Here is a 71,557-nt window from a genome sequence, read left to right as displayed (position 1 = left end):
TAGTCATCTCAGGGCTCGACTGGGAGAGGATCCACTTCCAAACTCACTCCCATGATTGTTAGCGGGATTTAGTTTCTTCCTGGTGCTTGGCCAGGCGCCGCCCTCCCTTCCTTACCCCATGGACCTCTCCATAGGGCACAATATGGCAGCTTGCTTTATCAGAATAAGGACACAAGAAGAACCAGAGAGAAAGAGTTTGAGCAAGACGCAAGTCCCAGTCTTCTGTAACCTAATTTTGGTGTAGTCTACTCATTTGAATCAAGAGTCACTAGGTCTAGCCCACGCTCAAGGGGAGGGGATTGCACAGAGGTGTGAATCCCAGGAAGCAGTGACCACTGGGAGCCATTTCAGAAGCTGCCTACCACAGTGCCCTTCTCAGGTAACTGCCCCCCTCCTCACCACTCACATGGGCAGGCTAAACGGTATCACGTGACAGTGACCCCCTAGCCACAGCTGACTGGAAATGGACACCTGACCCAAACCTGACCCGCTAGATACCTTCCCCTCAAGAATTCTGAATTGCAACCCAGAGATTCTGATTAGTTTCTGCTAGAGTCATGAAATGAAATGATACTAATTAGGAACTATGGGTCCATTCAAAGATAAGGAGAGAGAGCCAAATATGAAGAAAGAAAGAAAGGCACTATGCTTCCTCCCCTGGATTTGGAGAGATACGATAAAAACTGTAGGTTTCTGTCACTTGCATCCAGGGGTAATAGTCATAATATTTAATAACCAATAAGGCCCAGATATCAAACACTCCAGAGGGCACTTACTGTAAACCTCTGGTGCAGCCCCATTTCTGGTCAGTGGGAGCTCACCAGCTGTTTGCCATGCTGAAGCATCACACCCGCTCACCTTGACCACCGTGCCACCCTCAGGGAGCTAAGCTGGGGGGAGGTCTGACCCAAGAACCCCAGGATCACTTGAGTGGGAGTCTGGTGGCAGCCTACACAGACACCTCAGTGTGATCACAGATTTCCTCTGTAGCCCACTGGGGAAGCAGTATCTCTGCCAGACAACTCACAGATGAGTTTTTGTGATAATGTCAAGTGCACTCACTGCGATCCCTGGAAGAACATACAGGGATGAAATGGACTCATCTGATCTGTGCGAGAAGGGGCTGGAAGGATCCATCACTGGGTAATGGGACTTGGGGACTTGCCATTCCCTTTAAAACAAAACAATGGAGCTCCCTGATGCACTTGAGGGACTGGGAACCCCTTGGCTGCATACACAGTGTTGTGGGTGTTCGTAGGTATATAACTAACATCAGACACCCCAATGACATGACCAAGGCAAACAAAACAAAAAAGGCTAAGAGCCAGTGTTTAGGGAAAGGGCCAAGTTTGGTTTTTTATTATTTTTAAATTAAATCAACTGAGAGTCAACAAAATCAGTGAATGCTCACCCAGCCTAATTCTGCTCAGGACCAAGAAGTTGACACGGCATTCCTCTCTAGTCTGGGAAGAATTTCCACCCCAGCTCCCCATCTCCCTCACAACTGTCCTTCTCCACTAGGAATAGACATCAACTAGTGTATCTGAAAGCCGGTGAGGAATTGATCACCAAAGGCAGTTTTGCCCTGAACATTAAACCTACATCTGATTTCCTTTTCAGATCTCCTGTCAAGTTAAGCCTTTACATGAGAGCTATATAGTCAGATGATTTTTTTCCACCGTCGATACTGTGGATAATTGCTCTGTTTCCTTGTTCAACAAAATAGGAGGTAAGTTGTTGCAACTTGCAGCAAAAAGAGATTTATGCCCCTGTCTCACGATTGAGCATGGTATGCACATTTCCTTTCTAAGAAAATAAGGTCTACCATGATGCACTGAAGTAGGGTTCAATATTCATAATTATAAGTCATAGCTCACAATACAGATTTTCTTTGAATCAGGAATTTTGCCCTAGAAGAGATTTTGATTAAGGTATACAATATGGGTGACTTCTATAATTAAAGAAAGGAGGAAAAAATATATATGCAACTGCAATTCTTCTTTTATCAAAGCTGTAGAAGACTTGACTGCAAAATCCTGTCCTGGGTTACCAGTTGGACCTGCAGCAACTGCGTGATTATATGTAGCAATGTCATTTGGAGGTTAAATATACCACCAGTAAGGATGCTTAACATTTATTCAGCACTTGCTATCTGCCACACACCATACTAAATACATACATTATCCCATTTTATCCTCACAACCTTTCCAGTAACTATTATTATCCCCATGTTACAGAAGAGGAAACTGAGTCATAGAGAAATTTGACCAAAGGTACCCATTTAGTAAGAGGTAGAGCAGGGATTTGGAACCAGGTCTGTTTTATTCCAGTGTTTACTCTGAACCACCAGGTACTATCTCTGAACTTAGGACTTTAAGAATATCATACTGCTTTAAGTATTCAGTAACATAGTTCGTAACCTTCCAAATAGTCTCACCCCGCATTACCCTCCTACAGTTAGCCTAGGTAAAACTTTCAGTGCATCAGTTAGCTATGGCTACATAATAAACTCTCCCCAAATTAAGCAACAATAAACGATAAGTACTTGTTATTACTCATCATACATGGGTCCCCTGAGCAGTTCTTCTGGTCCCAGCTGAACTTATTCACGTGCCTGAAGTCAACTGTGGGTGCAACGGGCAGACACGCTGAACTTAACTGGGCTCTCTCAGGATTGGGGGTCTATGGGCTGTAGCCCAGTCTGATGTCTCCCACTAAGACAACTGAGTTGCGTGTGTGTGGTTCTCACCCTCCAGCAGGCTAGCTGGGCTTTTTCATACAGTTGTGGCACGGTTTCAACAGCAAGCAAGAGATTACAGAAGAGTGCAAAGCTCTTGGAGGCCCGGGCTTGAAACTAATAGATGCCACATCCTACTGGCCAAAACAAGACACAGGCCAGCTTGGAGCCAGAGAGAGTAGGGTCTAGAAATTTTCATGGCAGAGGATATGGATACAGGGAGTCATTAATTAGAGCCATCGATGTAATCAATCTTCCATAATGAGTGGCTATGAAAATAGTAAAGCCCCTGTTTGACACCAAGAGCAATATTGGTTGAATACAGTGTGTGTGTAGACTCTGTCACGACTGCCCCATTACGATCGCCCATTATATGAGAAGAAACAAGGTTTAAAGAGATGAAGACATGTGCTTACAGTTCAATGTTTCTGCACAAAGGATGTGGTCTTAGCTTTCACTGGCTCAATCCAACCAACTGGGCCTTGAGCCAGGGACTCTGGCAGCTTCTTTTCTTTAAAAAGCACAAAGGTGTTCTATACCCACCTGGTCATGAGTGTGTATTCAAACGTTTCTCACCCTTTGGCCTTTAAGTGGAGGCCCTCATGAAAAAGACAGTTCCCCAGAGCCCACACCTCTGAATGAGACCCTTCTCAGTTTATTGCTTTGGCAGCTTTTGCTCTAATTCCAAGGTGAATGTGGTGCACTGGTGGTAGAATCACCTTCTCTAGAATGATAAACAAGATAAACCTTGACCATTGGCTTTCAGGTCCTCTAAGTATGTTGGAGGGAAGAACAGGGGCTAGGGACCAGGCACCTCCCTAGGCCTCTGTTTCTTCATCTGTAAATGATAAATACCTAACCTGGGCCTGCCTCTCTCAAGGAATATTTGGGAAGATGCCAGGAGGGAACGGGTATGAGCATGCTTTACAAAGACAAAAGGTGAAACATGAGGATGTAAGGCAGAGCAGAGGATGTAGAATAGAACAGGAGACAAGAGGAAAGAGGGAAGAATAGGATCCTGGAGGAGAAAGAAGGTGGCGCTCTCTACCCAGAACCTGCTCAGACAGGTGCAGTTTCAGGCTGCATAAACTCTTCCCCAGACCCCTGTGCTAAAAGCAGACAACCCCTCACTCCCAAGTAATATATTAGCTACACTGCCCCCTGGTGACCATCACGTGGAAGAGCACAGACACTGAACAGTTTGTGAAAATCGTGAGCTTGGATTTCAGAGACACAGGTACCAAGGAACCCATGAGGACTTTCTGCCCTCCCAGCCCCAAGGCTGCTTATTAGGCCTAATTCAGAATCCTCCCACCCGACTCCACTTTTCCTTTTTCTTGGGAATCCAGAGAAAGGGCATCAGTTCCTTTCCCCGAGGCAGCACTACCATCTACTCTATAAGCCATAGCTATAACATAGACCCTGTCTTCCCAGCTTCTCCATTCTTTGCAAAAACAAAGCACAAGGGTCATATTTCTTTCCAGAATTTTATTATTAACCACCATGGGAAGTGGTGGGAAGAGGGATGCAACAGAGCAAAAATTTCAACCACGTTACAAACAATGAGTGACTTGCCCAAGGTCACAGAGTTAGTAAGCAAGAGAGCTGGAATTTGAACACAGCCAGCCAGGCTCCAACACCCTGCCTAACCACTAGGCTAAACTGCCCCTCACTGCAAGTAATGAGACTGATCTTTGTGGCATATGGGCTCTATGGGAGTTCACTTGGGTTTTAATCCTCACTCCGCCTCTCTGTCATTTGTGATCTGTGTGAACTTGGCCACAATACTTAAATTCTTGAAGCCTCAGTTTCTTCATTCACAAAATAGAAGAAGAATGAGACCCACCTTAGATAATTATGCCATCTATTAGATACAATGCTGCATATAAAGCATGTCGCACAGAGCCTGGCAACACTAAGCATTTAATAAATGATAACTACTCTTTTATTTTTACATTTTTTTCAACTGAACTGAATCCATTTGTTGTTGGAAGAAACCTAGTATTTTTACCTCTGGCTTTGCCATTAATCACTGTGTGATTAAGGAGGTATCATGTATTTGGATCATGCTTCTCCGTTGCCAGCTCCAATGGACTATTTTCCTTAAGCAACTAGAGTAGTCCTTTAAAAAGCAATATCAAATCACTTTGCTTCCCTGCTTGAAGCTCCCCCATGGTTTCCCACTGCACCAAGAGTGAAATCCAAACCACCTGCCATGACTTGCAAAGCTGTGCATGAGATGGCAGCTGCCCATCTCTCGCCTCCCCCTCCCTCACGGTGATCCTGACACACTGGTCTTCTTTCTGTTCTTGAATCTCACGATTTATTCTCATCTTGTGGTATTTGCCAGAGAAGCAGCTGCAAGTTCTTCACGTGGAACTTTGCAAGGCTGACTCCTTCTTTTCATTTAGATCCCAATTCAAATATTCATCGTAGAGGCGTGTTCCCTTATTCTCACATCCAGCTCCTCTTCCAATCACGGTCTTGCCACCTTGCTTTATCTCCCTCCCAGGATTCACCGCTATCTGAAACCATCTTGCTCATTTACTTCTTCAACTGCTTTTCTCTGTGAGTCATCAGAACGTAAACAATACAAGAGCGAAGAGTGTAGTTAGGACTGTCCCGATTTGTTTACTACTGTGTCCCTGTAGTAACATGAGCTCAGTGCCTGGCATCTGGTAGACCTTTAAGACACAGAGGCTGAATCAATGAATAAATGAAGGAATTCAGTTAGCCCAAGACAGTTATGAAACAAGGTCATTTGGATTCAATGGTATCAAAAGTTCTTTCCATCTCTAAAATTCCAAGAACCTTGGGGGCATCATGGGGTCTTGAGCCAATATAGAGAAGAGAGAGAGATCTGTCTGGATTGTGGAATTCTAGGAGATGTTATAGATAACTGATGTTTGCCCAACTATGGGAATAGGCTTTAATCATCTTTCCATTTTGTGCAAATGTCCCCAAAACTTCTCTCATGGCAATACCTAATGGCCCACTCCTTTCTTATCTCTTTGATATGCCCATAATCACATCCCATGACAATCAAAAGGGCACCATGAGAAAAGATGGTGGTTGACATTGGCTGCTATGGCCTTTGCCTCTAATCCAGAGATGTTTGTTGACTCTCATTTTATAAGTATTTTCTCTTGAGAATGTTCCATATTATACCACCAGGAACAATGAAAACCATTTCTAGATGGACCTGGGCTTTATTCAACATCTTGGCATGAAGACCATCATCACACGGATACTGGCTCATGTCATTTTCTAATTAATTAATTCAACAAACATGTATTCAGACCTACCATATGCAGCCAAAAGGAGATCAAAAAAGGATGCCAATACCTACTCTTAGGGAGTATCCATTGATCAAACACTAAAGTTATGTATGCACTACTTGTTAACTATGATAAAAATGATGGCAAAATATTCTCAGGAATCCTGTACAGTAGGTAAGAGAATGCAGGTTGAGAGCAGAACAATACTTATTGATAAAGAACAAAGGATTGGAAATTTTAACCCACAACATCAGCAGAGTTCAGAACAGCTTTCCACACTTGGGCTCTTTGCAGCCACCCTCTTCTGAGTCTTTGCTTGTTTGTGGGGTTCAAATTAGCATAGCTGATTAGAAGTTGAGGAACCATGGGGAACAGAGCCTATCCTGTTTGCAACAGGGAAAACTGGCTTTCTTAAAATCCTGATGTCACCATGTGCTGGTCTCCAGTCCACACATTAATTTGTGTTCATCTCTGGGGAAAGGAAGGAGGAGTTTGCAATAACAGAACAGAAGAACCCGAGAGAGACAGATGATACCTCGGGCAGTGGAAGGGAGGAGACAGCATCACTTCAATAGCAGATGAGCCTTGTCTTATTTTTCTTTGCTCATCTGACCAGGTACTCCATAAATGTCAGACAGAGGATGAGAAGAAGTAAACACGTTATTATGAAAAAAGAAGGGAGCCATCTGGTTCATGTCAGATGTCTGGACTGCAAAATATTGCAATGCCCAGGTGACCTTGGGGAAGCTTGCACTGGTATAATATTGGCCATTTACATAGATATATTCAACTCTCTGGTTTGAGCTAGGGAATGTATTTATGTGGATTGCAAACAGACGTACTTTGAATATGTACGCTCCCTCCCTGCTCTCTTGAGTTGGCTGCGTTCCCTTGGCTGGACTTGTGGGAAGCCAACAGACAGGCATGTGGAAGGTATGTTTTGCTGCAGGAGGGCCTCCTGGGTTTAGCAGTTCCTCATAAAGGAAGCATTTTTCCAGATGGCAGACTGCTTGGAGCTCAGAGGAATGCGGTTTGGGCCATCAGCAAGTTGGCCAGTCACCCGCACTGAACATCACGTGCAGTTGTGTGCTGTAACTATCCACCAGAGCCCGGGGCCCCGGGTGAGCACTGTCATTTGGACCTTCTGTGAAAGAGTAAATATTGTGCTGTGGAACTGATCTGAATTATTCAGCTCCTGCACCTACACATCTTAAGGAGAAATTTTATTAAATATCTTTGAAGTCAGAGAGGTCTGGATTGAAATCTCAACGCCACCTCTCCGTAACTGTGTGACCTTGAGCAAGTTATAAAATCTCCTTGAGAAGCCACTTACTTGCAATTAGAGGTAAGAGTTAGGTCTACTTCTTATGAATGGGGTTATAACAAGGATTAAGAGAGAGAGTATGTGCAAAGCGCTCGGAACAGTGGCTGACTGCTAGCAAGGGCTGTTTTCATTACACACAGTTCTGCATTGACACATCCAGCCCTGTGGCCAGAGAACAGCTTTTCAGGGTGGGAAAGAGGAGAAACTCAGCATAAAAGTCCCTCTTCTGTTGGCTAACTTGAGAGGCTTTAGGATGCTTTAGGATGCTTTTTCCTAGTCTAGTAGGCAGAAATCAACAATGTGGACAGCTCCACCAACAACAAATAGGCCAGAAGTTGTTGGCTTTGAACTTGGACCATCTATATCAGTGTTTTTAAAACTATAGAACTGTGCAAAATCCATACGAGAGGGTTTTGACAAGCATTTTGAAAAGAAAAGAATGGAATAAAAAACACACAGTGTACTTGCACATAGTCAGTCTACGTATTGTTTCATAAACTTTGGGCTTCTCCATGTGTGTATATACTGAAATTTTAAAAATGTATATGTACATGTCAGAAGCTGAAAAACCACTGATCCATTAGATCCCTTTTCTCCAAAAAAAAATCTGCTCTCCTGGGATCAAGCCCCACGTTGGGCTCCCTGCTCTATGAGGAGCCTGCTTCTCCCTCTCCCCGCCCCCCACTTGTGCTCTCCCTTGCTATTTCTCTCTCTCTCTCTCTCTCAAATAAATAAATAAAGTCTTTAACATGAACAGACATTTCTGCAAAGAAGACATCCAAATGGCCAACAGACACATGAAAAAGTGCTCAACATCACTCGGCATCAGGGAAATACAAATCAAAACCTCAATGAGATATCACCTCACACCAGTCAGAAAGGCTAAAAGTAACAAGTCAGGAAATGAAAGATGTTGGCAAGGATGCGGAGAAAGGGGAACCCTCCTACACTGTTCGTGGGAATGCAAGCTGGTGCAGGCACTCTGGAAAACAGTATGGAGGTTCCTCAAAAAGTTGAAAATTGAGCTACCCTACGACCCAGCAATTGCACTACCTGGTATTTACCCCAAAGGTACAAATGTAGGGATCCAAAGGGGTACGTGCACCCCAATGTTTATAGCAGCAATGTCCACAATAGCCAAACTATGGAAAGAGCCAAGATGTCCATCAACAGATGAACGGATAAAGAAGATGTGGTGTATATATACAATGGAATATTATGCAGCCATCAAAAAAATGAAATCTTGCCATTTGCAACGATGTGGATGGAACTAGAGGGTATTATGCTAAGCGAAATAAGTCAATCAGGGAAAGACAAGTATCATATGATCTCAATAATATGAGGAATTTGAGAAACAAGACAGAGGATCATAGGGGAAGGGAGGGGAAAATGCAACAAGATGAAACCAGAGAGGGAGACAAACCATAAGGGACTCTTAATCTCAGGAAACAAACTGAGGGTTGCTGGAGTGGTGGGGGGTGGGAGGGATGAGAGGGCTGGGTGATGGACATTGGGGAGGGTAGGTACTATGGTGAGCGCTATGAATTGTGTAAGACTGATGAATCACAGACCTGTACCTCTGAAACAAATAGTACATTATATGGAAAAAAAAAAAAGAAGAAGAAGATAGTAGGAAGGGAAAAATGAAGGAGGGGGGGAATCGGAGGGGGAGACAAACCATGAGAGACTATGGACTCTGAGAAACAAACTGGGGGTTCTAGAGGGGAGGGGGGTGGGGGGATGGGTTAGCCTGGTGATGGGTATTAAGGAGGGCACGTATTGCATGGAGCATTGGGTGTTATATGCAAACAATGAATCATGGAACACTACGTCAAAAACTAATGATGTAATGTATGGTGACTAACATAACATAATAAAAAAATAAATAAAATTTAAAAATAAATAAAAATTTAAAAAATAAATAAATAAATAAAGTCTTCAAAAAAATTCAGTTAGACATTTGGGGTTTAATCTACTTGATGCCAAATAATTAACTACTACTCCCCCCCACAAGGCTGATAAATTGGGGAGTACTACCTACAAGTTGATTCATTTTGAGGCACCAGTAAAAGTGCTTATGAATTAGGGAGGCCTCCACAGACTCATCTGCCTCAGAGTACCAGTCTGGGTAATACCAACCCAGGAGGGATACTGGGAGGTTTGTCTTGGCCTCAGGCCACAGAAAAGTTTCCTAGAAAGCATTTTGCCAAAGATCTCTTCTCACAAATTACTCAGTGAAAGGAACTGGGGCTCAAAGACAAACACTCTATTCATATTCTCATTAAATCCCACATCTGTGGGGTTTCGTTGTCACAGTTTTACACATATTAAGCTCAGAGTTTTACCTATATTAAGCAAAATAAGAACCTTTCACTCCAGCTACAATGACTTTTCTCATTAAATACACAAATTTGGTTAGTACAATCACATAGTGTGGAAATATAAAATCTCTGAGAAAGAAAAAAGCACTTCTTTCCCATAAATGGTTAGAGGGTAAATATTGCCATTATTTTCCAACCTTATAGTTTATAGCAAAACTCATCTTCTTCCCTTCCCACAATTATTCTATTAATGAGCAAGGGACCTAAGTTTTTCTCCCCCACATCTGACCAGGCAATATATTGGATACATGTTGCCTATTTATTTATTTATTTGTTTGTTTATTTTTAAAGTGGGCTCCATGCTTAGCAACATGGGGCCTGAACTCATGACCCTGAGATCAGGCCCTGAGCTGATACGAAGAGCTGGACGCTTAACCCACTGAGCCACCCACGCACCCCACACATATTGCCTTTTGACCACCCAGCACCTCTGTTTCCTTTTGAAAATTCACCTCTTTGGGATACAATAATCCGGGCCTTGCCCTTTGCCACTCAAGTTGTGTCTGGTTGACCAAAGCCTACAGCAGTCAAACTCTCCCTCTCTGGATTTTAGTCATGATCAGAAAGCCAAAGAGACTAAGCCCTGTGGGGTCCGTCCTCACCAGCACTGGGTCCTGACCATACAGGGTGTCCTGCATCACACCACTCCAAACTGACCTTGGTTCTGCCCCATCCCCAGCCTGGTTCTTCAGCCTCCAAGCAAGTTCTATGAGAACTCAGTTCCTTCCAATGAATCTACCCCCTTTGTTATTTTGAATCAATTTCTGTTGCTTGCCATTAAGAGAGATACTGAAAATATTTCACAACCAACCCATCTGAACCAAAGGCAAGGCACTGAGCAGAGCAGGCATCAGCCATAAACAACGGGGATGACTGTTCTGGTGTGTGCTGGCTAAAGATCAGCCCAGTTTACAACCAAAGAAGCACACCAAAAACCCAGGGCAAAACACCCTGGCATTCATGACCCACAGAAATAATCTTACTGAAGATGGATCACAGCGCTGGGAACAGAGTAGGGATCTAATGAATGTCAAGCCAGTGAATGAACTGATGAACTAACAGCTTCCCAGAAAGAGATGTAGGAGAATGGTGTACCTAGCCTGTTACCTACATATAACCCACAGCTAAGCATACACTCCTTTCCACACAGAGGGATTTAGACCTAATGCATCCCACAAATGGCTTGCGAGATGCGTAACATGCAGATAAACCTTTATAAAACTATAGTAATGTAGCAGACCTTATTATTACCTTCTATTTATGGCAAGCAATAATGGCTTTGGCCTAATGGTGGTGAGATATTTTTTCTTATAGAATAAATTATTTAAGCAAAAAATGTGGGTCAACTGCTTTAAAATGTATAAACAAGAGCAGAGGTGGTACAAAGATGTGGTAAGAATCATCACGGCAACGTAAGAACGCCTGACATTTAGGAAACACTCTATTACACACTGCAGGCAAGTGTATTCAAGATTGCCCCTTGAAACGTGGCTGCTTCTTGGGCTCGCTAAACACAGCAGTCCATCCGCCCTCTACCTCCGCCCCTATAGCCACTGAGCAGGGAATGACAGTGCTGGCCTAAGCATAGCATAGCAAGTGGGACAGAAAACCCAAATATCATAGCAAATTGAGATCCCAAGTCCCTCACACATGGTCCACTAGGCAGCTGCTGATGCTTACACGTTTTAGACAGTTTTGCCTCGGGCTGGATGCAGTTCAGTGACCTAGACGAGAAAGTCTGTCTGTGTCCCAGTTCTAGGTTCTCAGCCGAATTGTCCTGTCCCTCTGCTCTTGCTCTTCGTATTAAAGTGGGCTCTAAAAGACTGAAGAGTTTTCCTTAAAACACCTGAAATAAGGTGGCTTTAACAATCATAATAATACCCACAAAGCTAAATGCATGTTTATGCCTGCCTCCCCTAGGGATACCTCACTAATCTTACTAGCCAGAAGGCATATTTCAGAGAATTTATTCTTAACGGGTAATAGTTGTAGAGCTAAAGTACCATTCTTGAGTTTTTTAAAAGATCAAAGAGTAGCAAAGATGAAACAGTATCTATTTAATGCGGACTGCCACTCTTATGTAATCTACTTGGTGGCTATAAAGCAAAAGTTGCAAACCAACAGGCCATAGATTGATCAGACTCATGGTGGGGTGGGCAGAGAATGTGCATGGAGGAGGGTAGGGGGGAGGAGAGGGGAAGGTTTACTAGAATGAATTGCCCAAGTCTTAAAATTGGGAGCTCTCACATATGTAAATACGTAAATATCCACCTTCTTTTGACAAAATACAAATATCTAACCACACTGGGCCTCAAGACCACATTCAGTTGGAATTCAGGACTGGCTATCCTCTTTAGGTGAGCCATGAACTTTCTACTTAGCCAGAATCCTGCACTTATCTCTATTGTACTATACCCTACTACTTTGCCTTCCTTCTATTACCTACTGAGACCAGAGGATAGTATAAGGTCACTCTCACTGCCCATCATAGAATTGGCCTTCTCTGTCCAAAGGTACTCAGAGAGGAGATGGTAAGTTTCATGACGGCAGGCATTCACTGTGTCCATTTTATTTTCTATTGTATCCCTAGCATGGAACATATTCAAGCATCAGTATATTTCTGGGATGGATGGATGGATGGATGGAAGGAAGGAAGGAAGGAAGGAAGGAAGGAAGGAAGGAAGGAAGGAAGGAAAGATCTTAGGCCCCATTTGAGAAGAGAAATATATGGACCTCAAAGTCATCAGAGACTATTGCCTTGTTAATGTGGTTCAGGAGAAGAATAGTGGCTCTGTTGTCCAATCACAGAAAGGGTTATCAGCCCATACACTACCTATTTCTTGAAAGACTTTCTCTGAAGAGGAAAGAAGCAAATGAAGGAAAGAGAAGAGAGAATTCCCCGAAGGGTTATTATTAGTTTCAGAGCCCAAAGTTTTTTTTAAGTACATTGGTTAAGACCATGGACTTTAGTATCAGAAGAACCTGATTTGAATCTTGGATCGGCTACTCACAAGGTGTTTGACCTTGGCTAAGTTGCTTGACCTCCCTGGCCCTCAGTTTCCTAATAATCTTAGATATTTCCTAATATTTAAAAGGAGGATAATGTTTACCTTGCAGGGCTTTTGTGAGTATTTAAAAGAATGATGCATGTAAAGCATTTAACAAATAGTAGGATCTTAATATATTATTATTGTATTGTCCCCTCATTTTACTAAGATGCTAGTTTCTTGAGCTCACCCTTGCCTTGACTGCCATACAGCTAATGAGTAAACATGAGTTCTCAGCATTCCCTGCAGAACTTCCTGGCTCAAAAGTTATTAGTTATAGAGGCAATTTATTCCTGTATTCATTCATCCAGTATCTATTCACTGAGTACCTAGGATGTGTCAGGCATTGAAGCAGGGTACAAGACCATCTGCTGAATTATTTTCAACTGGCAAATATTCCCAGGAGGTCTGGTTCAGCCTGGAGATCCAGGAGTGAACAAGATGACCGTAGCATTCCCTTCCAGCTTTGGGTATGCGCCAATCCTGGGTGCTCCTGAAACTGTTCAAGGGGCCAGAGAAAACCTCAGAGTGATTAACAGGACAAACCAGCAGCACGTGCATCCCAAATGCCTGGCTGGCCACAGGACTCAGCCCTTGAACAAAGCTGGGAAGTCTTGAAATAGCCCAAGGTGTTCCCTGTGGGATCTCCAGGACGCTTTGCTAGGGTCTAGTTGGCATTTTCTATAAAGGTGTCTTAAATCTGGGCCTCCTTACAGCTAAGACTCTGGGACAGTGCCTGCCAAACAGTGGGGAAGAGATGTCAAAGTCATGGCATGGGCTGGAATCAGCAAAAAAAACAATAACAAACAAACAAAAACCCCTCCTCTTTGGTACGGGCAGAAGGATAGGTCCATCTGATGCCTGCTTTTCCACACGGGCAGCTGCAGGGGCCGTTCTGAAGGCATCACAATGCTGCAGGACTGGTGACCACAGCAAGTTCAAGAGCTATTGCATGCAGGGCACGGCAGGGAAAGGCTTTGGTGGGTCTAACCAATTTACTCCTATCGATTTTCAGATCAAAGAGATTCAGCTCACAATTCAGAAGATGCTTATCGCTCCCTCCCACTATGTCTGCAGCCTCTTCCCGACACCTCACAAACCCCCCTTTGGCTTGATCCTTGCCTGGGTTGGAAATGGTGAGGAGGGGGCAGGGATCCTAGGGGTAATTCTGGGCCGTATCAGCCCATGGCCTGGATGATGTGCCGAGGTCCTGATTAATAGGACCACACAGCTCAATGGTGAGAGGGTAGGAGCCTGGGTCCTGATGTTGGCATCACCACCCGCTTGGTTTATAAGCTTTTACAAGCCACGTTAATCTCCTTTGGGTTTATTTTTCTCAACTATCAAATAAGAATAAGAACTAACCTAGCCTTATGGTTAAAGAGCAGGGGTTTCAGAATCAGACAGAACCAGGTTCAAACCCCAACCACAACCTCTGTGACCTCAGACAAGCCAGTTCACCTCTCAGAGCCTCCACATGTTCATCTGAAAAATGGGCTTCCAGCAGCTCTGGCCCCTCCATCATTGTGAGAATGGAGCATATAAAAGTGCTCGGCATTTCCGTGGCCTATGGCGAGACCCATAAACAGTACCTATTACTACCAAATGAGGCTTTGGTGAGAATAAAGCAGATGCATGTGTGTGAAAGACTTTGAGAAGTATAGAGTACTAAAAAGCAAACAGCCAACTCCGAAAGTTTCTGGAAGTCACATCAGCGCACCTCAGAGCTGGGGTTTGGGAGGATGTCCTTCAAGGAGGGGTCAAAAGAAGGACACAGCAGGGACAGAAGCTGTAGGAGGCCCGAAGGAACCAGTGCCATGCAGGACAGCGACTTTCTAGGCCCCCAGGGCCCTTCTATGTGACTGGGACATTTATGTGCCCCGCCTTAGCCCACTGTCCTCCCCAGAAATGCCTGTTCAGTGCCGGCTCCCCTCACAGGTGAGCACCATGCAGCTAAGCCTGCCTGAGGGGAGAGCCTCTGGCAGAGGCAGAAGCTGCCAGGTGCTTCTCCCAACAAACCAGTCTCACCTTCCTTCTTTATAACAGCATGCCAGTTGTGTTTGGGCAGCGAGACTTCTCAGACTCCCTTGAGTTTAGGTATGGCCAGGTGACTAAGTCCTGGCCAATGAGATGTAAATGGAAGTGTCAGATGGGACTTTTGGAAAGACTCTTCTAAAAGGAAGACATATGCTCTTTTATGTCCCTTTATATCCTGGCCTGAATATCTAATGGCTGGTGCACTGGCAGTCATTTTAGGCCCTGTGGTGACGTAAGGATGGCTGTGCCCTGGAGATGGCAAAGCAGAGAGAGGACAACTGGCCTCACAGCACTGTGGAGCCTCTAGTATGAGGCCCAGGCACCCACCTCTGGATTTTTCCTACACGAGAAAAAGTCTCTTCTATGTTTGAGTCTGCGATCTTTTTCAGCTTTTAGATGATGCGAAGGAGTCATAGTAGCTTGAACTGTTTAAAATTCTGTTCAAGGCCCTAGCATCTGGGTAGGTTATTCCACCCCGAACCCTGACCTGAGACTTCTTTCCAGTGACTTTCTGATCAGCAGGTAGCAATTTGGGGACCTGTTCATCACCCTTGTAGGTAAATACTGACTTAGGCTCCACATGTCCCTGGGAGGTAGGAGGTAAGTGTGGGCTTGTCCACTCCGCCCCCCTCCACAGCACAGGAGTGTCCAGGTGGAGGACTACTCTCTTCCGCCCCAGTTCACAGGACCAAGGAGGATTTTGTGCAAAGCACTTGTGCTGGATCCCAAAGAATGAGTCCAATTTCAACCAGCAAAAAAGGAGAAGGGATGCCAGACAAAGGGAATGGTGTAAGGAAAGGCATGGGCAGATACTCAATCTTTGGAGAATGACGGAGTAGTGTAGGTTATAGACAGCTTTGGATGTTATATCAGATTATTCAGGCTTTATCGATTTGTCCCTCTAAGGACTTCCATAAGGGATCACTGCTTTTTTTTTTTTTAATTGTCTCAAGTCAGAACTACTAAGAACTGTGATCATAATTTCAAAAAACATATAGATTACATATATATGCATATAATATACAAATTAGACATACGTATACATATGCTTTGAAAAAGATTGGAATGAACCAAAAATAGCTAACACTGATTGAACATTTATTACATTCTGGGTGTTCTTCGTGCATTATTTAATTCGATCCCCATGACAACCTTCCTAGACAGGTATTGTCTTTGCAGTCGAGAACTTCTGTCCCTTGTCCAGGGTCTCAGTTAGTATGTGGCAAGGCCGAGATCTGAACCCTGCTGGGTCAGTTTAACTCCAAAGTGTACTCCTTAACTACCAAGCTCGATTCCCTCCAAAGGATTCACACCAAAATGCCAGCTTCTAGGTAGAGTGATCATAGGTGACTCTTCTTTTTCTTTTTTGTACTTCTTCTTATTTTCCTAATTTTCTACAGGCAAAGTATAGTGTTTCTAGATTTATACTGTGAAACATGACACATTTAGAGGGCCATACGTACAACATAAATTTGCAGCTTTGTAAATTGGAGGACAAACACCCACATAACCACCACCCTTATCAGACTCCAGAAGCCCCAGCTCTGTCCTTTCTGACCCTAGCTCCCTCCTTGCCCCCTTAAGATAACCATTCTCCTCACATCCTTCTTTTTTCCTAAAATCACCACCTAACTGGGGAGACTGACCATCTGCCTTGGGCTCGGGTCATGATCCTGGGGCTCCCTGCTCCGTGGGAGGCCTGCTTCTCCCTCTCCCGCTCCCCCTGTTTGTGTTCCCTCTCTCGCTGTGTCTCTCTCTGTCAGATAAATAAATAAAATCTTTTAAAAATAAATAAATTAATGAATTAAATAAATAAATAAATAAAATCACCACCTAGTCATGTATCTCTAAACAACATAGTTTAGGGCGCCTGGGTGGCTCAGTTGGTTAAGCGACTGCCTTTGGCTCAGGTCATGATCCTGGAGTCCCAGGATCGAGTCCCACATCGGGCTCCTTGCTCGGCGGGGAGTCTGCTTCTCCCTCTGCCCTTCCCCCATCTCATGCTCTCTCTCTAATAAATAAATAAATAAATCTTAAACAACATAGTTTAATTCCATTCTTTTTGAGTTTGATATAAATGAAATACTATAGTCTATATTCCATTATATTTGGCTCCTTTCACACATTACGATTTTTTGTCATGTTATTTAATAACATCTTATTAGGACTACATTACTTTCATAATCTGAAAAAAAAAAGCATCAGCATTATTGAAATACTTGAAACCTGGAATCAGACAAGTGCCTCCAGAGCCTGACTAAGTTGATACCTTCCCAGTGATCCCTTCTGAGGAGGACTACACCACCTTAAAAAGTGGGATTTGTTCAAAACCACATAGAGATACCATCTTACACCAGTTAGAATGGCAAAAGTTGACAGGGCAAGAAATAACAAATGTTGGAGGGGTTGTGGAGAAAGGGGAACCCTCTTACACTGTTGGTGGGAATGCAAGTTGGTGCAGCCACTTTGGAAAACAGTTTGGAGGTTCCTCAAAAAATTACAAATAGAGCTACCCTATGACCCAGCAATTGCACTCCTGGGTATTTACCCCAAAGACACAGATGTAGTGAAAAGAAGGGCCATATGCACCCCAAAGTTCATAGCAGCAATGTCCGGAATAGTCAAACTGTGGAAAGAGCCGAGATGCCCTTCAACAGATGAATGGATAAAGATGTGGTTCATATATACAATGCAATATTACTCAGCCATCAGAAAGGATGAATACCCAACTTTTACATCAACATGGATGGGACTGGAGGAGACTGTGCTAAGTGAAATAAGTCAAGCAGAGAAAGTCAATAATCATATGGTTTCACTTATTTGTGGAACATAAGGAATAGCATGGAGGACTTTAGGAGAAGGAAGGGAAAAATGAAGGGGGGGAAATCGGAGGGAGAGATGAACCATGAGAAACTATGGACTCTGAGAAACAAACAGGGTTTTACAGGAGGGGGGTGGGGGGATGGGTTAGCCTGGGGATGGGTATTAAGGAGGGCACGTACTGCATGGAGCACTGGGTGTTATACGGAAACAATGGATCGTGGATCACCACATCAAAAGCTAATGATGTACTGTATGGTGACTAACATAACATAACAAAATTAAATTTTAAAAAAGTGGGATTTGTTCCCTTTACAAACCCAGGGCACACAGCTCCTTGTTCCCTGGGTCTCTCTGCCTATGCCAGGCTCCTGGCTGCCCTTCCACCAGGCCAGCTCAGCCAGCTGCCTCTAAATGGATTATCCAATTCACTGCTGTGATTCCCAAATCTCTGTCTAGGTCACTAGTCATGTGTCTCTCTGCCCAGTAGGCACTGTGACCTTTGGGGCAGAGAGAAATGGCTGTGTTCCCTAGAGGCCTGGACTTCTCTCCTTGAGGACAACCTAAAATTGCTTTAACTTGGGACATCTACGGAATACCCACTACTCTTCCTTCTCCTCCTCCCCCTGCTTCCTCTTTTCCTCCTACTTAAGAAAAAAAAAATCTGTGGAAATTTTCAAACACACACAGAAGTACAGAGAAAAATACAACCAACCCGCATGTCACTGATGACTAGTATTTGCCCCTTTTTTTCTTCTAATCTCCACCCACTTTTCTCCCCATTTCTACTGGATTATTTTGAAGCAAAACCAAGAGTTGTCATCTGTGAATACTTCAGTATATATCTTTTTAAAAACAGAGCCAAAATACAATTACCATAATTCCTTCATTCCATTAAATATTTCCCAATCATCTTCCTGATATCATTTCATAAATGCTTCTTTACAGTTATTCTGTTCAAATCAGGATCTAAATTGCCTTTTGTTGAAATACCCCCTCCCCCAGGGGGCACCTGGGTGGCTCAGTTGGTTAGGTGTCTGCCTTCGGCTCAGGTCATGATCCCAGGATCCTGGGATCAAGTCCCACATTGGGCTCCCTGTTCAGTGGGGAGCCTGCTTCTCCCTCTCCCTCTGCCTGCCACTCCTCCTGCTTGTGCTCGTGCTCTCTCTCTCTGTCAAATAAATAAAATCTTTAAAGAAAAGAAAAAGAAATACCCCCCCTTCTAGTGGGGAGTGGTTTGGGAGACCATGAACTGGGCCCTGGGCCTCTCACTGCTATGGAGTTGGGGGGTCTTAGCTTCTGGGGTTCACAGATGTAGGAAATATAAACATGCGTATGTATATCTCAAAAAAGAAAGTGCATCATACATTTAAACTGATATTACCAATTCAAATTTTAAATTACAGAATTTTTCCTAAAGCCCTTAATTTGATATTTGCTTCTCTTCGCTCATATTGAAAAATCGTACTTTCTAATGACATCATTACTTATTTGCTTTACTTTACTATGTGTGTGTATGAAATAGTTTTGAATAATAATATCAATATTATTTCTCATGATATTTTTACTGGAAACACTTTAAGATCTATTTTTCAGTTCTTTTGCCCTTAGGTTATATTCTACTGTGTACAGTTAAAATACTGGGTTTTAAAAGTCAGATAAAATGTTTCCTTTTTGTGTGCCACAAACCTAACACACAATTAGGTTCACATGACTTGTGTTTCTTTCCTTGTTCCAAGATTGTTATTTCCACTTTGAGTTAATTTTGTTTTGGAATCACAGAAAACATTTACACTGTTTCAAAGTCAAATCTACAGAAAAGGTTATACATCCTGCTAAGTTCAGCTTTGGTCCTTGTCCCCTCCTACAGGTAACTAGGCTTTTTAATTATTATTATTTCATCTGTTAATATTAAAGAATGAATTTCTAAGCGACAAAGACTCCTTTTTTATTTTATTTACTTATCTATTTAGTTATTTTTTTAAGTAGGCTCCACGCCTACCATGGAGCCCAAAGAGGGGCTTGAACTCACAACCCTGAGATCAAGACATGAGCTGAGATCAAGAGTTGGACTGAGCTACCCAGGCGCCCCAAAGACTCCCTTTTTAAACAATAATCACGAATGTTTTTTAATGACCAGCATTGCTATATGTTTCTTTTAAGATCTGTCATCTGAGAATTTCAGACTGTTCGGAGTCACTCGCAGAAAGGGGATTTACTCATTTTTATAAATAAAGAAACAGGAAAAAAAAAAAAAGGAAGAAGCTTCTCCAAAGCACACAGCAAATTCAGCTAAGAAAGAGTCTCATCGGCTACTGTGTACGCACTGATCTAGCTAATAGAGTACACAGGCCAGCCCCGCCGAGACAGTCTGGTTCTCAAGTCTAAGAGCACATGCAGGTGTTTTCACAAGCTCCCCACAGCTAACCAGCAGCCCTGCTGGATAACCACAGCCAGTCAAGGCTCCTTTTTGAGAATCTGAGAGCAGTGTGTTGAGGGAATAAATCTTGCATCCAAGACTCAGGACTGACTACAAGAAACATTACCTTATTTATCTTTAATGCAACTTAATCTCTGTTCTCACTCCTCATCCCACTAGAGAACAGACACCAAATCTGAGCCAAATTGAGGACCCCCCAATCCCATTTCCCAACACAGGTTTCTAGGACCATTGAGGAGTGGAGGTGGAGGGAGATCTGATTCTTGCGATCCCCATCCACTTGGGCCTCCTGATTCAGCCACCACATCCTCCCTGATTGCTGGTCCACACAGAAGCCTGCTCAGTCATGGCCCATCCTGGCCACGGGATCGTTCATTTTCAGCAGCTCTCTGGTTGGCTCTGATGCTGTGTCCACGGCACTGAAATCATCCTGCCGTCCCTCACCCTTTTAGGCCTAGATTTACCATGCAGCACTTTCTTTTCTGAAGCACCATCTGGAAAATGGGGCACAAGTCTCTGAGACTCCTGGATGCAGCAAACTGATGATTTTTGCCATACACCCCTTGCCCTGACCCGAACTTGGCCCATGTTGCAGACTTCAGGGTCCTCTTCTCAATAAGCCACTAACTCTCTTCTCCCTCTGATACCTCAAGGAATCTTTATTTAGACTGGGGCTGAAGAATCCTTATTCTTGGTTATCCACCATTCTCTCATCCTTTCATCTATACTTAGAGTTCATTTCATTCCCCCAAGGCCAAGGCTTTTGAATGCAAAATCCCTGAAGCATCTCCCTTCTCTTTTGTTACCTCCCTTCTCAGGGTTAGCACACTGCACAATTTGAGAAGCATCTTGCACACAGCCTGAATGGACTTACACAGTGCACAACCTGAACAGCTGTATGCATATGCACCAGCTGCATGTGTTGCAAAATATTGACCACACAGCAGTACAGTCTGAATGGGAAGAAAAAAATGCCATGGGGAAAATATTATCAGTTAATGTTTCAAAAACATTGTCCTACCACTTGAGAAAGCTCCAGAAGGAGAAAGTGCCCCTGAGCCTAAATTGTTACTTGCAAGTTTGACCGGAGCAGAATATTAAAGGTGAGAGTGACCTTCCTCTCCCTGCTTTACTATGTCCTTCCCCAGTCCTATCACCTCAGTGTACCAAGAAAAATCTCAGCCTGCCTCCTCTAAGTCCCAAACAACCTGGGATCCAAGAGGATAAGCTGAAGATAGCACAAATATGGCCGGTGAAACCCCTGAAGATCCCTTCCCACAGAGAGGGAAGCACTGAGTGTGGGCATCAGGGAGCACTTGGGCAAAGTCAGATGTCCCTGGTGAGCTTCCACGCACCAGCACAATTCAAAAAGGGCCTCTTGAAAGTTACCTGGTCTCCAGTCTATTCCCAGTCCCCAAGTTCTAAGATTCAGCCCGTTACCATAGCAGCTGCTGCCCGATTGAAATGTTCACATTTATAGAAACTGGCTGAAGCATTTGAATCCGACAGGGCTGGGACACCAAGCAGAGAATGTCACTCCTCCAGACACATAAGGATGCTTTATCCAAAACACTGCAGAAGGGCCCAGCCTGAGACAGACCCGAGACTCCAGGCCCTGGCACCAATTCACCACGTGACCATGAGCAGGTGTCCCACCCCGGAAGCCGCCTCTCCCCACCCCTAACACTTTTGGTGCCTGTTTCATCATTATTAATCCACTTACCCAATAATACGAGCACCTTCTCTGTGTCGGGCAAGGTGCTGAGGACACACAGTGAGTATTGCAGAGTCCCTGTGTACACCTGGACAGTTAAATCGGAGAGGTCAGTGAAAAAACACAGTGTGAGAAAATCAATGTGGACAGAAGTGTGGGGGATGCAGAGGCATCGGACTGGGATGGGGGGCGAGACCTGAGCTGAGCCCTGAAAGGATGGGTAAGAGGTAGTGGGATGCCGTGGGGCAGGGGGTGGATGGAAAGGTCCTCCCTGCAGAGAGAACAGCACATTAAAAGCCCTGGAGTGAGGGAGAGCGTTCAGGGCAGCATGCAATTCCGGGCCACTGCAGCAGAGAATGAGTGTAAATGAGAAGGGAAATGCAGCCCCAGAAGAGAGCGAGCTCAGGACAAGGAAGGGCCCTTGGCTCTTCCCGGGCTTCCAGATGCCTGGCTCCCCTTCAAAATCAAACAGCCCAAGGAAGGATTCACTGAGAGGAGGTGCTGTGTTTGTGGAAGGAGGGGCAGTGTCCCTGAAAAGGGAGCAGAGAGGGGAGAGAGGGGGGCACCGTGGCCACACCTCCCCAGTGCCCGGCAGCCCAGCCCCAAACCCCACTCAACCAAGAGCTGGACAAGTGGTCAAATAGGACATCCCTCCCACCTCCCGCCTCTTGCTCCCTCAGTGACACGCTGCTCAGATCCCCGGAAAACACCATCTCAACCTCCCAACCTTTCCATTCAGCTCTTCTAGTAGGTGAATAACAGTTTATTCTGCACCAGCCTGGGCTTCGCACCATGTTCAGTGCTTCACAGGCAAAATTCATCCATGCCCAAAATTACGTTCAAGCACCATCCATGCAACAGGCAATATAATTCAGATAACAAACTCCCTGCCCTCAAGGAACTTATATTCTCAGGGTGGGGTGGGGGGGAGGGGAATAGACAAAAGCAAATAGACATGTTGTACATCAGGAGGTCATGGTAGTCTCAGAAAAATAGAGCCCAGTAAGTGACAGAGAATGATGGAGAGAGGATAATCAGAAAGGGGGTCATCTGAATCAAGACCTGAGGGAAGTGAGGAAGTGAACCATGTGGAAATCTGGAGGAAGAATGTATCATACCGAAAGGACAGCAAGTGCAAAGGCCCTGTGGTGGACTTGCCACTCATGTGTTCCCTCAGTGAGGCTCGGGACACAGAACCAAAGGCAAAAGCAGGAGGGGACCCCAAAGGCAGAGCAGTGGCAGAGTCAAATCATTATCCCAGTAGCACAAAGTTGGATAGTTCAACATTACAGATAAAGAAACTGAAGTTAAGTAATATGCCCAGGGTCCCAAACCTTTTTTAGACAGAGCTGGGATTCAAACCCAGCTGCTCAAGCTTTAGAACATGTGCCCTTAATTGCTCCTTTAGAATGTCTTGTCAAGAAGCAGCAGATCATTGGGATGCCTGGGTGGCTCAGATGGTTAAGCATCTGCCTTCGGCTCAGGTCATGATCCCACGGTCCTGGGATCGAGCCCCACATCGGGCTCTGTGCTCAGCGGGGAGCCTGCTTCTCCCTTTCCCTCTGCCTGCCTGTCTGCCTACTTGTGATCTCTCTCTGTGTCAAATAAATAAATAAATAAAAATCTTTAAAAAAAAAAAGAAGCAGCAGATCATTTATAACAGATCAATGAGATTTCAACCTCCCCAACGGTTACCCCAAGCCTCAGCCATTCCACACCTAAAAACGTAAGGGGATCATCAAGGACTCAAACAAAGACTTAGCTACTTTGTTTATAACAATAAAATGACTAAGGGCACCTGGGTGGCACGGTCAGCTAAGCGTCTGTCTTCTGCCTTTGGCTCAGGTCATGATTCCAGGGTCCTGGGATCAAGTCCTGCATGGAGCTCCCTGCTCAGTGAGGAGTATACTTCTCTCTCCCTCTCCCTTTGCCCCTCCCCCTGCTCGTGCACTCTCTCTCTCTCTCTCTCTCTCAAATGGATGAATAAAATCTTAAAAAAAATAACAGTAAAATGACCGGAATTGATGTCTTTTCCCTAATAATAGGAAACTGGTAAGTAAAGAAGTTAGGGTCCATGCATGCACATATATCATACATGGCCATTTCAAAAGACAATGTAGAAGTCTATACAATGCCATGGTCAAAATATGCCATTGGCACTAAGCCAAATGCACAGAAGGATCCCATTTTGGTAATAAATAAATAATATATAGATATAAGCATAGACAAAAGACTGGGAGAAATTAAACCAAATGTTAATAAATCGCTAACTCGGGGCGTGGGATTGTGGGTGGGTTTTCTTCTTTTTGTTTAGCAACACTTACTACAATAATTATAAATTATTTTTACTAAGGAAAAGTTTACACACACACACACACACACACTCACACACAGCTGGCCAGAAAGCTTCCTGGGTTGGTCAGCCCCTGCGTGGGCCGGATTGGGCCCCTCTTGCCCCACCCCACTCCCTGACACACGTAGAAAGCAGGTTCTGCCGCATCCCCGACAGAATCACGCTCAGGTTGGAGACCCTTATAATGAAGCAGCTCCCTGGCCTGAGCTGGAAAATTCGGGGCATACTGACAGCCTCACTCCAAGCCTCCACCGTGGCGGCACACCGCTGGGTGCCAGAGCAGCAGGGTAATTAACGCTCATCTTGTCAAAGGGCCTGGTGCTATTTTTAAAATCTTTCCAACACATAGGTTTCGCAAAGGATTCCAGGAGTCTTCTCAGTCCACCCAGTGCTTTAAGAAGGCAAATGAACTGAGTGATAACTCAGTGGCAGTCACGCAGAACTTTAAGGGAGATGCATCCCTGCAACCCCACCCCAAGCACCCATTTGCAGGTGTTCCTTCTGGAGGTGGGAGTTAAGCCAACCAGAACATTCTCCCCTGCCACCCCTTTTTCTTACCTCCCTGCTAGACACCTGGGGCCATTCGCTTACTAGACCTCTGTTGCAGGGACCAGTTCTGCATGGAGGCTTCAGAACCAGTGCACAGACCCTGCCTGTGTGTGACCCACATTTGACCTTGGACAGGCTACTTAGCTTCTCTGTACCTCAATTTTCTCATCTATAAGGATGGAACAGAGCACCAAGCTTCTAGGGCTGTTGTCTTCAGGCAAAGATCAGCAAACCATGGCCCCCAGACTAAGTTCGGCCCCCCCTCCTCTTTCTGTCAATAAAGTTTTATTAGAACACAGCCATGCATATTCATTCACATATTGTCTATGGCCGCTCTCCTGCTACAATGGCAGAGTTGAGTAGGTACGACAGAGACTCTCTGGCCCACAAAGCCTCAAATATTTACGAAGTGTTTATTATCTGACCCTTTGCAGGAAAAGTTTGCCAACCCCGTCTTACATGAGACTCTCCCAGAAGCAGAACTTGAGACAAGGATTTGGGGGCAAGTGATTTACCAACGAAATGCTGCCACACGAGGAACCAGTAAAGGGGTGGAGGGAGCAGGGCAGAGGGGAAGGAGGCCAAGCCAGGGTGTGACATCAGGTAAAGTCCTGGCCTCTGCCTGACCCCTTATGAGCACTTCCGGTTCCCTTGCAGGTGAAGTGGCTCAGGGGTTCCCTGAAGAAGGGAGCAGGTGTGAGCTGGTAGAAGCAAAGCCCATAGAAGCTGTCACATGCCCATGTCATTGTGCCAAGCACTTCAGGTACATTATAATATTTACTACTCGCTGCAGAATTAGGAGCTGGAAAGTGCAGGATGCCCACTTTACGGCTGGAAGGTAAATGAGATCGTGCAGATGAAGTCTCAGCCCAGCACTGACCTCCCACAACGCACTCCCCAAGAGGAGCCACACATATCACGGGTCTGGCTGTGAGCTGAGCCCCGGCGCCACAGAGACCCATGAGGCACAGGTTTTGTCTTCCAGGAGCACCTGGACAGGATGTTGGGGAATCCAGTGTGGAACATCCATCAGAGCCCCACCTGGCAGTCCCCTCAGGGAGGCCGGAGGAGGAGGTGCAGCGGGAAGGAGTCTGGAAGGAGGGAGGGGTTTGCCAGGTTGGGGAAAGAGTTCTCCAGCACAAGGCACAGCATATGATAGAGAGTCAAGGATTTCAGACAGAGAGGTAAGCTGGTGTCTGTCTTCTAAGGCTGCCATAAACTATATTGCTTATGAAATTTATTTTCACATGATCCAGAGGCTGGAAGTCCAAGATCAAGGCGTCAGCAGGTCGGTTTCCCTCTGACACCTCTCTCGGGCTTGCAGGCGGTGACCCTCTCACTCCCTGTGTGCACCCCCGGTATCTCTCTGTGGGTCCAAATTTCCTCTTCTCCACCAGACTGGAGTAGGGCTCACCCCAACAGCCTCACTTTCACTTAATGACCTCCTTAAAGGGCCTATCTCCAAACACAGTCATACCTGAGGTACTGGGGGTTAGGACTTGAACATATGAGTTGGGCGGGGGACACAATCCAGCCCATCACAACCGGCATTTCAGAAAGCCTGCCCCAGTTCTGGTAAGGGAGGGCAACTTGGAGAATTAACAGCAGGGGAGGCAGGCTGGGCAGAACCCCGTGGCAGCCATCCAGCCAGTGAGAGCCTGAAGTCAGGAGGCTCAGGCCGCAGTCTGGGGGTGCCGAACAGCAGCTCGCTGAGGCGGGCCTGCTCTCCGACTGGGACTGCCCTTCAGATCCAGGCCGCAGGGAGAAGAGAAGGACAAAGGTGCACTACCACACAAAGGCACACCAAAGGCCCGCAGAGCCAGTGTCTGTCGAGGCCAACAAAGGTGCAAAGCCAGCTATCACCTGTCCTCTGGCCAAGCCACGGGGGCGCCGAATTCCTGGGCAGAGCCTTAGGGGAGAGGTGATACCCCCATTGTCCCAGCTTGTTCTCAGATTCCATGTCCTCCTGGCCATCAAAGGAGCCTTGCACCAGGCAGGTTTAGAGCTCACATCGGAGCAGGTGGCACCTGCTCTAACCTGTCCTCCAAGGTCCCAGGTTCCGGGAGCCACTAAGGCGAGCTAAGGCGAGCTCCTCCTGCTCATTCCCAGGTGGTTCGTTCCCAAAGAATCTATTTGGCCATTTCCTTTGGGCCAGGACTCAGCAGCTTCCACCCTCTGTGATTAGAAACCTCTCTCTGCCCCCATCTCTCTCATGCACACGCGCGCGCACACACACACACACACACGACTCGGTCCTCAGTTCCCAAAATTCCACCTCGCAAAGATTTATTCCTTTAGTCCAATCTCCTGGGGCAGAAGAAGGGTGCAATGCATTAGGTCACCAACACCTTAGTGTGAGTTTATTAATCAGATTCTTCCCTCTGCATCAGCCAGGCGCGAAGAAAGGACCAAGCATTGGAAGGGAAAGATGACTGAAGAGAGCAGGAAGCAGAGGAAAAACAAATGTGAGCAGGGGAGAAGCAACGTGCTTTCTGCTTTTCTTACTTTCTGACCTTTCTTGATCAGCCTGATGCTCTAAGTCAGGGCCCAGCCAACTTGTTCTGGAAAGGGCCAGAGAGCAAACGTTCCCGGCTTTGCAGGCCGTAGGGTCTCTGTTGGGGGCCTGCATTCTGCCATTGCTCTATGTGAGCCACCGCGGACGGCATGGCTGGGTCTCTGTAAAACTTTTATGGACAATGAAATGGGAATTTCATATAATTTTCATAAAAATATTATTTTTCTTTCCACTGTTTCCAAGCCCTTACGAATGGAAAAAACCAGCTTGTAGGCCATGCAGACACAGGAGGCGGCTGGACGCGCCTGAGAGTCACACGTCAGTGACCCCCGCTCCTCATGAGAGACACAACTTGCACCTTTCCCATCAAACCATCCTCTCTGCAAGGACAAGCCCTTGGTCACCCTTTGCTATTCGCCATCCTTGCTTCCCCTTCTCCAGACCTAGAGAAAAAAAGCAGCTCCTTGTTCTGCGTGTTTGGCCCATGATCCCCAGGGATTTGCTCTCAAGTGTGGAGATGACAGGGTGATAAACGGCGGGAGGCTGCAGAACCGTGGCCTTGGGGTTCGTGCTGGCTGACTGAGAAGCGAGCCAGGAGGGGTTCCATCCGCCTAACCCTCCCCAGTCCACACCCCATGCATCAGACCCCAAGGGTCCCATGTGCCACACTCCTGGGCCACCTTTTAGGCACCTCTCCCAAATTACCTAAGGTATTTATTATTATTATTATTATTATTATTGCCAACTAACTTTAGGTATATACCCATTACTAAGAACAACACTCTCTCTGTATTGAGTATACTTAGTCTGGCAGGCCCCACAGAAAGCTCCTCTGGCTCGTGTTTACTAAGGGGCCAGGCTTTGTCCTTAGAGCTCTCAGGAACCTGTGACTTCGGTACTACTATTATTCTTGTCTTATGGATGAGAAAACAGAGACTAAAAACATTAACTGCACACTCAAGGTCACACAGCTGACTCTGAGCCAGATTCTTTGTGCTCCCCCGGGCTCTCCCTATCTTGCAGCCGCCCTGCAAGATCGTATGACGATCCCAATTCCTCAGATGCAGAAATAGAAACTCTGAGAAGCTAAAGTCTTGGTCCAAGTTCAAGCAGCTGATGAGCGGCAGTGCGAGAGCTCTGGGTTAGAATTGCTGACACACCGAGGTTCTGGAAACCACCCTGCCCGCATGTGAAAACGCCCGTTTCTAGACACCATCAGAAACTGGGGTCCTGACTGCGGAGCTGGGCTTCCCAGCAAGTGGCAAAAGAGATTTTAGTCTGAGACTATGTCTTAGGTCTGATCTGAAAGCAGAGCCCGAGACAGGGGCAGGTGAGTTATTGAGGGAAGTGGGAGGGGGCCCAGGAGAAACCTGGAAGGAGCAGGGAAGGGGGATGGGGCAACGGGAGAAGGCAGGCAAAGCTACAGGTTCAGCTGGTCTGATCTGGGCGGGATCCCACAGGGAGTCCTGGAGCATGAATGGTACCGCAGGGTTCTCTGACCTTGAGGCAAGGGGCCAGCCCATGGTTTTGTGTACCCGTCAGTCATTGCCTGTGGGCCGTCCCATGTGGGGTTGTGGGGAGCATCTCTGGACAAGGTGGCAATTCTCCAGAGGACGATGCCCTAGCAGTCAATACTCACAGCTGCTGGAGAATGCTGTCCCGTTGTTAGAAGGACCTTGGCAGGGCGCCATTGGCATGTACTATAAACAGGTGACCCTGGAGGCCCAGACCTCACTAACTGGCTCTGCTACTCCTGGAAAACCACATTCCCTTCCCTACCCTTCTCCCTCTCTTCCTCTCATCCTTCTGGACCTCCTCCTTTGTCACCCTCCAGCCCCGGCTGGGCTGGCCTTGGCCTGGGCTTCTGGCTCCTGTCTCAGACCATCAGCAATCCCAGTTGGAGCTGAAGGTTCCAGGAAGTGTCCCACTGTGGTCTCTTCCAGCCTAGACCTGCTCCCCGCAAGCCCCACCCTGGGGCCTGCCTCTGAGGGAATTCCCAGTGACATGATCAGGAAGGCAGGGCAGGGCACAGCCCTGAGCCAGGCCTGGGGATTAGTGAATGAGGAGAAAGGCTGAGAGCCAGCCCACTCCTCCCCACCAGCTGGTGCTGCAGCCCCCAGCACAGAGAGGAGCTGCCCTCCTGAGGGCAACCCAAATGGGCCCATTGCCTGGCCCTTGATTGCCAGGAGTTGAGCTGGCCAGCTCAGTGCCTGGGGTCATTTCTAGAGCCTCCAGAGGGTCCTGATTCTAAACACAGAAACAGCCTCTTCTACTCTGCTGCCCTTCATTCATTCATTCATTCATTCATTCAACAATTATTCGCTGAGTGCCTAGGAGAGCTGGGGAAATATGAACAAAACAGATGGGTCCCTACTTCCTTTTCAGGGGGGTGACAAAGAACTGAGTGTAGCAGGGTCACAGATCACTCAGACAGATGCACAGGAATATACAGGTTTTTTGTTTCCCATAGTTGATGTAATCATCCACCTATTGTTCCCGGCCTGCTGGGAAGCAGGGACAGGAACGGGGGAGCATGCTTTAAAACTGCCCATTTATGGCACCACCATGCTGTTTTCGCTTAGAAGGGAACTTTTGGAGGAGTTAGTTTCTTTTGGATAGATACTGTCTCTTCCATCTTTTTCTTGCCTCTGTCTGCAGGACAGTGTCTGAGTGTGAGGGAGGGCAGGGGTTACCAGATAACTAGTGGTGGGAGGGAAGAGGTCACTTGGAGAAACACTGGGTCCTCCCTGTAGTCACTGGTCCAGAATGGCAGCCTTGTCCCTCCCCGCCTGGACCGCTCAGGTGCGTCCAGTCCTATTTGGGGGGCAGCAACTACCATTGGGCAACCCCCATCCCCTTCCTTGGCCACAGATCCCACACCTGGATTGAATTAAATTTTGGCATGGATGAATTAAATTTTAAACAAATTCATTCATGAATGGAATGCAGCCCTTATCTTCGAGCACTTCATTCCAATATCCCTGCTGCATCCTGGGAAATCCTGAAAGATGGACATGGGACACTGCTCCTTCAGGGACCCTATGCCCAGCCTTGGTGAAAGGTTCTAAATTCCTGGCCACCAGGAAGTCCCAGGCTGGCAGGAAACAGAGCAGGTTTGTTTGCAAATGGAGCCCAGGGTTCCCTGCCAGGTCCCTGAGCAGAGATCAAGCCAGCCTCACACGGAGTCCATGCAGATGTGGATTCACGGCAGCTCTATTTCCCTTTGCCCTCCTTGCCTGAGTCTCGCCTTTCTCCAGTTCCTCCAACCCTTTCTTTAGCAATCCCGTCCCACCTTCTGAAAAGAGGAGGTGACCAGCTCCCAGCTCGGCTCAGAGAATATGAAGGGACTCTTCCAGATTCACAAAGTAAATAGGTGGATCTAGAATCCAGTTATTCTGCAATCCCACCCAATGATAAAGAGAATAAAAGCAGCTAATATCTCTCACTCTGTGCCAAACACTGTGCTAAATAATTTCCGTAAGTCATTTTACTGACGTGTACAACAGTCCTTCCACATGGGTTCTATTACGGTCCCTATTTCATAGAAGAAACTGAGACTTGGAGAGGTTAGAGAGAGCCTAGAACTCTTTCTACTAGATCAGGCGTCAGTGAACTATGTCCTATAGGCCAAACCAGCTCACCCCATGTTTTTGTAAATAAAGTTTTACTGAAACAGAGTGATGTTCATTTGTTTGCATATTGTCTGTGGCTGCTTCCGTGCTACAGTGGAAGGGTTGAGTAGTTGAGACAGAGACCCTGTGATCTCCCTGCCCTGCCCTCGCTCCCCGTCCCCAGCCACGGCTGGGCTGGATCAAGGGGTGGGTACCATGCAGAGCGCAACAGCAACCTAGGATCTGAATGGCCCAACACAAAAGGATGACCTAGACCAAACACATTCTTCCCTTAGGAATTTGGAATAGGGAAAGAGAGAGGCCGAGGCTATGGGGAGAAATGGAAGCTGTGACTCTAGAGGACAAACTGACGCTGGGTGGCTATGGGTAGGAAGGAAAAGGTGATGTTTGAGGATGCTTGCTGTGTGAGAGAAGGAAAATGGAGGAAGGATCCAGATGGAGAGAGAATCTATGAAAGGGGGGCCCTGCTACCCTAAGAAAACAGTAAAGAGAGAAGCCTTGGTTCCAAAGGTTTTCCCAAGTCCAGCTTCCATTAGAACAACTGCCCTCTTCTTGGGTTAGGAGTTGGAACTTTTTGGTTGCAAATGAAACAAAATCCAACACTAATGGGTGTATATCAATTCATGTAACAGAGGAGTCCAAAGGTACTTCAGGCTCGGCTTGATCCAACAATTCAAATAATGTCAAAGGCCAAAGAAATGTAAAAAAAAAAATAAAATAAAATTTCCTTACAACTTGCAGCCCATTGACAAGTACCTGAGACAGGCAGAGTGACCTCACTCAAGGAATTCAACTGCCTTAATGTTAATACTTTGCTAGCCACAAAAAGCTACTCTACCTTGACATTAGCCTGACCTCCTGGATCCTGTAAGTCTTCTTTAAAAATCCCTTTGGAGGGGCACCTGGGTGGCTCGGTCGGTTAGGCCTCCGACTCTTGATTTCAGCTCAGGTCATGATCTTAGGGTCTGAGATGGAGCCCCGTGTTGGGCTCCGCACTCAGCGGGGAGTCTGCTTGAGATTCTTTCTCTCCTTCTTTCTCTAAGAAAAAATTAAAAATCAAAAATAAATAAATAAAAATCCCTTTGGAAACTTCCTTTATCTCTACCCCACCCCAAGATATATGGTAACAATCATCCTTCAAACACATGGCCCACTGATACACATCTGAATGGTCTCATGAATCTTATCTATACAGCAGTAGCCCCTCAAGGTCCTGGAAGCTTTGCTCCAAATTCCTTAGAGACTTATACTCTATCCCTAATCCCCACTAACTAAAAAATATGTAATCAGTCACTCCTCACAATCCCAGTACAGATCTTCCTGCCCACGGGCCCTGTCCCCGTGCTATAATAAAACCACTTTTTGTACCAAAAATGTCTCAAGAATTCTTTCTTGACCATTGCTCTGGGACCCCAACATCACACCAACCCAATTTCTTACAGTCTCTCTGCCGAAACTTTTGCAATATGGGCTTCATCCTCAGTTTCCTCTCTGTGCCCCTCCCCATCTTAGGCCACTCATGGTCTCAAGATGGCTGCAGCAACGCCAGACCTCACAGCTTCACACCAGAACATCTGCAAGTGGAGAGGGAGACCTTTCTGTAGCTGCTCCACATTCTGAGATACAATCTCTCATTGCCTATCCCTGAACCGATCACGTTGGCCAGGCGGATGGGCTACATTGATTGGATTAGACTTATCAACTGCCATCAGTTTTCCCATCTATAATAACATTTGAGTGCTTATGATGTTCCAGGCCCTACATCACCCTTTACATGTGTTACCATGTTTAACCCTCACAAAAGCCATACAAGGAAGCTACTAGAATTATCCTCATTTCACCCATGAGAAAATGAAAGCTCAGAGAGGGTAGAAACCTTGCCCAGGGTCACACAGCCATCACTTGGCAGAACTGCTGATTAGCAGCAGAAGCAAAAGCTGAAAGGGACCTATGGGATTCTGGAGCCTGAGCTCTCAGCCCCCATGCTCTGCCTGTTGGGGGAGGGTGTCACTCACCAGCCCCCACTATTGTTATCCCACACCCTGTTGCTATTCTGGTGCCCCAAATCCCTTCCTCGGAGGCAACTATTTTGTCCATAGATTCTCAGGTTTCAGACCGAGTTTACTCAAAAGTCCTGCTCCCACCTCTGGGTTCCTCTGGACTCTATTCTCCTCCACCTGATCCGTTTCCATGGAAACTGCTGGGCTACTGCATTCCTTTTATCCTCCTTCCTGGGAAGTAAGGCCAGCTTTCTGGCACCTGGGTAGCCAGGCCTGACCATTATAAAGACCAAGAAGCAATATCTGGAAGAAATAGTTCCAGGCAGAGGGAGGAACCCGATCAGGCTTCTGGTTTTCTCTTTGATGTGCTCCAAACTAACACCAGGTGCTCTGAGGAGCCCTGCCAATTATCTGGGCCCAGTGGGTGCTGGCTGCAAAGTTGTCATCTGTTCTCCAGCCTCTCACCACCTCACCGTCAGCAGGCCCCCCCTTCCCTCCGGAAAGCGACTGTGGGCCCTGAGGCAGAGGGCAAGTCGGGCAAGGCGCCCTGTGACCAGGATCTAGGAAGCACATTGCACACACTTGGGGGGACCTGGCACCTGGTCCCCAAGGACTCCATATACCCTGGAAACTGGAAACTGCAGCAGCCAGAGTATTCTCCGGTATCCCACCCCTGTTGGGTCTTGGTTGGGTGTTAATCTCTCTGAGCTTTGGTATCCTTATCTTTAAAATGGGCGCTGCCCATCCGATAGGCTAATTTTAAGGCCCAAACCAAACAAAACATATCAAGCCCTCTATCAAAGCATTTAAAGGTATCCTTGTGGTCATCATCCTTATTAGTGTTATAAAATGTGAGAGGGAGGTCCTGGGAGAGTAGCAAAACCTCAGGCGCCTAAGTGAATTACAAGAGTCTCCATTCATGGAGATACAAGCGTAATCACTGCTTTCAAATACGCTCCTCGAATCTCTGTTTCCCATCCCTTAGCGATTTCCTGTTCTGAGTCCACGGTTTTCTCTTCATGTTTAGTTTAAACTTGATCCAGTCTAACCTAAAACTCCAGTCTTTTCTCGGATTAAAAGTTTCCCATTCCCCGCACTGCAGCCAGACAAGGTTCTTGGCTCCCTCCTGGGCTGAGCATGACAGGGAGGTGGGGGCTGGCTCTGAGACATCTCCTCCCCAGGAGGAGAAGCGGGGAGGAGCTCTTCTCATGGGTCTGGTCCCAGCGGGATGGAGGAGCTGCTGGTCTCCAGGGAGTCAGGGGATCCAGCAGAGTGGAATGAAGGTTTTCCTAGAGCCCCGACTTCCTTCAGCACCAAAGGCTGAGCAGCAGGTCTGTCTTCCGCGCCGCCCTTAAACTCCATGTACCTTTCTCAGGAGGAACAGCCACCTCCAAAGGCTGCACACAACAGGGATGGGGTGCAATCCTTCTAGGCACCGGACAGGACAATGTGGGCCTTCAGACAGCTCTAAGTCCGAAACAGCACCATTTCTGTCTTCATATGGGGCCAAGACTCCAGAATTCTGCTGCAGGACTGGCTGGGCTGATCAGAGGCCCCTCACTGCAGGCATTCCCCCATGACCTGGCAAGGTCTTCTGGAGACCCCCCAACAAATCCTGGCTTCAGAGGAGCCACAAAGGCTGCACTCCCCAAAGGCTAAGGCTCCCTCCATATACCTCCACCCCCACCCCAGCCAGCGCCTTCTCTTTGCACAGCCCATGGCCTTGGTTAAAGAGAAGACCAGGCATCATGAGTCCCTCAGACAGGAGGTGCCTGGCAAGTGCGGTACTTGGCCCCTTTCCGGAACAACAAGAAAAATTCCTCCTAACATCCTGTGTTCATATAATAACCACGTTTTAGTTAAGCACATACCACTGCCAGGATTCTTGCTAGCTAACTCCTTGACTACATTACTTTTGTTCCTTACACTGACTGTGTGTGACCGATATCACTTTTATTATCTCTATTTTTTCCTAAGGGTCAAAGAGCTTGCTCATGGCCTCACAACTATTAAGTGGGTTTTGAACCCGCAGCTTTCTGACCCCTGAGCAGAGCTTGTAACTCCTCAACATGACTGCTTCTGCAGTGCTTGGCTTGGGGACGAAGGACAAAGGGACTTGCTTGGGCTTTGCAGCCCTCTGTATCTGAGATGGGCCCAGGGATGGGCCTCCCAGAAAGACTCCAATCATGCATCTAAAACGAATGATGCAGGGCTGTCCCAAGGCAGAGTTGGAGGTCACTATGGCCACACTGCAATCATGTCCAGGACCTCCCCCAGGCAAGCCAACATCCCCCCACACACACCCAACCCCCATCTCAGCAGCTCTGGAAAGTAGGAAGCAAGAGCTCTACCCTCTTCCTCACCAGGAAAACCAAAGCAGCAAGGAGGTATTGGCTTTGATCCTTAGATAACCAGGGATGGGCTCGCTGGCCCCACAGATCTGGGCCAGGGGAGAGGCAGGAGGGGAGGAAGAGGAGCCCAAAGGACAGTGTCAGAGCTGGAAGGGGCTGAGCCTATCCCCTGCAGGGCTCTGCAGCACTGTGGTGAAGAGCCTGTGTTCAGACTTCCCCCGGCCTCCCTCTGGGGTTGGCCCCTTTGGGAGCCATCGCTACCCCAGGAGAGGGATGCTGGCCAAGGAATCTCTTGCCAAGCTAATCACTGTTGATCTCTGGCTCCATGAAGGGCAGTGGGAACATCAACTCATTTAAACCTCAGAACAATCCTAAGAGGTAAATACCCACATTCCCATTTTGCAGAAGAGAAAATTTGAGACACAGATAGGTTATGTAATTTGCCCAAGGTCACACAGCTTATTCTGGGATTCAAACCTGATTCTAGGGTGTCTACCCTTAACCACTGAGCCATTCTGCATCCCCAGAGGCAGTGCAAGAGAAATCCCCAGCAGCTCTGGTGAATTTCCCAGCCAGGGGCTCTCCTCTGGCACAAGACGGAGGGGAAGAACTCCTTTTCTCCTCTAGTGTGTTCCTGCAAGAAACTCTAAACACATCTGCTCTGAGCAAAATCAAGTGGTTTTGGAGCCTTCGCTCTGTACTGCCCCTTTGAGTCCGGCTCTAGGCTCGTCCCTCCCTCCAAGGGACAACCTCCCCCCTCTGTCTCCTGCCGACTCCTCTGCCCCAGCGACCTTCTTTTTGATTCTCACCTCCTTTCCTTTCGCTCTACCCTCGGAAGGCAGTTCAGCTAACACTCATTAGCACGTGTTAATGAGCATCAATTCATTTCTCAGTCGCTCAGCAGGAGAGGGGAGAAAGGAGGGCTGCTCTAGGGGTAATGGGTGCACGGGGCCTGGAGGCTCCAGGGCTCAGGCTCCTGGAGAGAATGGGGAGGGAGCCCAGTGCCCAGCTTGGGGAGTCCCGGTCTGCTGTCCTCAGGACTGTGCCCTCAGCAGCTACTTCTCTTTTCTCTGAAACCAGCATGGAACATTCCTAGGTCAGCAGTGAATGTTCTCCGCCCAGTGGCGGAGGCAGATTCCCATGATGTCCTTAGGTGAGTGCAGTTAAGCTGCCCTAGCGGAGGTAGTTCAGACACTCCTTGAACAACTGTCTCAAAGCCCCCAGAGCCTGTCCAGGGTGAGGCCGGGAACCAGACCACAGAGGGACATAGTCAGGGGAGGGCAAAACCAAGACCCAAGGGGACCGTGGAAGTCCCTCCTCCCCTCCATCTGGATCCCCCCTGGGTGTCTCTGATTCCAGCCGCACCCCCCCCAACAAAGCCTTCAGAACTCTTGGCTTCTCCCCAAGTATGAGCTGCACTGAGGGACCAGGAGAGCATGGGAAAGCGCTGGGTTCAAATTCTAGCTCGGCCCCTCTTTGCTGGGCAAGTCATGTCGTCATTTTTTAGTCTCAAGTCCCCTCCTCAGAAAAGTGGTCCCTGTTCTTCCTGCTGTGGAAGGGTCGGACGAGAGGAGGCCCAAGAGACCTAGGGAACCGCGAAGTGCAGGTGCTAACTACTTGCCAAGCTTGTATTATTATTACTATTCGTGGCGTTGCTGTTACTACTGTTATTACTACTGCTCCCGCTAGTAACAATACGGGGTGGCTGCACTCAAGGTCAGAGAGAGGCAAGAGCAACCTCTCCCCCCCCCTCCGCAGTGGGGGGGCCTCTGCTTCCATGCCCGCGCGCCAAGCGGTCTCTATGCCCCCCCGCCCCGTCCCCACCCCGCGCCCCTGGCCGAACCGCCGCGCCTCCGCCGCCGCCCCGCCGACACCCGGGCCGATTCTCTGAGCGCGCGCGCCCCCTGCCGGCGGCCGGGCGCGGACGCAGCCTCCGGACCGTATATAAAGGCAGCGTGGCGCGCAGGACCTGGCCGAGTGCGGGAGCGGAGCCCGGCGCAGGGACAACGTTGTGCGCCTGAGGTCTCCGAGCCGCTCGCCATGGCTAGCCCGCAGCAGCAGCCCCCTTACCTGCACCTGGCCGAGCTGACGGCGTCCCAGTTCCTGGAAATCTGGAAGCACTTTGACGCAGACGGTCAGTAGATCTCTCAACTTCTGCGCCCGTTCGCCCCCAGGGAACCTGCGGTGGAGGGGAAGGGGACAGCGCTGATGTGGGCAGGCGTATGTTTGCCCCAGGGGGTGTTTGGGCCCCAAAGCCTGCTGAGGTCGGGGTCTGGAGTTTGGGAGACACCCGCGCTGCTCAGGTGACAACTGTCAGCAACTTTTCTTCTCTGACATAGACGGCAGAGAGCCCACCAGCTTTTGCAGCCTCATTCTGGGCAAGTGGGAGCTTTCCCAGAGAGGAGGCCTGGGCGGGCAAGGCTCCCCATGACTCCCCCTGCCATCTTATCTTCCCTGCCTTTCTCTTCAAGGTAATGGCCTGCCTTCAGCTGCTGCAGCCACAGGTCTCAAAAGCCCACTCACTTCTTTCTTGGGGTTCTCCTTTTGTTTAATACCAGCTTAGTCCGCCCCCACCCCACACTGTCCTGGAGGTTGGGGCAAGCTGGGGGATACTGAAGGGAAAGCCTGGGCTTCCCCAGACGAATTGGCTGGGAGCGGGAGTGGAGAGTGACCTCGGGGCCCTGAACATCCCTTGGGCTTCCTTTGCCCATTTCCCATCCTCCCTGGGCAAATGGGTCCCCTCCACAGCAGCATTGGGTGTGGTGGGGGCCGGGTTGTGGGACCAGCCTGACATATTCCCTCATGGTGATAGTCCTGGGTGCTTTGGGTGACATCTCTGGGTGGAGGGAGGCACAATCCTAAATGCCTACCAAGACACTGACTCACCCAAAAATCGAGGGCCTGACTGAATGACCTTAGGAGGTGTCTCCCAGGGCTGGCATTCCAAGAGTCTATGATGGTCTGACTCAGGCATAAAGGGAGGCCCCCCTTTAGGAGCTTCTGATATCGCTAGAGACGTTTTCTCCACCCCTCCAAAAAAACTAAGTGATCGATTCCCTTCTCTGAGGTCCTGGCTGGGATGGGCATCCCAAATGTTCAGGCATCTCAGACCACTGGCAGGGTGGTGGCGTCGGGTGTTAATCCTGGGAGTGACAGTGAGGGGGATGGGAACCAGAGGGAGGATCAGGGGTGCCTCCCTTAATTCTTCCCTCCTCCTTTCCTCACCTCCGCAGGGCATGCAGGTAGCTCAACAGAGGCCCTCTGCCCAGAGTGCTTGGAGAGGCAAGGGTTAACGCCCAGTAAAGTTAATGAGTCAAGTTTTGTTCCCTTGGAGCCACCTGAGAAAGCTGGGTTGAGAGCCAGGCAGAGGACCAGGCAGGTAATACCCAGGTTGGGACAGTGATCTGCCTGTGAATTACTGAAGGAGGTGGATAGATTGTTAAATCTGTAAAATGGGGACAAAGAGGGGTTGTACTTCCAATCCCCAGCTTGTGCCATAAAAGTGCCTTGGTGGAAAGGGCTGTAAGGCGCAGCCTCTTAGTATTCCAGATGACGTGCACATTCCCTAAGGATGCTTCTGCCAGTTTATCTGCACCAGAGACTTGCATGATTGAAGGAAAGTTACCAAGTGGCCAAGGTATAACCAGCCTCCTGCCAGATGAGTCAGCTATAATAAACAGAGGACTCCATAGTTTCTACTTCCCCCCATCCTCGTGGGGACAACCAATAGCACTCTCAATAATCATGCAAACCCTTACATTTATCTGAGACCTCAAACTGTTCCAAACACAATCGCACCTTCTGGAGTCCCTGTGAGGCTGCTGGGCAAGGTGCTCCTTGTGCAGATGAGGACAGAGGCACGAGGGGCGAGTTCTCTGAGGCTGTAATATAGCAAGGTAGTAGTGGGGCTGGTTCCTGGCCAGTGTTTATTCCCTGGTTTGGGGACGTGCGTTTGGGTTGGAAGAGGGGTTTTTCCATGACGATAGGTACCAGTTTCCCTCCCACTTGTCCACAGAAGAGCCTCTACCAACCCCAGCCTCGGAGGTGATGAGCCATTCCTTTAATCTCAGAAAGGGGTCCTTTTGTTGGCTGGAGCAAAGCTAAGTTAGCACCAGACGAGGGAGTCCAACAAACACCCGCAAAGCCTCTGGCTCCCTCCTGCTCCCATGTGAAAGGGGAGCTCCGTGCTTGCTTCTTGGTTCCTTGTCTACTAGACACCCCATTGCCCTCTCTGGCCACTGCCTCAAAGAGGCCCCAAGGAGGAGCCCCAGACCTAACAGAGAAAGAAGACAAAGGGGCTCACAGTGCCAGAGATGGCACAGAGGTGATTTAGGAAAATGAGGATACAGCCAAATTGGGGTTCTACTGAAGGATCCAGAATTAGGCCGTGGACTGCCTTGCTCTGTAACTTCCCTACCCAAGCCCTCCCGCACACCCAAAGGCTGCTGGGGAGCTCACCCCTCTCCCCTGAGGCACTCCCTGCCCTATCTGGGCCTCCCCCTTACTAACTCTGGCTTCTGTGTTCATCATGGGGTCTTTTTCCTGCTACAGAGTCCCCCTGCCACTTACAAACTTAAAGAACTCTGGGAGGACTCCCCTTTGCAGCCCTCCAGGTCCCTGGAGCCCAGTTAGGCACAGCCCCTGGGGGAGGGAGCCACTGCCCCACTCCTCCTGGACCCTCTAGGAAACAAAGACAAGGCAACCCTAGGAGAAGCTGGATGCCAAAGCGAGTGGAGATGGGGCGGGGGGCTCTGACCCTAACTCAGCCCGTTCCTAACCAGGAGGAAGCACCATTCCGGTGACTTTGCCCTAAGAGTTAGATTCTTTTCAAAATCCTCATCAGTCTTGTGGAAAAAGGAAGGAGTGGGTGTTTGGAGAGAGAGAAACTGGGACTCAAAGAGGGAAAGTTCTTTTCACAAGATCACACGGCAAAGTTGGGGGGGGCGCACCCAGGAATCCTATCTCCTAGTGCCCTGTTCCATCCCTGGATGCTCCCTCAGCGTGACGCATCTGGGAGGGTTCAGATGTCATCTCTCAAAGGCAGAGGTAGAGAAGACAGTAGCCAAGCCCACGCTCTGACCCACATACCACCTCCATGCTCAGAGTGACCCTTACATGGCCCTCCATGTCTGAGTCCCTGTCCAGTGTAGCCTGGTCACTTCTTTGTCAGGAATGTCCTCACTCTGCAAGATCCAAGCAGCTACGGGATGCCCAGCTCGGAGCCCACACTCGCCTGTCCATGTGGTTCTGATCAGACGGGCCACCAGGTTCCTGTTCCACTGATGACCAGTAGGAATTTCCATGGAGAGCCAAGGTGTGGCTCAAAAGGGAAAAACACCTTAGCCTTGAGAAACCACTGAAATCAAAAGGACAAGATGGGTTCTCTCCCAGAGACCAGCAGACACCTGGATCCAAACAGGGAATGCCACTCACCCCCAGAATCTCTCTGACATAGATATACCCTTACGTGTGCAAAAAGTTAGATGAACAAAGGCATCTATTACCGAATTCTTGGGAATACTAAAAATTTGAAGGGAAATGTGCTTCACCAGGGAGGAGAAAAATGAATTATACCAATCTCTACAGGGGAATATTATGCAACCAAGCAGAGTGAGGTGGAGCTTTTCCATTGACGTGGGAAAATGTCCAAGATGTACTATTAAGATTTTTTGAATGGTAGCAGGACACTTACTGTATGAACGCATTTTCATTATTCACGAAGCGCATATGCTGGAAGATATTTGAAAGATAACACATGTTATAGGGAATAGAAAATGGTGGTTCTCTCTACAGAGGGGATGAGGTAAAAATTAAAAGGCATTTGCTTTAACTAAGTTAATTTCCAGAGTGTTTGAAAATTTTATAAGAGCTTATGTTTCTTGGGTGAATCTGCAAGACAGTAAAGATGCAAAAAGATATATATCTGCAGGTGTGGGAATCTGCCCAGACTTCTGGGCATTTGCCTGCCTCCAGATGGCCCTGGTGACGCGGGGGGTTCTCAAAGCCTCTTGCAGGGAGTGAGTCTTGTTCCCCATCCGTGGGGGCCCCGAGGCCTTTGAAAATTATTGACAGGAAGGCCCTGCCCTGTCTTCCCTCCGCTGTCCTCCTACCCCCGATGGTAATAACAGAAGCGTCCCCCCAAGCCATGCACCGCCAACACCCGTCAGACCCGAGCACCCAGGCAGGCCTCCCAGAGCTTCACAGCCAAGTGTGCCTGCAGGGAGAGGGGAGGAGAGCGAAGCCATAGGGCTTCTCCAAGGTGGAGAGAGGTCTGGGCAGCTTGCACTGGGATACTAAGTGGAGGCTCTTGGAACAGTAAAAAAAAGACTTGCCCAAACACGGTTCCAGAATACCTGGTATATATTAAGTATTTACACAAACACTATAACATGTACAAGGTAGTATTACTGTGCTATTCCTAAAATGATTATAGGACTCCTAAAAACCATCACTTCTTGGCACAAGAAAGTCAGAGGGATCTGGTGTGGGGAGCCGAGGTCAGAGCTGTCTTTTAACCCTGTCCGCCGATCTCTGTGGGGTCTGTGTGTCTCATCTGGGACAGCAAGGGATGGGCTTGGGGGTCGTGATGGCAGGATGTGGGGTTCTTTGGGAGCAGCCTCCTGTCCCACCCAGGGTAAGCCCTAGGAATCAGTCCCTCACTCCGCTTTCACCCCTAAACCCCCAAATGCTTTGCTAACAGTGCCCTTTGGTGTGTCTGCAGCGTGCTGGGTGGCCCTGCGCTGGTGGCCTCTGTGGGCGCCCTGGGCCCCGCAGCATGCCCCTGGGGATGATTGCACCAGCCAGGGAGGCGCTGTGTCTGTGAGGAGCTGGGGCTCCCCAGGGAGGCAGCCCGGGACAAGTTTTCACAAACAAGACAGCTTGAGCCCGCCTCGCCAGGGGCAGCCACCAGCCCAGGGAGCCTGCGTCCCTGCCTGCTCACCATGGTTATTCCCCTCCAGACTTAAGTGGCTGTCCTGGCTGAAGCCCTGAGGGAGGTTTCCAGGGCTAAGAAGACCCTTCAGGGAAATCTCTTCCAACACCTGGAGAGCCCGAATTACTAGAGCGGGTGTGAAGCTCTTCGAAAATAATGCCTCTCCTGGCAGCTCTCCGGGCCCGTGGCGTGCCATGCCCTCCTTGGCGCAGCTGGGCCCATCTGGGCCCTCTGGCCTCGCCTGGCCCTCCCCCCACTCCTCCTGGGCTCTCTGCTGTCCAATCTGCCCTAGCCTTCTGGCCTCCCCCAAGCCTGGGAACCGGCCCAGCGTTCGGCTGCCAGATGTCCACAGGCTCAGAGGACCCAGCCCGGCTCCAGAACCACTGTTCCAGAAGCAGCATGGCCCAGAAACACAGACTAAAAGTCAGATCTGAACATTCTGTTTTTTCAGCCCTGGAAGCCACTCGGAGAAGAGTGTGCAGGAGCGCGCGCGCGTGTGTACGTGTGCGCGCGTGTGTGTACGTGTGCGCGCGTGTGTGTACGTGCGCCCATCTGACCGACAGAGAGGCCACGACAAATGCAGGTGTGGGCGGAGGTAGTCCCCGGCATGAACAGTACACACGCTGTAGGCTGTGACTAATCTCTTTCCCCCTCAAACTCCTCCTCTCCAGCATCCTCACCTGTCTGCTTACCTGGCTGGGTCCTGCGATGAGAGCAGATGAGGTAGGGAGGGGGGCACTCCTTGTAAATGGTGCGCACCCCAGAAAGTAATATTAATATCAGGGCGGAATTGGAGGAAGCCAATTTCTGGCCCCAGCGGGTGGGGTTTGACTGTCCTGAAGGGTGCTCAGGCTTCGAGGGTAGAGGGCTATTTGCCTTTCCATAAATCTGAACTCCGGATAGACAACCAGGTGGCTTGGTCTCAGGAACACTTTCTTAATGAGCAAGTCTGAAACTTGGCATCTCCTGTCCTGGATTTCTCTAACCTGTGCCTCGGGGCAACACGGACTGATGGGTGCTGCTGAGGCTAGGCCCATAGTTCTCAAACTTGAATGTGTAGGAGGCCTTGTGAAAACACAAATTTCGGGGTCTCACTCCCAGCGCTTCTGCCTCAGGAGTTCTTGGGTAAGGTCTGGGATTCTGCACTTCTAACAAGCTCCCAGGTAATTCCAATGCTGTTGTTCCACAGACCCCACTTGCAACAGCAAGCCCTTATCCTCCAGACCTGCTAAATTAGACTCTCCACTTTAATAAGATCCCCAGGTAATTCTTGCATCCCTTAACACTTGAGACTCACCATAAAAAGGTCCTTAACCCCGACTGCACGTTAGAATCACCAAGAGAGCTTTGAAAACAGGCCCACAAGAAGTCCCCACCCCATCAATTAAATCAGAAGCTTTAGGGGCGAGGCCCAGACAATGGTATTGTTTTAAAAGCTTCCCAGGTGACTCTAATAGACAGCCTGGCCTGAAAACCAGTACTCTCTACAATGAGCTGAGGAGTTTAAAGCCATGGACTGGTTCAGAGGACAGAGGTTAAAAAATGATGCTTTCCATTCATGTGAGATTTTACATTTTCCAGAATGCTCTCACAACAATACCTTGTGTGACTCTCACAACAGCTCTATAAAGCAGAAAGGGCATAAACAGTTATACCCATTTTAGAGATCAAGAAATGGAGGCTCAGAGAGATTGACTTGCTCGACGTCACATGGACACAGAGCTGGTGGCAGAATTATACCTCTTACTCAGGTTTCTCTTACCTGTTCAACTCTTAGAAAAATCTGTACACACGAATCTCAGTGAGAAACAAGTAGGCCTCTTTCCAACGGGGGGCAGAGCATCCTTTGGTCAAGGCTTTCCAGGTGTCTGTGATCAGCTTAATTGTAAAGAAGTGTTGTCTCACTTTCTTTTTTTTTAAGATTTTTTTGGGTATCCGAGAGAGAGAGAGAGAGAGAGAGAGAGAGAGCGCGTATGCGCGCAGGCACGAGGGGTGGGGGAGGAGCAGAGGGAGAGGGATAAGGAGACTTCCCACTGAGCAGGAAGAAGGAGCTAGACAAGGTGCTCGATCGGAGGACCCTGAGATCCTGACCTGAGCCAAAATCAGACACTCAGCTGAGCCACCCAGGCGCCCCCAAGTACTGTTGTCTCAGTTTCAACTGGGGGAAACTGAGGCACAGTGGTGGTAAAGAATAGTAGCAAGAGTACAATAAAGGAAGATGCAGGGCCCCTGACTCCCACCCAGCCCCCTCTTCCTAATGTTCTCAGGATGTGGTTTGATAGGAAGGTAAGGAGTGGCGGTTGCTATGGTAACCACATTCTTATCAATGCCCGTCCACAGATTTGCTTGGTGGCCAGTCACCCCAAAGCCCTGATACAAGGGTCTAGAAAAAGCAATCCATATGTCTTGTGCTGAAGTCTGCCCTGGAAGGATGTAGGTCAACCCATCCTCCACCCCGGACGGGGATAGCAGCTGCCTGTGGGGGTGGATGGGGGTTGCCCTGAGGGAGACCAAGTGGCAAAGGCCTTTCTCCCCAGTGAGGAGGTTGCCCCTTCTGGGCCCTGCAGCCCCTGCCTCCCTATCCGATCTCTGCCCCTCTCCCTCCGCCTTCAGCTGGTAGATCCTGGTAGTTCTTGTTTGGCTGCTTTGCCCCACTAGACCATGAATGCTCCTGGGGAATAAGCCCATATCTAGGACTTGTCTATAGCTCCCTGACCACCGGGGACAAAGTCAAACTGTTGTTTACTTGCAACAGTATAGGTTTGTTGAATTGAGCCACCTTTTCTCTCTTTGTTGGGGGCACGGAGAGGAAGTGGTGGTGGGATTCCTAGAAGGTTGCTCAGGCTGTGCAAGGTGGGTTCGGGGAGGGGACCTCTACCGTGGCACTCTCCTGGCTCCTCCCCGCTGCCTCCGCTGTTATTCTTCCCTTTCTCTTCCTCTGCCCAGTAGCTGGGGCTTCTCAGAGAGGCCTTCCCTGCCCTCCCCATCAAGTAGCCCTGGCAGCCCGTCTCCGTTCTGTTACATCATCTTTCCTTTTCCTTGCTGTTTGTCTGCCCCTGCCCCATCCCCACCCCATTAGAACATAAGCCCCATCCTGGCAGACCCCGTCTAGCTCACTTTTACACACCTGGTGCCTAGCACACAGCAGGCACAAAGTGGGTGCTCAAGAAATATTGAATGAATGAATGAATGAGTGAATGAATGAATAAAACCTAGATCAGGAATTAGGATACTCCAGTTCTGGTCCTGCCTTGCTGTGTGTCCCTGAACAGATTGCTTACCTTCTCTGTGCCTCAAGTTTCTTTGTCACAAGAAGAGGATTCTATTCTGCCCTGTTATGATCCTGTGTGTCTGGAAGGAGTGTGACAACTTGGAAGACGGGAGCTCGATCTTGCACATTGTCATACCCCCCCACCATGGCAACCTACACAGGGCCTTACACATAGTGAGGTTTCAAATTATCTCCTGAAGCAAAGAAAGAAGCAAATATGCTTTGAAAAATTAAAAGTGTTGTATCCTGATGTTCACAAGTGTCCATGTCTCCTGCTGGGCAAGGCCCTGGCTGACTGGTTCTGGAGGTTATTAAACCACCATAAAACCTTTCCAGAACAAGAATAAACATAAGTACATTTATTCTTTGTAAGTTTCAGAGAAACCTCAAGGAAAAAGTGGGTCCCACAGGTCTGTACTTTTCTTACTTTTTTTTTTTTAAGATTTTATTTATTTGACAGAGAGACAGAGACAGCGAGAGAGGGAACACAAGCAGGGAGAGTGGGAGAGGGAGAAGCAGGCTTCCTGCTGAGCAGGGAGCCCGACGCGGGCCCCAATCCCAGGACCCTGGGACCATGACCTGAGCCGAAGGCAGACGCTTAACAACTGAGCCACCCAGTTGCCCCTGTACTTTTCTTCTTCCCATTCATATTGCTCAATGGGACATGGCTCAGCGCTGGCCGCACCTGCTTTGGCCTCTTCCTGCACCCCAAATCTCCTCGGCCTAAAGCAAGTGGCCCAAGATCAAGGTGTTCCCCAGCCTGGGCAGCTGGCAGAAACACCAGCCGTGGTGGTAATGACCACTGGCATTTTGGAGGCTTACTGTGGGCCAGCACGTTCCATGTGTTTTTACCCCCATGGGGGTCTTCACTGCCAAACGTAGGAGGAAGGCACCGTCATTATCCGTTTTATAGGTGAGGAAACAGGTCTGGAGAGGTGGCATCCCAGAGCAAACCAGTGAGTAATAGAGGCAGAACAAGAAGTGGGTGTGGGTACTTATGCAAGAAGTGTGGGTAACCTGCCCGCACCCCCCTCCATAGCAGGGCCGGCTCTCAGGATGGTGAGGCGTGCCGGTCAGAGCTGAAACCCATCCTTCCAGATCACTGCAGAGACTGATGAGGAAGAGAAAAAGTACTTGTTCCTTCAACTCGGAGGCATCAGCAGCTAGACTGCCTTTTGCCTAGAAAACCCTTGGCCTTGCCTCTCACGCCCCCTCTCCAGCCGGCCTCATGGGCCATTAGACACACGCTTGTGAAATTCCAACTGTCCCAAGAACGATGACCACTCTATGCCAGGGGAAAAAAGGGAGCTCAAGTCCCCTTCCCCCACCCCCTAAATACAATCACATCTTTTCCCTGCAGACAAAACTACATCATTTATCTCCCGGGATCCTCCATGCATGTTTATTGTAGCATCTTCTCCACTAGGGGGCGCCTCCACGGTTATTTATTGGGAATTGAAAATTCTCAGGGGATGCCAGCAGGAGAGAGGGTGGGAAGAACCCCCACCCCCACCCCACCCCATCCCACCCCCAAGGGCCAGGATAAATACTCCTTTTTTATTTTCTTTGTTTCGTTTGAAATTCCATCTGCCCTTGAAGAAAGCTACCAGGTGACTGACTATTCTTTATAGGAACCTTGCTCAATCGTTTTACATCAGATTTGAAACTTTAGGCCAGTGGTTTCCTAACTTGCTGCACATGGAAATCACCTGGGGAGCTTTACAAAAAAAAAATCATGATGCTTACTTCACACCCCAAACCAATTACATCAGCATGTCTGGGGGTGGGAGCCAGACATCCATTTTTTTTTTTAACGATCCCAGGAGATTGCAGTTTGGGGGAGTGTGGGGAGCACTGTCTTCAGCCTGTCTGATTTCCCACCCAGAAATGCCTCCTCTCGATCACAGCAGGGACTAGTGACCTTGGCCATGGGCTCAGCTCACCCAGTCTCTAGGCCTTCTGGGTTCAAGACTTGAGAACCTAAAGGGCCTCTCACCACTTATGTGCTCTTCAAAGTCAGGCGCTGACCTTGGGGCCCGGTCCTGATCTTTGCACTTTTCACCCCGACTCGTTCCATCTTTTCCTCAGATTCTGGTCACTGAACTGGAATAAGAGCCACATTGACAGTCCCCTCATAATGGGGGGCTTGGTGGGCTCTACACACAAGTGTCAAAACTCACTTTGCAGCTGACACGGGTTAAATGACTTTTCCAAAGTCCTACAGGTGGTGAGTGAGCAGAACAGGGTTTTACTCTGTGTCCACAAACCTCACGGCCTCCTCTCTTCATGGCCCTGCAGCGGATCGCCTCCCCTCTGCATAATCCTGGTGACCGACGCTCTCGGGTGGCCCCAGCCCAAAGGACAGACACTCCGCCTTTCTTTCTTTTCTAGCTCCCCAGAGCTGCTGTAACAAAGTACCACCAACCGGGTGGCTTAAAACAACAGAGGTTTTTTTCTCTTACCGTTCTGGAGGCTGGAAGTCCAAAACTAAGGTGTGGGCAGCATGCTTCCTTCTGGAGGCTCTCGGGGACAGTCCTTCCGTGCCTCTCTCCGAGCTCCTAGTGGTTGCCAGCGAAGCATGGCACTCCTTAGCTTGGAGATACATCACTCCAGTCTTGGTCCCTGTCTTTACATAGTCTTCTTCCCTGTGTGTCTCTCTGTGTCTCCACATGGCCTTCCTATAAGGACACAAGTCATTGGATTAGGGTCTACCCTAATCTACCATGGCCTCATCTTAACTAATTATAATTACCCTATTTCCAAGTGAGGTCACATTCTGAGATTCTAGGTGGGCATGGGTTTGGGGGGGTGAGGGGGTCACTCTTCAACTCAGTATACCCTCCCACTCCAGAGACCCAAATTCTGTCTCGGGCCTCATTCACTCCTGTGACCAGGGCCTGCCACCCGCTGACAAGCCCAGATGCTGATGACCTGTTGTCGCCTGGTGGATTCTCACTCCTGCTGCTTGCCCAGCCAGTTGCAGACAGTTCGGCTCGGCCCACTTCTACCAGCTTGGCCCAGATGCCGTCCCTCCCAGCGTTCTCTGACTACTGAAAGTATACCTCAAAGACACACGGTTACTAATCTTGCAGCTGTACAGTTGAGAGCAGGATCTGCGTCCCTAACGCTGCACGGTCCGAGGCCAACCCAGACACCTGCTTGTTGACCAGGGAGGAGTTCTCCATGAAGCCCCTGACTTCCCCATCCCCTCACCAACCCCCCATCAGTCTTACTATTCAGCTCTGAGGTCAATTGCTTTTTTTTTTTTTTTCTTTGCTTTCTTCACAGGAAATGGGTACATTGAAGGTAAAGAGCTAGAAAACTTTTTCCAAGAGCTGGAGAAGGCAAGAAAAGGCTCTGGCATGGTAAGCCCAGTACTCTGTCCCATTGTTTGATTTTTCTATCATCCTGATGGCGGCTTTGGTCAGCATTGTCTGTCCCCAAGTTATGCATCTCCTAAGCGAGCCTGACATCTCTGGTCTTGACCTTCCAAGTTTTTCTTTTATTTGTAAGGATTTTTTCAGTTGGAATAATCCCTTAAAAAGAGAACCTTCCTGCAATATCTTTGGATGTCTGGGATTGAGGGGTGTTCATGAATGGATACCAGGGGTTACTGAACCCTCCCAAAACTGCAAAGCTTTGTGTCTGTGTATATGTGTATAAAAGCTTTTTTTTTTTTTTTTTTTTTTGCCCTAAGGAATAGTCCAGAGCCTATCTAAGATTCTCAGGGGGGGTCCTGACTCAATTGTATGCCTCAGGGGTTTGAAGTGTCTTTATTCTAGACTGAAGTTTTTCAGCCTCGGCACTACTGACAGGGCTGGATAATTCTTCGTCATGGGGGGGCTGTCCTGTGCATTGTAGGATACATAACAGCATCACTGGGACTCCCCATGAGATGCCAGGAGCATCCCCTCCAAGTTGTGACAATCAAAAATGTCTCGAGAAATCACCAAATGTCCCCTGTGGGGGGCACAGAATAATCCCCACCAGAGAACTACTGTTCTAGACTAACAGAATCTGGAATCCTCAGCAAGGACCTAGATGAACACAGGATTGCTCCAAACCAGCATCTGAACCACATAGTACGGACTGGCCTCATTTGTGGTGGTGTCAGACTGCCTTTCTCAGCCTGCCTAAAGCGACTCCAAATCACGTCCCTGCCCCTTCATGGCAGGGTCACTGTGGGGCCTGTAGTCATGAGCTGGCACTATTAAATTCACTAAAGCCTTGGGAGGACTGTCTGAAATACTGAAAAGCTGAGGTAATTGGAGCTAGTTTATTGGGATTCCCACGTCTAGTTCTCAAAGATACACAGTCAGACCCATTACCACCCCCAGCTCCCGCTGGTCCTTTGGGGGTCTCCCCACTCTCCCCAGCTGCATGTCTTGCTAGCCAGTCTGCTGCTTCTTTGCAAGTCTTCATGGGGCAGTTTGGGAGATGAGTCACAAATCCACCGGTAAGCTCCTGGTCCAGAGCCCAGCAGAGTGCCCCAGCGAGGGGAGGTCCGTCCATGGGCTTAGGCGATGGTGATGATTCATGGGTTTGTTTATCAACTCCTCCCCTATGACCCCTCATTACTCGGATAAAGAAGCCTGCATCGGGGCGCCTGGGTGGCTCAGTTGTTGGGCGTCTGCCTTTGGCTCAGGTCGTGATCCCAGGGTCCTGGGATCGAGCCCCACATCGGGCTCCCTGCTCCGCGGGAAGCCTGCTTCTCCCTCTCCTGCTCCCGCTGCTTGTGTTCCCTCTCTCGCTGTGTCAAGTAAAAACTTAAATTAAAAAAAAAAAAAAAAAAGAAGCCTGCATCACAGAAAACCCAGGCTTCAAAACTGATTCTGGGATCCTGGGGTAGGCAGAGGAATGGGTTTTGATGAAGTGCTTCTAGTCTGAAATCTTAGTCACTCCCTTCCTCAGATGGCTTCAGGGGTGACTCTCAAGTCTGTCAACAACCATCTCAACTGACACCATCCGGGACTGGTGTTCAGAGCAGCTGTTATAGGGCAGAAGGAATATTGGCCTTGGAAGCAGGCACCACGAGTTCCAATTCTAGCTACACCAGCTGGTCACCTCGGGAGAAGACCCTTCACTTCAGCCTGCATTGAAGTGTAGAAGGGACAGGCGACTCACCTCACTGGGGCTGCTGTGAAAGCTAAACCGGCTGACCCCATCTGTGATAGGGGCCTAGGAACATTCTGTGCAGACTTGTAAATGTAAGGCAATAAATACTGATGAATAAATCGTGGCAAATTAAAGCCGGTTCCCAGGTAGAAAGCAGTAGAAGGGTATACAGAAAAGACTAACCAGAATGGGTAGAACTCTCCTGGGCCCAATCCGAGGAAGCCCCCAACCCACCCAGAAGTCATCAGAGAAGTCAAGAAGAGGCCTCAGCTGCTCAAGCAGAGTGACCATTGGTGAGGGATGAGGAAGAGCCCATTAATGCACAGAATTATTCAGCAGCACCCAAAACAGGCTAAGATTGGAGAATTTTGGAGAGCCTTATATTTAAGGTAGGCAGTGATGGGCTAAAGGAGATTTTGAAGTTGTCTGTCTTTGGAGTAGTCACAATAATCTAAAGGATAATTGAAATTACCCCTCAGCTTTATGAAGACTTTCTCCTCACCTTCCTCCTGGCATAAAATCAGGGTGAAAAATGTCATGAATTGCCTTTAGACCTGAGAGAAGAAAATGTGCGATTTACCTTGCTCTAGGGTAGTGCTGGTATATTCCTTGTGGAATAAGTTGGCTTGTATGAGAAGTTGCCTTGGTAAAATGTTGGGGCCTCAGTTCTCAAATCTGAGTGATGGGAATAAGTCCTCGTCCTTCTGATACAGCTGTGGTTTAATCCTGTCTCAAAGGCAGAGGGCATGTTTGATTGTATGAATTGCATGGGGGTGGGGTATATGTCCTCATGTGACCAAGCCTCAAAGGAGAGATCACTTGGGCTTGGAGGGATCTTGGGAAGGAGAAGAGTGCAGCCCTGACCACTCAGAGCATTGGCCCGGCCTGGTTCCGTGCCTGCAGATTTGGGGCACAGAATAATTCGCGCCACTACCACACCAAGCAGGTGAGAGATCCGTGGTTCCCATGGGGCCCGGAGGCCCAGTCAGCCCCCCTCTGTCTTTCCTCAGATGTCAAAGAGTGACAACTTTGGGGAGAAGATGAAGGAGTTCATGCAGAAGTATGACAAGAACTCGGACGGCAAAATCGAAATGGCTGAGGTGAGTCCTACCGTCCTGGCTAAGAGCTACTCCGCCAAGCACAGGTGTCCTTCTGGGCCTCTAAATGGGGGGTGGTCTGGAAGCCCCCACGCCACCTCCAGCACTTAGGCTGACCAATGAGAACAGGCGGGACTTTTTCTGTGCCTCACGAGGAAAGAAGCAACAAACATTGGCCTAAGACAGGTCTAAGACGTGCTCTCACGGTCCCAGCAGCTACTGCAAATGGGTGAGGATCCCAGCTTAGGAGAGGAAGGAGCACGACAGCTGGAGAACAAGAGAGTTCGTGCCCCGCCGAAAGGCATCCGAAGGCAACAGTTTTAATTACTTAATTAATTTTTAAACATCTAATTTACATATATAGCACATATCATTGCTAAAACAGAAATAGAGGCATATTAAAAATTTAAAGAGTGTATTTGAGCAAAAATTGATTGAATGGGGCAGTGCCAAACCAGAGGTGGCTAGGAACACTCCACCAGCAGTAGCTGGGGAAAGATTCTCATAGAGAAGAGGGGGGAGCAGAGCAAGGAAATTATTTGATTGGCTAGAGCTTAAGTGGCTGCATTATTTGGGAGCACCTGGTCGGCTGTTCGGTTTCAGTTTGGGTTTGCTCACAGAGGCTACTAAGGCATTAAGCCCACCTCCATTTAATGGCTTCCTTGTTTAATTAAACAACTTATGTACACACACACACACACACACACACACACACACACACACACACACAGTACATAGGCATGTGTGTGCCCGCCTAACCAAACGCCTGTGGCCATCAGTTTGTGATGTGTGGTCCAGGGCTCAGACATAATGGTGGCAGCACAGGGATGAGGGCATAGCTCCTCCCAGGGTGGATTGGGTGGGATGCTGCCTCAGGGCAGTGCCCCGGAAGCAGAGACTGAGAGAGAGACCAACCAGAGTTGGTCTCACCTTGGGGCAAGGGATGGGGTGGTCCTTTGTACCCCCAGTTCAGTCAGTCGTAGGATACAGGCTGCCCCCTCCAGGTCAGGGAGGTGGCGGGGCTGGGGCAGCGGTGGTTTGTTGGAGGGCAGCTCTGCTGCAGGGGGCAGCTCTGAGCCATTAGCAGGTGTCCTTCATGGCGTGAGGGATGGCCCACCAGTCTAGCTAAGGGGGGACCTGGGAAGAGCACCAAGAGCATAGATGTCTAAGCTGCAAGTCTCAGAAAATCCTGACTCAAATGGGCTTAAACCAGGGGTCACCAGACTCTTTTCTGGAAAGATCCAGATGATGGTAAATGTTTTAGGATTTGGAGGCCATATAGTTTCTGTCACAATTCTTTCAACTCTGCCACTGCGACACAAAAGCAGCCATAGACAGTATGTAAATGAATGGGCATGGCCGCGTCCCAAGACAAGTTCATTTACAGAAACAGGCATTGGGCCAGATTTGGCTCATGGCCCATTGTTTACCTACTCCTGGCTTAAACCATGAGAGGCTCCTAATGAGACGAGCCATGGGAAGGGTTGGCTCCAGATGAAGGAGGCCAGGCCCCCAGCCCTGCTTCTCCGCAGCTCTCTGCCCCCCAAAATAGCTTCATCCTCAGGCTGGGCTACTGCTTCAGCCATCACATCCGGATGCACCCATGTTCAGATGCAGGAAGGATCCATCTCATTTGGCCCGTCCTTGGGAGCAAGGAAACCTTTCCCAGGAGTACTTTTAGCAGACCTCCCCTCACATCTCATTGGCCAGAACTAGGTCACATGCCTGCTCATAAGCCAATCCCTGGCAAGGGAAACAGGATTGGCACATTTAGCTGACTCAGACCTATCAGGATTTGCCTGTGACCAAGGAAGCTGGGAGCAAAGTATGTCCGGGACAGCCAGCCGTGTTTGCTGAACTAGGGTATTTTTGCATTGTCTAAAAAATCAGATTTGTTGAGGGATAATTTACGTACAATAAGCTGCATTGATTGGAAGAGCCAAGTTCTGGGAGTTTAGACGTTGTGCACAGCCATGTAATTACCACCGCGATCAAGTACAGCATTTCCATCGCCGTTAAAAATCCCAAGCAACCACCGATCTCAGATTAGTTTGCATTTTTTAGAATTTTATATAGATGGAATCATCTATTAAGTATTCTTTTGAAGACGGGATACTTGCATTTTTTAAAGTGGCACCACTGTCTGTCCCTCAGGCTGCTCACACCTAAGATGTGGGGCGACCCAGATACACTTCTCAGAACATCCTTCTTCCCTTTTGAAGGGCTGTTCTCAGGAAGAAAAGCAAAATGCAGCTCCCACGCTACCTCGCCGCTGGCCATTCACCATCCTCCCTCCAGGAAAGTCTGCTCTGCTCCCTGGCAGGCCCTCTAACGTCTCTGTCACTCTCTGGCCCCCACAGCTGGCGCAGATCCTGCCAACGGAGGAGAACTTCCTTCTGTGCTTTAGGCAGCACGTGGGCTCCAGCACCGAGTTTATGGAGGTGAGGCCAAGGCACTGCCTTTCTCCCATGTTCAGAGCCAGGCCCACCCCAATGCCTGGGAGTGGTCCCCTGGGCGATGCTAAACCCCTTAGAACCCCACGACTCAGAGCATGGTCCCTGGACCAATGCCATCAGCATCACCATCACCTGAGTGCGTGTGAGAAACGCAGAGTCCCTGACCCACGCAGAAATCTACATTTCAGCAAGATCCCCAAATGATATGTGCACGTCAAAGCGTGCAGGATACAGTGAGAAGTAAATGTGGGCAAGTACATTTGGCAGATGCCATGTACACACTTACCTCCCCTTTGGGAATTGGTCATGGACATTTGCATCTTACAGTCTCTGAGAAATCCTGCAGTGAAGAGATCTGTTTCACGTCATTTGGCTTCCAGATCTCACGTACTGTGTTCTCAATAACATTAGTGTCCCTTGAAGTCAGGGCTCCAAGGAGCATGTGTGGGGAGCATGGATTTATGTGCCATCCCAAAGCTGAAAAAGCTCGGGCGGGGGGATTCCAGTTTGCAGTATCTTCCAGTTCTGATTCTTAACTGTGGTCTACACCTCAGTGCCCCCCTTTAAAATAGATCTGTGCAACAGACATTCTTTGAAATCCTCAAGTGAAATAGACCATCCAAACTCACGTATTTTTTTTAGTAATATTCAACCGATAGATGAAACCATGTGAAATCACTAATATTTGACCATTTTTGATTTATAAAAATTGGAAATTCCATATGACTCAACCAAATACATGACTAATCCTGATACCCAGCAAAGTACCAATTATTTCTTGGTATTTTTCTGGACTCTGCACCCTCGCTGTTCAATATATGTTTCCCTCGGAGGGAAACTTAACCGATACCCCCCACACACTGTCTGCTCTGATAATCACTGGCCTTCAACTTGACTTGAGTTGCCATTCCTCATGTTAAATCCATGTCCAGACACCGGTAATCCCCTCTCCGTGATTTACTGCCTAAAACTAATAGAGAGTTAGCCCAGAAACCCACATGGCATGGAGTTCCCTACATGGGTAGAAAGTTGGTTAGAAAGAACTGATTCTCAGGGCAGAAAAGTCATTTTTTAAGCGGCAGCTTGCCTAAGCATCAGATATGGATTTAATTTTATGGTGCTTTAAAGGATTTTCTCCAGGCTTTTCAAGATGGCAAGATTCCATAAGCTGGTCATTGACATTCTGGATTCTGTTCTTAGTCCTTCTCTTGCCTGTCTTGCGGGGGTGGCAGGGGGTGTGAGGAAGGTCTGCATCTCCTTGTCAGAGTACTGCTTTTGTGAGAGTCGATTTTTCTGTCTGTAGAAAAGGGAGCGTTATGCCTGATGGCTCCCTCCCTGATGGGCAGGGAGGCAGCCAAAAATTGGCCTCTATCCCACCTCTGATCTGGAAAATGGGGATGACAATAGTTTGCGGTGGGGGGGGGGGGGCTGGAAATGCTTAAAGAGAAGCAAAAAATACCTTTCTCTGTCTCTGTCCCCCTCTCTCAAAGTCATTAGTGGTTTCTCTCTGTGTCGTTGACATGATTCCATATTCTTATCTGTCTTTATCCTTTCATCTACAGTATAACTGCTGAGCCAACACCCCCAACCGAGTTTCCCGAGACCCCACCATCCCACAGCACCACCCCCCTGGGGTGGGCCATTTGTTCCATTTTTATCAGCTGGAAACATGAATTGGTCCCTGTGCCTCCCTGAAAGGCTAGCTCCGTCCCACTGCTAAGCACAACATTGTAATTTCTAATTTTAGCGATGCCTCGGGATTTCTTTGAGATTTCACAAAGCCCAGGTCCCTTGAACTCTTTTCCTTGAATGGGAAGAGAATGACCCACTGATGGAGAAGCACAAAGTGCTGGCGGGAAGAGAAGTGAGCAGGGAGTGTCTGGGGGGTGGGGGCGGGGCCAGGGAGGAAGGGAGGTCAGACCCGCTGGGAGGATCTCTCCCAAAAGAAAAGCAAAAAGCAAAGCGATGCTTTGCTCTGAGTGGACTGGGGTCCCTTCAGGTTACCCTCCTTTTTTAAAAAAAAAGATTTTATTTGTCAGAGAGAGAGAGAGAGGGAACACAAGCAGGGGGTGCGGTAGAGGGAGAGAGAGAAGCAGACTCCCCGCTGAGCATGGAGCCCAATGCAGGACTCGATCCCAAGACCCTGGGATCATGACCTGAGCCAAAGGCAGATGCTCAACCAACTGAGGCACCCAGGCACACCCAGGTTACCCTCCTTTTAGGCAACTTAGGGGGTATCTGCCTTTTTTCCCAGTCAAGACTCAGATGAACTAAATTCTAAGGCACTAAGTACATGCAGTTCATTGGTGAAGTCATATTTGTAAATCTGCACATATTAGTACTTTCTCAAGGGCAGGTTTTCCGGGCACAGGAAGGAATATTTGGATGGAACCAATGCATTTTTCCCCCAGAGAAAAGACAGTCCCCTGATCAAATACCATTTATCCAAGTTGTCTATGGTATACATCTACCCTTTTGCTGGGATTTGCTCATGTCTCATAACTTTTTAAAAAATCAGGATCCAAAAAAAAAAAAAAGTACTACCAAATTTCCTGAGCCACCACAATCCCATGAGAATTACATGGCCTTGCTTGCTGGTACGGAAAAAAGATCCTCGGATATCTATAAACTCAGCCTCCAGACAATAAAAGGGAGACATGACATGGAGAAAGGAGGGGACACAGGGAATCCAAGTTTGGCAAAATAATTAGTGCTTGCTGATTCTCAGTAAACCAGGCATCACCCATGTGCAGTGTGCACTTCGGAGCTGAGGGACAAGAGAGGAAAAGTCAATGGAAGAAGCCTTGAAAGGCACCAACATAGATCAAAGATCTGCGGAAATGGGGCCCTTTGGATTGAGCAGGGAGAGGGGTGGTTTCCTTAATAGAGAAAGCGACGCTTTTTATCACAAAGATGCGGAGTCGCCCTGGGATAGCCTAAACAAGCTGACAACACTACCAATTCTGCTCCCCTTCAGACGTGGATGCCGTGTGCACCATGATGGAGGAATGGACGAGGGAGTACAGTGACGAGGAACCAAAGCCTATGTCTGCCCCTTCCAGAAGGTTCTTACCCTTGGCCCTGGCCCTACTCAGAGAATGAGAAACTTCCAGAGCAGTAAAAGAACATGCTGTATACCCACAGCAAAAATCGGATCTACCAGATCCTAGTGCTAGAAGTTGCTTGGCTAGCACCTTAGAAAACCATAACCCTGTCCAAAAAAAGAAAAGAAAACCATAACCCTAGTTACAAAATGATCCAAAAAGAGACCCAGGCCAGTTAGAGTAGGGAGACATCATCCCAGCAGTTTTTTTTTTCCTTCTCTGTGTGACCTGGGCCAAGACACTTGCCCCCATTTCTTCATCTGTGACATGGAAAGGACTGGGCTAGACCATCTCCATGTCCCCATCCCCCGGTAATATTCTTGAACATCAAGACCCAACCTGGTCCATTAAAGGGAATTGGAAGGAGGCCTATAGGTGTTGACGGGTCTTTGCAAATAGGTTGGCGTTCCCATTGCAGGCTTGGCGGAAGTATGACACAGACAGAAGTGGCTACATTGAAGCCAACGAGCTCAAGGTAGGATGGGCTTTGGGGAGGGTATGGAAGGCACAGAGAATGGGACTGAGGCCAGAGCGGTGGTAGGTTTAAGGAACCCGGGGAGGGAGGAGACGTTGGGTGAGGAACATGGGTTTATGGTCTGCTCAGGAACACTTAAGCCCAGCTCCGAATCGGTGGACATGTTCAGGACGGCCATGTGAATGAGTAACATGGAGCTGCAGGGCCAGGGAGTTGGACCGGACTACACTCCTTCGCCCATCAGTGCCCAGGACAGGCACCTTCAAGGCGATTCCAGCAGATTGGCCTCCTGGCCTGTACATCATCCCCACCATTCCTCTGGAACTAGGGATCCCCAGGCACTGCTTAGCCCTGTGTCCTGGGCTCTCTGAGGTGCCAGAGCCAGTTTCCACCACCTCTCTTAGGGGCTGAAGTTGTATCCAGGAGCTACCTCCAGGCCTTCATGGTCATTCCCCAAGCATTAGGGATTAGGGAATTAGGAGGGATGTAAGTCATACAAATGGTAGACCTCGGAAAACAATGTTGACTGAATGAAGGAACAAGTACAAGGGAGGGGCTGACTGAGTCAGGAGCTCTGAAGAGACCTTTTGTGTTCTAGGGATTTCTGTCTGACCTGCTGAAGAAGGCGAACCGGCCATATGATGAACCCAAGCTGCAAGAATACACCCAAACCATAGTGAGTGGGCAAAAGTGTCCCTCCCCTCTCCAGAGGCACAGGACTGGGGCCCCAAGCCAGCGGGATTCTGGGTCTCCAGCGTCTTTTGTTGGCTGAGTCTTCAGGCCCCGGTGAGGTGACTCCCAGTGGCAGCTGACAAAAGGGATGCTGGGTCTCTGGCCCCACACCCCCTCTGTCTGAGATCCTCACTGAGCTAAGAGAGACTGGGAGCATCTGTTTCCATGACAACCTCCCCAGCTCTGGGAGAGGATGGGCTTGGAGAGGGTGGGCCTTTGCTGCTGGCCAGCCATGCTTCTGGGGCCCTCGCCCCGAGAAAGGGAGAGACGATCAGGGACCCATTTAGACCATGCTGGTCTCTGGCCTCCCGGTGACCTCAGAGGGGGCAGAGCACACCCACCCATCTCCCTTCCTCTTCAGTACAAGGGGATGGCAGGTCAGGGTCCCCCAGGAGAGGTCAAAGCAAATCACCCAGGCACCTCTGTCTGTCCCCAACAGCTACGGATGTTCGACTTGAACGGGGATGGCAAGCTGGGCCTCTCGGAGATGTCCCGGTAAGTGCCTGAGCCCACCCCAGGGTCACTTTTCCCAGGACCTCTGCAGACCGTTCCTGCCACCCTCCCTGGCTCGAAGACCAGTCGGTGGGGGGAAAGTGACAGGTCAGGTGTCATGAAGCTCAAGACCAAGCTAGAGAGAGTGTCAGCACCTCAGTGTGTCCGCCTCCCTCCTTGTAGAACTTGCCACAAGTTCCTCCGTGCTCAGAGACGGTTTCCAGAATTGCGGGTGCCGCCTCCACACCCCGCCACGTCCCCGTTTTCCTGGCCTCTGCCCTGTCTCCTAAGCTCTGCTCTAACACTTCCTTTCCAGACTCTTGCCTGTACAGGAAAACTTCCTGCTTAAATTTCAGGTAAAAGAGCCTCTGCTTTTCTTCACTTCCTCCCTTCCCTCATCCCGACGCACTTCACTCTGCCACCCTCCTGGTCCGCCCTCCAGCACACAGGTGCGCACACGTGCGTGCACGCGCTCGCTCACACACACGCAGGCACACGTGCTCGCTCACTTGTACACGCGTGCATACACGCACACATACATGTGCACGCACAGACACACGCACACGCATGCACAGGCACACGCGCACACCCAGGCTTTTGCTTCTCTAATACCTCGGGCCTTACAGGGCATGAAGCTGACCTCAGAGGAGTTCAATGCGATCTTCACATTTTACGACAAGGTAAGAGGGAGGACAGCGTGGGAGGGAAAAGCAGGGGCCCCATCAGCAGGGGAGCCCCCAGCCACATGGCTCCGCTTTGTCCTTCGGAGTAAGGAGGAGCTCAGTACTGCTCCCTCACCGCCAGCTCATAATTTCACATCGGAGCCAAGTGTTTTGCTAGGAAGTTGGGAGGGAGAGGACCCCCTTACCGCCCGTCACCCCTTCCTTTGCTGCCCCGACCTGTGTGACTCCAATAGTCTCCCTTATAACCAAAGCATGGGGGGTAAGCTTTAAATAGCCCCATGTTCATCCTGACATCTTAGGGAGTTAGCTAAATGCTTCTGGAACCTCATTTATATTTTCAATGCAAATGAAAAATACCGGGACGCACATTTGCCCTGAAGTGTCCCGTTCCTGCCTCGGCTGGGGAAGTCAGCAGTTAGGTGTTATTTTAACACCACACGGTGTGAACACCTTCTGCACAGAGTAGAGGGAAGGTCAGACTCTGCAGGCTCCCTGGGATGAGTTGGGGGAATCGGGAGGCCAGGTCAGGGGTGATGGGGCCTGATTCTAGAGCTCTGTGCTGCCCCTGCTCCCCACCACCAGGACGGCAGCGGCTACATCGATGAGAATGAGCTGGATGCCCTCCTGAAGGACCTGTATGAGAAAAACAAGAAGGTAAGCAACTGAGTCCCGAGGCCTAGGGAGGTGGCCCTGGGGCAGGAGAGAGGCTCCTGAGGGAGGGGGGAAAGGAACATGGGGTGCATTTTGCTCTCCTCTGATCACCCATAACTAGGCAGCACAGTTTGGGGGCTGTTGTTTTGTTTCTGGTTGGATGCTTGGTTGATGTTTCTTTTAATTGCAGTAAAATACACTTAGCACAAAGTTGACCATCTTAACCATTTTTTGAGTGTACACTTCAGCAGTATTCAATACATCCCCGTTGTTGTGCAGCCATCACCACCACGACGTCCAGAACACTCTTCCTCTTGCAAAACCGAAACTCTTCGTCCAGTAAACAACCACCACTCTCCATTCCCCCGGCCCCCGGCCCCCAGCCGCTCTAGGCACCTCCGAAACGGCAGCATCCAGGGCTTGTCTTTCTGTGACGGGCCTACCTCGCTGAGCATAATGCCCTCCGGGTTCACCCATGTTGTAGCAATGCCGACATCCTTCCTTTTTAAGGCCGAGTAATATTCCAGTGTTCGTGTCCACCACCTTTTATCTGTTCATCCCTCAACAGCTCCTCGGGGGTGTTCCCCCTGTTGGCTCTCTGGAGTGATACGACGATGAGGCACTGAGAGCCTGACCGCCACCAGAAAAGACTTTTCCCACAAGGAGAGATTTGGGAGAACCTCCGAAACTAATAATATGTTATATGTTAATTAACTGAATTTAAATTTTTTTTTTAAAAAGGAGAGATTTGGGAAAGAAGGGGCCGGTGGGGGGTGAAGATCTTTCTCTCTGCCTCTCCCCCCAGCCTGTGCATGCATGCTCTCTCCCTCTCTCTCTCTCAAATGAACACATAAAATCTTAAAAAAAAATAAAATAAAAAATAAATGCAGGGTCTGGAGGTGGGCAAGAGGCTAAGATGAGCCATGGAAGCATTTGTTCCCCTCAAAGAAAAGGCAAAAGACAGAGAACCGAACTATTACTTTCCCTGGTTGGCGTTGCTTCCAGGATAGACTGCAGGCATGGGCGGGCTCATCAGGAGGCCAGGGTCGGGGGGGCCGGGGTCGGGGGCGGCAGGGGGACCAGGAGCCCACTGCTGTCTTTGCAGCCGCCTTCCTTCACCTCCTGGAAAATGCCTTTCTCTGAGCAAATGGTTTTGCTGTTTTCTTTAATGAGATGATGAACACTCCATACTTCCTCGCATTGTCTAACCACCTTGGCTGCCAGGCACAAGCTAAATTTACTGCTCAGTTTCAGGGGAAAAAATTCACTGCAGCCTCTGAGTCTGTCTCCCCTTCCAGCTGCTTGCTTTCTGACCACTTCATCTTTGTCCTGAATATCATTCTTCATTTCTTTCATCCCGCATTTATTTTTTTTGTTACGTACAAGTACTTTTTGACAGAGGCAGAAAATAAATTACAAGTAAGCACATACTTCTTAGGAAGAAGGTCTTCACCAGGTATCTGAATTCAGCAGACTCTTTCCTGGCACCAAACTCTAGGAGAAAATTATTTATGCGCCCTTAATGTGTCCAAGGAGTGTTGGGCATCTTAGTGGAAAATATCTTTAACTGTAATTGTATTAACAAGGTATCATTATTTTCCATATGGCCCTGCTCAACACCTGAGGTTGTTCGACCCTGAAGGCAAGCATTAAATCTTGGGAGTGACCTGAATTTTCTGCTCATCACCTAACTAGGCTCTTTCTTTTTTTTTTTTTAAAGATTTTATTTATTTGTGAGAGAGAGACAAAGAGAGCACAAGCGGGGCGGTGGCGGGGGGGACGGGCAGAGGGAGAAGCAGACTCCCTGATGAGCTAGGAGCCTGACATTGGGCTCGATCCCAGAACCCCCGGGATCATGACCTGAGCTGAAGGCAGAGGCTTAACCCAACTGAGCCACGCAGGCGCCCCTAGGTTCTTTCCTAATTACCACGAAATACAACTCCTGTGGCCACACAGGTTCACTCGAGATGTGGAAACAAAAACAGTCAGGTGTTGGGGTTAGGAAGCAACTCGGAAGGGTGGAGAACAAGGATATTAATAGAGTTGTTTACCTGGGAGTCTTCCACCTGTACCAAGCTCAGGATGTAGCCGCGGGGGATGGAGAGCCTGAACCAGGAGAGGGAGCCAGGGGACTGGGACAGCAGCACCCGTGCTGGGAAGCGAGCGGCCGTTTTTTGTGAACCCCCATGGCAGATGCACATGCCGTTTGGATGGTGCGAGGTCTGTGATACGGATTCTGAGCAGATTCATGTTTGAGGCTCCTGAGGGACAGGCTGGTGAGATCAAACCTTAATATTTCTCACCACTCCTGAGGCCACTGCAGCTCAGTAAAGCCTTCCTCAGCTTCAAGCAGAACTTCTAGACATAGAAAGTGAGCAGCCCTCTCCCTTCATGCTGCTAAGATTCTTGATTCCACATTGAGTCGGGGCGGGTGGTTCTCCAGCTCTGGGTTGATATATGGGGTCCCCTCCTTGGCTCTTAATTTGAATGGTAGATAGTATTACAACTAGGTGATATTTCCAGGGACTTCCCAACTTCAGGGAAGATGCTCCCCAAAGCTAGCGACGCTCACATAGTGCTTCCAGGGTGTGTGGTGGCACAAAACCCGGCATCAGTAACATGAGGGGATGTCCTGAGACACAGTAAAGGACTGACCTCTGAGCACCAAAAAGAGAGGTGACTGAGGGCAGGTGAGCCAGGCAAAGAATTAGATAGACTTCGGGACTCAGGAAACTAAGGATATTTGTGGCTGTAGAGTTGGTCCAGTCCTTTAACAAATACCATAGTTTTTATGCTTCAGTTTTTTCATTAGCTGAAAGGAGATAAAGACCATCACCCTGAAAGGGGTGGTGGAAGGAAGGGAGGGAGGAAGGGAGGAAGGGAGGAAGGAAGGAAGGAAGATCTGCCAACAATTTCAAGAAGAGAGGAGGGAAGGAACGGGGGAGGGAGGGAGTGTGTGAGCAAGGGAGAGAGGAAGGGAGACAAAAAGATAGTATAAGTGATGGATGGCTTTGCTGTATTTCAGACCTATTGGTTATTTGTATCCAAATCAATTATTGTAAAGCATGTATTCAACACAAGGCATATTAGGTACTGATGTTCTGTTTAATGTTGGCCTCCATTTTACATGAGACAGTGGCCATATGTCTGTGGGTCACCTGTCCTCATGGCCTCTGAAGGGCCACAGAAGCCAGTGAACAATAAGTAGGCAGGCGAGCCTTGCTGCTGGGGAGGCAGGAGTTAGGATTCCTTCTTTAAATGGGTGAAGTTGAGGAAAGTATGGTTCTTGGGGTGGGCAGGCAAGACCAGGGAGCTTCCCCTGTGTTCTCTTCCTCACCTGCAAGGACCCATGAGGAGTACGGGAGGCCCAGGGAGCCGGGGACTTGATACAAGTCATGCAGAGATAGGGACTAGCCGATTTTGGAGGGCACGCTGTGTCAGGGGCTGTGCTAGGCATTGTTCGAGTTCATCCCCTCAGCTAACCATCCTAACACCTCAGTGAGGCAGACCTTGTTAATGTACCCATTTTACAGATGAGGCAGCTGAGCTGAAAGAAAAGATGAATACTTTCCCCAAAGCAATGCAGCCAGTAAGAGAGGGTTTAATGCAGGGCTTTCTGACTCCAAGCCCATGGTTGCTGGGATGGGGAGAAGAGAAAGGTTCTGGCAGATGTGTTTGTGAATGAGCAGATGGGAGGCTCCGCTGGAGCCATCCAGTGAGGGGCTCTTACTCTCCCTGTGTCTCCTAGGAAATGAATATCCAACAGCTCACCACCTACAGAAAGAGCGTCATGTCCTTGGCTGAAGCGGGGAAGCTCTACCGCAAGGACCTGGAGATTGTCCTCTGCAGCGAGCCCCCCATGTAAAGGGGGGCCAGGGGCTGTTTCTCCGCCTCCCCCAAACCCTGCCCCCGCTGCCCTGCCCCTTCTCCCCGGACCCCGAGATCGTGAGCGCTCCTCCTCCGCCCCCGCCACCTGCACACACCAGCCTGCAGAGCAGGAAAGGAGAGATGGAGGGTGGGTTGCTGACGGGCCTCCGGGAGCCTCCTCCAACCTCCCCGGACCTGACCCGACCCGGCATGCTGCTCTGCCCGCAGCAGGGTACCACCCGTGTGGGCGGTGGGCGGGGCATGGGCGGGGCTTCCCTGCCCCCCTTCGCTGTGATGCATGAGCTCCTCCGCTATATGATCTAGGCTTCTCTGTCCCACCAAGCCGACTCTTCCCTCCCACTCCCCTCCCCTCTCCCCCGTTCCACCCCCACCTCGCTAATGGCATAGCTGTCTTCTCAGAGCCCCTGTTCGTGGAGGGTGCCCGCCCTTTGTCTTCTGGACCCAGCGTGCTCCTTTGCTCTGTGGGTTCCTTGTCTCCTTGTTTACCAAAGAAGCGTTTACAGACAATAAAGTGGAAACGTTCTGCGTGGAAGCTCACCCAGTTCTGGTCAAGTGGTCGACTTCTCTCTGCAGTTAGCAGCTCTTCTTGACAAGGAGCCTATTCTTTGGGTGGGGGGTGGGCGATGGGACCACCCAACTGGGGAGTAACCACGAAAAGCAGAGATGTAGGACCCCAGTACTCTCGGCTTTCCCTCGCCATTCCCGGCCTGTCTCCATCAGCCTGTCCTTTCTTTACTCCATGTTCGTTTCTCCACCTCCGAGATAATGACAGCAGTGATCCCTTCACTGAAAGCTGACTAAGCGCCAGGTATTATGCTAAACAGTTGACCTGAGGTATCCCTCACTCCTTGGAGCGGTGCTGTGACCGCCTCCACTGCACAGACAAGGAAACTCAAGGTTGAAGAGGTTAAGGAAGAACCCCACATCTCACGGCCAGTGTGGGGCGGAGCCAGCGTATGGATCCCACAGACCGGATCCACATTCCCTCTAGTAGGGAGAGCAGCTGGGTGTGGCAACAGTGGGACCAGGTGATGTCCTCCAAGCAGGGGGCACCTCCAACCAGGAGCTCTAGACCACCTCCAATTTAACCTCTCCTCCTCAAAATGTAATTAACCCCACCCCTCATCCGATGCCTCATGGCAGAGGGCCAGCCTGGCCCATGCATCCACAGAGCTGAGTAGATAACTTTTTAAAAAATATGATCATTCACTGTCTACAGGATGCATTTTTGACATTACCTCATTTAATGCCGCAGCAATCCTATGGGATGGATCCTATTTTCAGATGAAGAACCTCCTCAGTGAGGCCCACCCTGATTAAACTGTAGCCCACTGCACCCCCTCACCCCATAGCTCCTCCCTGGCAGCATTTCCCCGCCATGGCACCATGAGCACCTGACCTGGTATGCGTTCAGCCGCTCCTCCAGCCAGAGGGGGGAGTCCCTGAGGGCGGCAAGATGCGCCCCCTGCACAGGTCCTGCCCCTGCCTGCTCCACCCACACACCCCGGGACCCCGTTCCTCCCAGCTTCCCCACCCAGTATCCCAACACTCCCCAGGATTATGGGCCCCCCAAAGACGTCAGGATGTAGTCAATTCGTTCTCTTACCGGGCAAAGGGGAATTAAGGTCCTAGAAGGAATTAAGATTGCTAATCAGCTGACTTTAGGGAGATTACCCCCATGCCCCAAGTAATCCCAAGGGTCCTTAGATGGGAAAGAGGGAGGCAGAGATCAAGTGATGCACTGTGCGAAAGGCTCAGCCAGCCACGGCTACCTTTCAAGATGGAAGCAGGAGGCATCTAGAAAGTCGGCGAAGCGGGAAAACATTCTCCCTTGGAGCCTGCAGAAGCCCCTGATACTTCGATGTTAGCCCATTTTGGACTTCTGGCACCCAGAGCTGTTAAGATAATAACTGTGTGTTGTTTTAGGGCAGCAAGTCCGTGGTAACTGGCTGCAGCAGCGACAGCAGATGAGCGCATGGCAGAGCCTCGGGCCACGCACTCAGTAACGTGTTCGCATCACACAATGAAATGTGGCTAAGATCCTCTCTTCCGCAGCGTTTCTGGGCGGCGTGGGGTGATCCTCGTTGCACACACACTCTCAGCACACTGCCCGGCACCACAGTATTACCAAATGACGGCTGTGGGGTCATAGCTACCGCGGGTGCCAGGGCCAAAGTACCAGAGGCTTCCTCTACCCCCGGCTGGCAGTTCCGTGGCTGCTCCAGGACTCTCAGGGACTCAGAGGGTTCCAAATTTGGGCAGTCCTACTGTTTTCAGAGAAGGTGCCCGACAGGTGCACTGCCCCCTCCTGAGGGAGTGGGAGTCCCCCAAACCTGGCAGACACCTCAAGGGGACAAGTCTGTCTGCCATGGCTGAGGAGCTGAGCACCCACACTGATCCCCTGGCAGAGGCAGGAAGACACTGAAAAGTGTGTATGAACAGCAAACAAACACATAAAAGATTGACATCATTGGGGCGCCTGGGTGGCTCAGTCGGTTAAGCGTCCAACTCTTGATCTCAGCTCAGGTCTTGATCTCAGGGTCGTGAGTTCAAGCTCCGTGCCGGGCTCCACGCTGGGCATGGAGCCTATTTGAAAGCAAAGAGAAGACTGACATCATTAGCCATTAGTGAAATGAAATACCATTACACACCAGTGGAAACCAAGTATCATTTTTAAATGCCTTATTTCTGTTTCCAAAAGCAGAGTCTACTAAATTGTGTGGATTACAAGGGAGCCCAAAGAAGAGAAAAGGCTTCCCCATAGAACCAGAAAATAGAGCAATAAAACATTATTAGTTTAAACACAGAACCACAATAAAATTCCCCCATCATTTCATGCAGTCCTATGTAATCATTCTTGTTCCACTGGATCTTGGATTAGCAGTCAGCTTTCATGACGCTGTCTTGCTCCTAGAACGGAGAGAGTCCTGGAAATCCGGATGCAGACCACAGGGCTAGTCTGAGAGGTGCTCAAGTGACGTCTGCTCAGAAGCCCGCACCCAAGAGTCTATTCTTTACAGGCGTGATGGTTGCAAGTACCTGGTACAGTCATTCTTCATGAGACTGTAGGACCATCCTCTGTCTGTCTCTCTCTCTCTCTCTCTCTCTCTCTCTCACACACACACACACACACACACACACACACACACACACACTGCAGGCTGGGGCTTAGAGCAGAGCCTCCCAGGAAAGCTTGACACAGAATACCCACACGATGACAAAGCCTGCGTAGCTGTGGTTGGTCCGTTACTCTCACCAGTATCACCAGAGTGGAGGAATGGACAGGTCTCTATGCGGGGATGGTACAGAACTATTTCCTAAGACTTTAGATGGGCATTTCCCCTAGGGTACACACATGTGGGCAGTGAGTGCACTGACAAATCTCCAGGGACTTCCCCTCGCACTCACACACACACACACACACACACACACACACACAAATTCTTCTAAAATATATTCACATTTCATCCATATAAGCTTAACTTCAGGTAGGTGAACATGTCTTCTGATCTGACAACTCCTCTCATGCAAATCTTACAACAGTTAACACATCAAACCAGCCTAATTATTTCTAGCATCCCTCTTTTAATAAGGAGTAAACCCAGATCTTTGTGATTTTCCAGGGCCCCTCTGGGACACCTCAAAGATCACTGTAAGTGTAAAAGATATCCTAGAAAGTTCCCTTTCATGTTTTTTCCCCTCTATTTATTAAATTATTTGGGAAGGCAGACACCTAAAGAGTTGTCAGAAGAGATTTGGACACCTGATTAACATATGATCATGGGTGCCTGAGAAACAACCCGTTGGTTACCCAGGTCATGAAGTGCCAACTGTTAAAAGTAAATGGACCTGGGGCTATTTAGAAGACATCTGTCCCCATAAGACCTTGCACACACACAGCTGTGTTCACAGCAGCATTATTCATAATAGCCAAAGAGTGGAAGCAAGTCTAATGTCCATCAACTGACGGATCAACAAAGTACAGCACATCCATACAATGGGATTACTGATTAGTCGCCCATAAAATGCAATGAAGTGCTGACACGTGCTACAACATGGATGAACCCCAAAAACGTGACGCTACGTAAAAGAGGCCAGACAGAAAAGGCCACATCCTGGGCGACTGCATGTACACCGAATGTGCATGACCAACTCCTTGAGACCGGAGGTAGAGTAATGGTTGCCGGGGCTAGTGGCAGGGGTACCAAGATGGGGAGCAACCGTTAGTTCCAAAGTAGGAACTGGGGATTAATTAGGGCCTTACCAATGAGGAATTCATTAATTAGGAATTAATTCTATCTGGAATCAGGCAGAATTAGGTAGTGGGATGGTTGCAAAACCTAATAATACACTAAAAACCACTGACCCATAGGTGAATATCCTCTTCGTTTTCCTAAAAAAAAAAAAAAAAGCCTATGCAGGTATGGATTATAAAATAAGTAAAATAAACAGGAAATGCCTGTTTATATACATATACATATATACATATGGCCTGTTCATAAGGGATGAGTTTTTGTTGTGTTTTAAAATCACCTATTCTAGGACGGGACAAATTCAACATAAAGCACCAAAAAGTGTTCTGGTAAGATACAGAGTCTCTGCTATCTAGAATAACCTTCCATACTGCAGGCAACGATCAGTAAGCCAAGGAGGCAAGCCCATCAAACCTGAGCAAACTTTGCTAAAATACAATATATTTCAGTTTCTCTTCAGATGCAGGTTTTATAAAGCAATACAAATAAAATTCACTTTCCAAACTTAATCCTTCATGTATCCTTTTGCATTCTGGAACAAACTGACACCTTACTACAGGGCCGGGAGTCTGCAGGGTCAAAACTATTTTCATAATAATGCTAAAATATTATTTATCTTAACTGGCAATGTGTTCACCATCTCTGTTTGCAAATGAATCAAAAAATATTCGTAAACGTCTGTTTCGATTTCTAATGTGACAAGTATCGATAGTTTTAACCCACATAAACAAAAGCTCTTTGGGTAATCTCAATAGATTTTAAGAAGAGGGGAAGATCGCATCTTAAAACATAGTGCTGAAGGAGGAAGGAAACAGAATAAGAAATGGCATAACAATACCATCTATGTGAATTAAAAATGCTTATACACAAGACAGCAATAATGTTTTGTTACAGCATTAAAAAAAAAAAAAAAAAAGACACCCATTGAGCATTCCAAATGACTGTCTCCGAGGGAGAAGAATGGCCATGGGAAATCTCATCCAAAGGGATTGCAATACCAAGAGAGGGACCCCGCATAGACCATTGATAATGACCCGCCAGGAACTGAGAAGTGTGCTTAAACTCACCCTCTGCACAGGGGAGGGGGGATCCCAAGCCCCCCCCAACCCAAAAGAAAGTACCTGTGGACTCCCCCACCCAGCTGCAGCTGCCCAGGATGGAGCGGGCACCACCCACAGACCCTCTCATAGGCTCCCAGCACCAACTCCTTCCTGGAGATGCCTCACCAGGAGGACTTTTTCTAGCAAATCCAGGCACGGTAAGGAGCAGGGAAGCATCCATATTCATGGCCTGGGAGGGAGCAGCTCCCAGGACAGGGAAGGCAGGTCGAGGTAGGTAGAGAGCTCAGAGGCCATGCGAGCATCTTTACTATGCTCAGACCACCTCTCTGGTGACCAAAGGTTCGCTCAGTTGCAGGGAAGCACGTGCTGGAAGCCTCTGTCATCAGTTAAGTTGACAATTTTAAGGTGCATGAGTTAGAGTGCCATGGTGCCCAGTTGGAGGGGTGGTGGGTATTAGAAAAAGGAACCCAGCAGAGACACAAAGAATCCTGACTGGAGGGCCAGAGGTTGGAAGAACAAAGTTCTTCAAAAGGCACAGAGTAATCCACGAGTTCAGGGCCACGGACAGGTACGTACCAAAGGCTGCATGCTCCAACATGTTAAAACAACCAAGAAAACCATCAACGATCAACATCAGATGAGGAACTGGTTTCTGCTTAACCAGTGCCCTGACCAGGAGGAAACTCGCCACTTGCCAAAGAAGCACATTCCACTGTCACTCGGCTGGGTTATGAGGTCTGTCATCGTCTGACAACTATTCCTTGGAGCGTTAACTACAGGGCTGTGAGTTGTGTTGCACCCACGCTGGGGGTCATAGAGCGAAGAACCAAAGCACACCCATCCTCACCTGCCCGGGGCTCCCAGTCTGATGAGATGGCTAACAATCCCACAGATGTTCTGGCCTTGAGTCCCATACAAAATGCCTAATCTCATCGTCCTCATCCCATTGATTTTAAGCCGGCTCCTTCCCTTCCCGTCTGCATCCACCCTCTACCCCCGCTCCTCAACCCCAGTCTCTTTCCACAACTCCCTCAGTGAGCTGTCCCCTTCCCCACTGCCCTCATCAGTATTCCAAGGACACACTCCAGTCTGGAACTGCCCCTCTTCAGGACTAACAAGGTCAGTGATTTGTAGCGCCCAGTGCTAAAAGAAAACACCTGGCCTCCTTCTTCCAAAAATTACGAAGAATTTCGAGACAATGACGGCAGAGCATTAAATCAAGCAGAGGTGGCAAGTCCCTAAAGCGAGCCCCCCCCCCACCCCTCTGGGACGTGGAGGGACCACTGAGCTGCTAACCACCAGCCCAGGGCACAACAGGACAGGCCAGCAGCAACGCCCAGTCTTGGTCAGCGGCTCAGTGACCCATCGTCCTGCCATGAGCAGCGGATGGGCTCTCACCACTAACTGCTCCAAACAGGACCCAGAATCTCACCAACTTCCCCCTTAAAAGGGATCACTAAAATTTGTTAGAGCAGAAATTGCAAACAGAACTTAAAGGGTTAAAGGAAAAGCAAGGTTTCCTACTGGTAATTTTAAAAACCAAAGTGAAGTTTTGAAGAGTTGTTCTTCCCAACAACAAAACCATGCTCCAAATCACAAAAGCCCAAGCAGCCTCACCCTGGCTTTGGGGCAGCGTGGGGAGAGGGCAGCACGCCCCCCAGGGGTTACTGTCAGCACCCAGAAAGGAGAAGCTGAAGGGGTGCACAGCCTAGAAGACAGAGTCTTTGTCCCACTCCAAAGGTGGCCTCTCTAAGTCCTGAGAAGGGGAGCTGCTGCTCGTGACTCCCTTTCCGGGGTCACTTCTTCTTCAGCCTCTGGTTTCGTGAAAAATCACTGAAGTCAGCAGACACTCCTCAGAAGACAGGATATTTCATCAAAGATGACCCAGCTGAAGCCACAGCTGGATTAACTGGTAAGAAGCTGAAGAGCCACACGCAAAAGAAATTGACTCCAAAATGTGAGGAGGCTACAAAAGTTCCGGAGAGTTGACCCCTGCACCGCATCCCTCCACCAAGGAGACTGGACAGGAGTCCACGGCTATAAACACCCCCACTTCCTCAGGCCATTTACAGAGGCTCACAGCACCCCCCACCTCCGCCGGCATCCAGTGCGCCACAAGTCAGAAAACAGTTGAATCCCAGGATGAGAAAATACAAAGTCTGATGATCCT

General features: G+C 48.9%; 1 protein-coding gene across 1 annotated transcript; it reads left to right on the top strand.

The window, feature by feature from the left end:
* Positions 1-37,145: 37,145 nt before the first annotated feature.
* On the top strand, positions 37,146-64,628 carry CALB2 (calbindin 2). Its single transcript, XM_032424314.1, has 11 exons — positions 37,146-37,312; positions 48,669-48,745; positions 51,506-51,595; positions 53,953-54,033; positions 57,571-57,627; positions 58,226-58,303; positions 58,799-58,854; positions 59,168-59,207; positions 59,478-59,531; positions 60,117-60,188; positions 63,934-64,628. The coding sequence occupies exons 1-11, from the start codon at positions 37,219-37,221 to the stop codon at positions 64,048-64,050; spliced, it is 816 nt and encodes a 271-aa protein (XP_032280205.1). The 5' UTR covers positions 37,146-37,218; the 3' UTR covers positions 64,051-64,628.
* Positions 64,629-71,557: the final 6,929 nt, after the last annotated feature.

The sequence above is a fragment of the Phoca vitulina genome, unplaced genomic scaffold, assembly GCF_004348235.1.
Source record: "Phoca vitulina isolate PV1807 unplaced genomic scaffold, GSC_HSeal_1.0 scaffold30, whole genome shotgun sequence".
Classification (NCBI taxonomy): Eukaryota; Metazoa; Chordata; class Mammalia; order Carnivora; family Phocidae; genus Phoca; species Phoca vitulina.
This window is presented reverse-complemented; position numbering and strand designations above follow the sequence as displayed.

Coding starts and splice junctions, on each gene's coding strand:
- CALB2 (XM_032424314.1), top strand. CDS start 37,219: ATGGCTAGCCCGCAGCAGCAGCCCCCTTACCTGCACCTGGCCGAGCTG. Junction 57,628..58,225: donor TTGAAGCCAACGAGCTCAAG/GTAGGATGGGCT, acceptor TTTGTGTTCTAG/GGATTTCTGTCTGACCTGCT. Junction 58,855..59,167: donor GGCCTCTCGGAGATGTCCCG/GTAAGTGCCTGA, acceptor CTTCCTTTCCAG/ACTCTTGCCTGTACAGGAAA.